The sequence below is a fragment of the Coenobita brevimanus genome, chromosome 21 (genome assembly GCF_032717465.1).
Source record: "Coenobita brevimanus isolate Jiangsu-jjx chromosome 21, ASM3271746v2, whole genome shotgun sequence".
In the NCBI taxonomy this organism is placed as follows: Eukaryota; Metazoa; Arthropoda; class Malacostraca; order Decapoda; family Coenobitidae; genus Coenobita; species Coenobita brevimanus.
In genome coordinates, this window is record NC_136974.1 from 3,401,185 (window position 1) to 3,473,273 (window position 72,089).

Below are 72,089 nucleotides of genomic sequence, written 5' to 3' on the forward strand. Positions count from 1 at the left end.
ATATTATATAATTTGAAAATAATGTAAACCCAGTTGGTTGCAGGATGAAACTGCTCTTCCGCAATTCACCATCGTACTTTCAGGGGATAGGAAGGGGGGCTCAGGGACGTTTGTATACGCGGGCGTCTGATCCGTCCGGCTCTTTCGGTGCCACCACATGAAGGCGACCCTCTCCAGTGGCTATGTCAGTATTAAAAACATAAAGACTGTACAGGGGAAAATACTGAGAGATAATATTCAAGACAAATCCGTAAGAAACTGGTGCTCCTATGGCTTCCAGCGTGGATTGTTTTCTAGTACGAGCATATCTTCCATAACAATTTATTTTTACATATTAGAGATTCGTATTTTGCTTTACGATATGATTGTTCTTTTCTATATGGCTATTGTAGGCATAGATAATATTCAACAGCATATCAGTGTATTAAATGCAGAAACAAACTGATGAGGTTCTGTAGTGTCTACTGTCAGATGAGTCTATTCAAATTAGGGGAGACTTCTCGAGCTGGATGGGTTTATACAGCCCTCATTAACCCGTCTTCACTACCAGGGCGCTCTCCTGTACTGCATAAAATCGTCTGGCGGCAGCGTGAATATAAGAAGACAACGTGGGAAGGCGGAAATGAAGCCTATACCTAACCCCTCCAGTTCCAATGTTTCTTCTGAACTGGATGTAATATTCTGGAGACGCCAAAATTAGCAAAGTCTTATCAGCAAATAAAATCGTCTACAGATAGCAAGAACAAGGCTTGTCAGTTGAATAAAATCGTCTGGTAGAGCTGTAAATATAAAATACAATATGACACCCTATTAAACCACTGACTTTTTTATTACAATATTGACTACAACAAAACTCGCAACAACAGCAACAACAACAATAACAACAACAATAACAACAACAACAACAACATTAACAGCAGGAAAAATAATAATAAAAATAAACATAAATAAATGAATAAAACTCCAACAGCACCAACTGCAACAAAAGTGCTCTCCTTTGTATGTGTGTGTGTGTGTGTTGCACCATAATGAATATATATTGTAATGCGGCAAAGAATATGAGCTCAACTAGTTTTATTTTCCTTTATTAACAATTTAGTTTAGAAAAGAATCTCTCTCTCTCTCTCTCTCTCTCTCTCTCTCATCACAGAATTGCTAAAGTAGGCAGAAACACATTTTTTTTTTTTAAAGACCCTTGACTCCCGTGTACACGTACTCGTGACCTTTGCTGCGTTGTGGTGAGTGTACGAATACCACTGACGTGAATATTATTAGAATGCTTGTCATGGAATCCGTATTGAGCTCCATACCTTTCCACTGACGCCTTACCATGGTGGGATTGTGTTCGCTGACATGAAAGAAAATCAGTTACGTGAACTACAAGTACGGTCACAGAAACAGTTATCTTCCCAGCTCCGTCTAAAGAAAATTTAAAACTGGCGAAATACGGTGAAAATCCTATCTCTACCAGCGCGTTTCAGATGCTTCGATTGCTCCGCTATGTATTCGTCAAACTTTGGGAAAATATTTTTGTCTGTGCCTGTACATACTGTACATTTAAACGGTTGCCAGTGATTCCTTAACGCGCTCCTTACCTCTCTAATGAAGCTTGGCATGATGGTGAGCACTCGATCCACTGATTCATACAAGGCTTGTCATTCCTCTATTATTGGTGAGACTAGTATCTAAAATGGTGAAGGGGGGCTTGAAATATAACCTCCCCTGCCGAGTTACAGCCATTAAAAAGCGGTTAACACGAGTTTGATAGCAAGAGAAACGGGGGAGGCCGCCTTTATGCAAGTGAGAGTGTAGTTAAAATGTCATGAAACTGGGAAATTCTTTCAATTTTGCAAAAGAAAAAAACAAAAAAATCGTAAAAAACGTCAGCCTATGCCACTAGTTATTTACACAGCTGTGTTACACAACATCTAGCACAGTATTACTGTACAGAGAATATTTGATTGTCTAAACACCCATATGTCTGACACCTCCACTGAGGACAATCATGTTCAATCAATCAATCAATCAATTTCCTGTGGCACCCCACGGGATGCATAGGGCCTCGATGAACTCTACTAATATTTGTCTCTTGCCATCTCCTTCATGTCCCTCCAACACTCCTCTCCTGCTTCTCTTTTCATTGTCCTCAACCAGGTTTCCCCCGGCCTACCTCTATCTCTTCTTCCTCTAGCAGTCTACTCTGGCACATCGTGTATTAAACTGCCTTCTTTTCTATATGTGCCCCAGTCACTTCAAGCGAGACAGTCTTACATATTCATCAACTGGTTCCACTCTCGTAATATTCCTTACTCTTTCACTTGTAACTCTGCCTTGCCACTTTACCCCACGAATCCTTCTTAGTATCTTATTCTCAAATCCTAATACTTTCTGATCTGTTGCAATTGTACTGTACCATGACTCATGCCCATAAATTAAAATTGGTCTAACCATGGACTTGTAAATTTTTACTTTAGTATGTACCGAAAGCATATTATTATTCCAAACAGATTTCAACATTCCAACAGCTCGCCAAGCCAGTCTAATCCTCTCCTCAATTTCATTGTTTAATGATCCGTTAGATGATACAATCATTCCCAGATATTTAAAATTTTCTACATTCTTCACCACATTATTCCCAATTACACAATCGATTTGGTTCTCCACGTTCATATTAATAATTTCAGTCTTTCCACAATTTATTACCAATCCAACTTTTTCTCCTTCCTCCACCAGACAATCAAGCACCCTCTGCATCTCGTAAGTACTTCCGCAAACCAGTACAGTATCATCAGCATAGTCCATAATCATCAGCTTCTTATTTTCTTTCCAGTTAATTCCTGCACCTGTTCTCCTTACAACCTTTCTCATAACATAATCCATAACTAAAACAAACAACAATGGAGAAAGAACTCCTCCTTGAATCACCTCTGTCCTAACTTCACATGGATCACTCAAAGAACCACCCACCATTACCTTACAAAACGTACCTTCATGCAGGCTTCTAATAATATTTATAAACTTTTCTGGTATACCATAGAATCTCATAATTTTCAACACAGCTCCACGTGAAACACTATCAAACGCCTTTTCAAAATCCACAAAACACATACTAAGTGGCATTTTCATCTCATTAGCTTGTTGCATTAGATGCCTTACAATAAAAATCTGATCATTACAACCTCGACCCTTTCTAAACCCCGCTTGTTCTTCTCTTAAAATTTTATCAATTACTGGCTCTATTCTGCTCAACAAGATTTTGGAAAAGACTTTTGCAACTACAGGTGTTAAAGTTATCTCTCTCCAATTGCCACACACACTTAAATCTCTCTTTTTTGGTATTTTTATAATCACTCCATTTTCCTCGCTTCTGGAATTCCACCATTATCTCAAGCCACATTAAAAAGTTTCAAAAGCGCATTCATCAACTCATCATTTTCCACCTTAAGCATTTCAGGAAATATTCCATCCTCTCCTTGGGCCTTAAAATTCTTTAACTCCTTTATAGATTTTGCTAACTCTTCCAAGGTTATATCCCCTGTTTTTATCTGCAAATCTTTCTCGGCAGGCAAAATGTCCACTTCAGCTGGGATTGGTCTAGTTAGAACAGATTCAAAATGCTCTTTCCACCTTCCTTTTATATCCAAATGTTTAGTCATCAAGTTACCATTTCTATCTCGTACAGGTATTTCCTTCCTTTTCTTTTCAGTCCCAGTTAACTCCTTCATGGCCTGATACGCTGCTCTTGTGCTCTGACCGTCACTTTTACTTAATTTCTGTTTCTGTTGCCTTTTCATCATATAGCATCCTCTTAACACGTCTAACGAGTCTTTTTACTTCAGAATGTAAGCTCCAGTACTTTGCTCTAAGTACTTCAACTACCTGGCCATCAACATGTTGTTCTTCACTTCTTAACTTCGCCTCTTTCCTTTTCTGAATTGCATTCCATGGTTCATCTGACATCCACTTTTTCCTTCTCGCTTTTCCCTTTTTCTTAATAGTAACCTTAGCACTCACATGCAAAACCTCTTTTACCTCTCTCCACATTTGATTAATATCATTTATCTTCAGATTCCATCAAAGTCTGCACTGTTCCTACATCCCCACCGAAACGTTTCCTTCGTGTTCTCATCATTCCTCAGCTCATCAAAATCATAATTATTACCTCCTGTACAATTACCAATAACATTTCATGTTCACAGATTAATAAAACTGGTATCACAGTACTATAGTATTATTAGGGAGCATCACATCAAGAAATCACAGAGGAAGCTATTGGTACTGGAACAAAAAAGCGGCTGGCTAGATTGATTGTATTTAAAAACCAGTAATAAATATTGACCGCTTATTTACTTTATGATGGCGAAATACAGAATATTTTCATGAACAAAGTATGTGCTCTTTCCATCGACCTCAGTTTTATATTTATTGTTATAATTAAATAGTCATTAAGAAGGCATAAAGAAAAACGGGAAAAAAAAGTATGTTCTGCATTGCAACAACCTATGGTGCTATTTTATTCATACTCTTGGCTAAATATATCACGAATAATTCGTAGAGCTAGGCAGAAATAATCATAATCTACATATATTTTTGTACTATGATACATATGTATACATAGAAGCAGCACAAAATAGAGAAAGCAAGCGAAGAACAATGTTCCACTTGCATTACCGTGATGGAGGCGACGGGTGCTAGTGTTTCAATATGGCGACCCTAAGTCACTCTCGCTACGGAGACAGCCCCTGCATATTACAGAGTTCAGTGGTGGGGTGCTCATAGATATATAAACCTAAGTTCTCTTACTTTCGATGTCTCCGAGGTCGCCATCTTCGAGCGGTCAAGGCGGGCGATTTTGTGTTCCTGACATTGGGCAAAGTTGACCACAATTTACCTAGAAATGCCGCAACATCGTGCTGCTTTAGGGTGTAAAAATCGTCGGAATATAAAAACAAGACAACAAGCAATAACTTTCCACAGGCAAGTTGATAATAAAGACTATTTTTTTTTCTGTCACATAATAGGATAACAAAACATGTATTTCTATGGGATAGGAGGGCAGAGGTGGTTAAAATACACACCGCCGCCACCGGACCTACCACCCCGCCACCCCCCCACCGAGCCGCAGTCCCACCACCACCCCAGGAGGACACCACGGCGGGCCAGGTCAGGGTGAGACTGACCCAGAGCAACAAGGGCGCCGGGGCGCCCCTCCCTTGAGTCCCTCTTCCGCTCAACCGACCCAACAACAACCAAGCAGGAATGAGAGACGACCCTGCGAGCGGAGCAGCTTTCACCACACTCGCAGCCCACCTCTTGCTGAGGCAACACCTCCACCGCTGTTCCTGGCGGGACCAGCTCTCCACAGCAGCCGTACCAGTCGAGGGTCGGGCCTGTCCTTCCATCTGAGGGAGTGCCCTGGTCGGTCCACCAGGAGGTCGAGGCTCCTCCGCCCTCTACTACCCGGCCGACGACCCTCCCTCCGCCACCACCAGGACCGGGGTTGTGCCCTCATAACGACGGGGACCGGGCCTCTCCTCCATGCCTCCATCTGCTGTTGCTGGAGAGCTGGCCGAGTTTCCATCGCCCTTTCCACCAGGGGCTAGGGTCTGAGGGCAGTGTCGGGGCGGTTTTACATCTCAGCACTTTGTCGGCGCCCCCTCCATCGGCGCCACGCAGTCCACCGTGGTTTCGCCATCCCACCCTGCCCTCCTCGACCATCGTGTGCCAGTTTGCCCTAACCACCGCGCCTTCCCCTCGCCTTGTTCGCCATCTCGTCAGCAGTTTTGTCGGCCCCGTTATGCTCTCCCTGGAGAGCCAACATCTGCTGCTTCCCCGACGGGCTCTTTGTTTGCCCGTGCCCCACCAAGTGTAGGGCAAATATTACACAACAGCAGCCTTCAACAGGTTCGGGGTGGGACTGCTCCAGGAACAGTCTCAAACAACGCCGCGGTAACGGCCACAGTACGTACTGGGGAGGGAGCGGCCACAGTACGCCCCTCAGTTGTTGCCCCCTGTAGCGCCGCCACAACGGCCACAGTATGTGTGGGGGAAGGGGTGGCCACAGTACGCCCTTCAGCTACAGCCTTTCTGGAGACAGCCTCGGAGCGTTAGCTATTGAGCACGCTCCGACTGGCAAAGGAAGGAGGAGTGGAGACGCAACAACGGCCACAATACATGTCAGGGGGGGAGCGGCCACAGTACACCCCTCATCCACTACATCCTCCTCCTACAGGAGTAACACCGCGGTAACAGCCACAGTACGTATCGGGGAGGGAGCGGCCACAGTATGCCCCTTAGTTACTTCTCGTTGGGCAGGCAGAGCTGCGATAACGGCCACAGTACGTATCAGGGAGGGAGTGGCCACAGTATGCCCCTCATCTGCCTCTTCCTCCTTCGGGAGCAGCGCCACCACAACGGCCACAGTACGTGTGGGGGAAGGAGCGGCTACAGTACGCCCTTCAGCTGCTGCCCTTAGGGACTGTGAAACCGCCACAACGGCCACAGTACGTGTGGGGGATGGAGTGGCCACAGTATGCCCTTCGTAGTCTCCAGGGTTCTCCCGGAGGAGAAGGTCCCTTGCATGGCCGGCACACTACCTCTCGGCTGCGTGAGACGCCCTCCCCTCCCTCCCTCCAGGTGTGGTTCCCTGGAGGTGCTGCCATTCCAGGAGTGGTTGCGAGGTCTTGTCCTGGTCCTGTGGCCAACCCCTGGATGACACTGGCCCCTGACGGACGCCCGGCCTGTCGGTGCCCCACTTTGTAGGTGACTGCAGCATCCAGACTCCTAGGGCCAGTCAGCAGGCCCCAGAGCAGAACCGCTCGGGCCCCACTCCCCCACAGCCCTCCGCCCGGAGTAAGAGGCGGCAGGCCTGCCTACTAAAGCTGTTTGGCCCCAGCCCCGAGGGCTACCTACAAGGTCGAGGCCCCCAGACAGGAGAGCCTCCCTACACCCCACCGATGAGGCCCCAGCACGAGGGCCACCTATCAGGTCGAGGCCCCCAGACGGGAGGGCCTCCCTGCATCCCCCTGACGAAGCAGGCCCGGGCAGTGATGCCCCTGCGAGTGGTACATTGCCTTCTGCAGAAGGGCTCCTCAGAAGGGTCCCCTCCCACGCCCGGACACCACCTCTGTTAGCCCAGGAACCAGGGGCATAGTGGCGACTTCAATGCATCTCCCGACATCCCACACCTCACCATAAACAACACTCCCCTACCACACACACACACACACACAAAATCCTTGGTGCAACATACAATACATCAATGTCATGTAAACAACACATCACAAACATTAAAAGTAAAATAACACCAAGACTCAATGCTTTGAGGTCACTTGCCCATACAACATTCAGACACAAGAAAGAAACCACCACCACAGTATACAAACAATACATACGTTCAGTGATGAATTATGCAAGCCCCGCCTGGGCTTCTAACCTCACCAAAACACACTACAGACCATACTGTACAGAACAAGGCCCTAAAAATAATCACAGGCTGCACAGCTACTACACCCACAGACCACCTGCATCAAGAAACCAAAGTCCTCAAAGTCAAAGATCACCTAGACATAAGAGGCACCCAGTTTCTTGCTGCAGCCTCCACAAACCCACAACATCCAGTACAGTACATGGCAGCACATCCACCCACACCAAGGAACATCAAAACAACACCCAACACACGATACCATACACAAATACTATCATCTCTCCCCCCCTCGCCTACCTCAGACCAGCTTCCAGAAACATATCCACACTCATGTCACTCGCCGCTCCATTCAGTCACTTAAAGACAACACACAGCTGCATGCACAGCCCTCCTGACATCCACCCTTCTGAATCCTATCTTCCTCGTGAGGACAGGGTCCACTTGGCCAGGCTGAGATGTGGGCACCATCCAGCCCTCTTAAGCTACCAGAAGAGGCTGAATGACTCCGTCGCTGATGCCTGTCCAGGATGCAACACAGCACCCCATACTACCTATGCCAACAACACAACATACACTCTTTGAGAGCTCTGTGGGAAAGCCCGTTCTCGGCCATGGCCTTCCTAAGGGACTCGGGGCTGTTCGGCCAGACTGCCTAGGGAACTACTACTACTACTACCACGCATCTCCCGAGTCGCGCCTAAGTGAGTACGAGACAGTGACAGTGGGACCATGAAAATATAAAGTGACGAACAGTGTATATCCATACCAGGGCAGAAATCAAGGGTCAGTAAGCACGGATTGTAAGACAATTGATATATAGAAAATACTGTGACTATACTAGTGGCGCCCCGAAAAAGACCAAGTCCAACCAGCAGAGGCTAATATTAGCCAAACAAGTGAATTAGTGTCTCTGCGGCATGCGACAATTCCGAGTGCCGCGGCTCGCGCCACATCAAAAGTATAGTAATATCGACCTGACTCACCCCTTATTCCATTCCTATGTAGTGCATCAAACAGAATATATAAAAGGACAATTATGCCTAATAACTAACATCTATGCCGTGCTCTAGTGACTGACAATCTGTATAAGTGATCATCATTATAATCTGCCCCCGACATCACTACAGGTATAGTGTTTGTGCACTTTGTATCTGAAACCAAACTCTGTCACCCTGTCCATTCTGTATCCAGTCTCTCTTTGTTTCCATATTGTAAATTGTGTTGAATTAAGACAACAGATGTGTTAAGGTGTACTGCCGAGTTTTTATGCACTGTTCCTTTGTTGGTGCTTTATCTCCGGTCCGGAAAGAGGACCCCGCTCAGTCGCGGGCGTTTTTAGGACGAGAGGTCGGACTAAAAAACCCACATAACAGTGGTAACAATAGGTATAGACATATTGTGTCGGCCCGGCAACAGTCAAGTGCTTGCCGCCGATCTGAATGCTACTGCTCCTGACGTCATCTCCACATCCCATCCACTTGGCCCCTTCAGAAAGAGGCCAGGGCCGAGTGGGAGTAGAAAAGGGGAGGAGAAAGATGAAGAAAGAAGTGAAGAAGAAAACGAAGTGGAACAGGGGGCGAGAGGACCATGGACAGGTAGCATCGCAAGTTCCTGAAGGCAGCGTATAAAACACTCCGACATAAGTATCGCGCCGAGATCGTGGCACATGCCCAGAAGATGAGACAAAGCAGAGGGAGCTAGAAAACAGCGAGGGGTGGAGAGAATTGCAGAGGAAGATGATGAAATACTGGAACAGGTGAAGCGAATGGTGGAATGGTGGGAGAGGGAGGATAGTTAGGTGAGGGGAAAAAAACACCCAGGACATAGAGTTTATAAACAGCCCGTGAGGAGCCGGAATACAACGTTGCTGACCAGGGTGAAAAAGGTTAATGTACTGGAGGAGTCGGTGTAAACAACTGTCATCTGCGAGGATGCAGAGATTAAGGGCCCGTTCACACATCGCCGAATGAGATGCCGAATGCGTGCCGAACCGTATTCGGCCGGGATTCGGCCAGAATCGGGCGCAAACTGCCCGAATTCGGCCTTTCTGTCTGCTGTCTGTTTGATGTCGCCGACAGTATACCGACGAAATAGAATGCAAACCGAACGCAAACAGAATGCGCACAGACGCCAACCCGAAACTCTTATTTTGAAAATTAACAGTCATTTTTTCGGTGCGACATCGGTATAGCATCGACGATGCATCGGCGATGCATGAACGATGCATCGCCGATGCTGTACCAAGGGCATCTCGAATGCATACCGAACTTCCCACGCCCACCCAGGGGTGTATATATATGCGCGTACCAAAAAGCCCATCACACTCCCAGTTCCAACAGAGCAACAATGGACATCACAGCAGTCATCCCCAGCGAAGTCAACAAGCAAGCCGTGGCCCTGTGGAGCAAAGCACAGACTGACTCCCTGCTCTGCGTCAAGTATCTGACCTACCTGTCTGGCTCTCCTGCGACAGGCAGGAATCTTGGAAATGGGGGTTGGAGTCCTCTGGGAACAGGTCTTCGGATGCCGCCTCCATTCTGCTGTAGATCCTGTAGTGCGCCCGTTCTCCTAGCTCTGGAAAGTGTGACTGGGATGCTTTGGCCTTTTATATATGCCTCGGTGGGCGGTGTTCAAAATTCTGTATACATTCTTGGGACAATCGGTATAATTTTGGTATGTATTCTGTCCATATTCGCCGATTCATCGCCGACATCGTACCGATTTATAACGGTCATTTTGTCGGCGATGCATCGGCGAATGCATACTGAATGCTTGGAATGCATACCGAAGGATTACCGAATGCGACCCGAGGGGGCCCCGAGGAAGTGAGTTCGGGCAGGTCACACCGAATATTTCATGTTTGATGAAATATTCGGTGACTTGCCCGAACCCATTTCGAACACCCCGAAACGATCCCGAAGTGCGCCGAATAGCCCAGAATTGACCACCGAACTTTTCCCGAAGCCTATTCGGCATGCATTCGGCTTCTCTTTCGGCGATGTGTGAACGGGGTCTTACCCTTGTAAGGTAACCTCAGGGGCGTTGTCTGAATGGAGGGGATGCGGTAGGTCGAAGTAGGGGAACACGTCAGTGATGAGAGCCTCAGCGACTGCGGTAGCAGAGTGAGACAGCGGGGCAGGTGACTAACAATGTTGAGTATGTATCAACAGAGGTAACTTCAAATCAAAATGCTCTTAGATGGGAGAGGGCCCATGACATCTAGGGCCAGCAGCTGCCAGGGTCGGGTGCCTGGTGGGTCCCAAGGTCAGGCCCGACAAGCTTCTATCGTTTGGTGACAGCTGAGGTGCGCAGATGCCTCTGAAGGTTTGAAGCATCTTGTTCTGTCAGAGGAGGAGCCCATTTCCGTGCTGTAAATGGGTCAGGATGTCCTCACCCTTCTCCGGGTCGTTGACAATATGGCAAGAAGGGGTATAGAGGTGGTCTCCTATCCTCACCAGCTTGCTGAAGATACGGTTGGGCATCCACGTCAGTTTTTGGTTAGTCTCCCATTGTCACATCAGGGTGCTCTGTGGTGCATGGTGTCCAGTTTTCTGCTTCTTGAGGAGAGTTAAGAATCCTAAATAAAGCATTAGTGTTGGTGTGGAGTTTCCCGGGGCATTATGAAATGTCAAAATTGAACTCGTTTCACTCCAAACACCATCATACTAAGAAAGCGTCGGTAGTATCAGACCACTGCAGAGAGTAGTGGTCCGTAATAAATGGTGAGTGAGGTACCCAAGGCCAGGGGATAGGATCTGAACCAGCTCCCGTACAAGCAACAAGGGATGTTGCCTGACTTGCATTATTATAGATACTTTTATAGCAAATATTCAGGTGAAGTTGCATCCATTCTGCCACCTCTCCGCACTTCTTCCCGTGCTACTCATACATGTGGTAATGCTCATGACTGTACTGCCATATGCCAGAACTATCAGAATTCTTTATTCCCTGAACTGAATCTAACTCGCTTCCCCCCAAACTTCAACCTACAACAGTTCGTCCAACAGATTTCATTTTACGAATGGAGGTTACCTGTAATCTTGGATTGCTTTTTTCATTCCCGTTCATTAAAAAAGGAAAATAAAAATCTCTTCAGTGTATCCGATGTGGAGAGGATGAACAGAGACTAACAAGGAGTGTGACGTGGAGCGGGAGGCCAAGATGAGATAGTAGGATGGAGGGGAGGTACGAGAGGGGCGAGCCAGGGGCAGGACAGAGAAAAGGCAGGGGCCTGGGCGACAAGGAAAAGATTTGCTTGTGGCCATCCCTTGTGGGATGAAAGGATCTGGCAATAGATAAATATCCCAGCGAGTGTGTACAAGGTAAACTTTTGGTTACGAGGGGTTCCCCCAGAAAGCTGGCCAGTAAAGAATATAAACTATCATTATGTTAACCTTGACAGTATAGTATGTTTTTTTCTTGTCGCCACCAAACTATTTTATTCATCTTACGAAAGTACTCAAGTTGTGAATGGATTAAATGCCTCAAACTTCCCCAGTTCCAAGTCCATGACAAAGTTTCCACAGAGTAAGACAAGATACTGTAAAACATGAGGTCAAGACCCTAAAATGCAATACTAATAAATCTATGAGAGATGTTAGTAAGATACCAATAATCAATGGCTTCTACTTTATTGAGGAATATGCCTATCTTGTCTACTCGTCCTCTCCGCTGCCATCATCAGCCTTGCTTCCACCCTTACGCATGTTCTTCCTCTTCACACGGCCATATCGTCCACCACCGAAGGGACTCTTGAGGGAGAAGTCGATATGTTTCTGGGAATCGAGGCGCACGATGAACGAGGGAACATTAACCACCTGTTTGCGCACTCTGGGATAAGAACGAAGTCAATTAGAAATAATCTAAATGCTGCCCTTAAGTTCTGCAAGAATTATAATAGTAATTAATATATGACAAAACATCGAGAAATTTTTAGCTCCAAGGAGTTCAGAGGCAATCATCATCTAGCTAGAACTAGCGTACTAGCATAATTTGGAGGAAAATAAACAAACCTCTCAAACTGTAATGATGGCAATCTACTACATTTTCACTATGGTAGTCCACCTCCTCAGCAATTGCTACTATCAAAGTGAATTACCTTAAATTGATCCATCCATCATCCAATCCTACGTTACCCCATGAGAAGCGTAGGAGCCCGGGGCTAGGCAAGTTGGTCCTGGCATTTAAAATGAGTGACCAGCCTCACTCAGCCCTAAGTGGCATTACGTGAGCAATAAAGCCAAACCATACCTTGGATATACACCTTCACCAGCTCAATCCGATTGGAGTGCTGTTATTACCCACTAAACCATGTATCTATCTATAGCCCGACGCCCTGATCCCGCAAAGGGTGGCCGCAGACAAAACGCCTCCAAGTCGCTCTGTCACCCACCATTTGACTACCCTCCCCCCAACTCACCCCCCCCCTCCCTCATATACCTCTCAACTCCATCCCTCCACCTCACCTACATACACCCTCTTTGTCAGTCTTTCATTCTCCATTCTCTTCACATGTCCAAACCACCATAGTGTATTTCTCCTGATCTTCTCAACCACATCCACATCCACCCCACAACGCTCCTTCACTTCTTCATTCGTCAACCTGTCCCTCCACATGCTCCTCTCAAGTAACTCATTTCCACTGCTCTCACTCTTGACTTGTTCCCCTCCTGCAAGGTCCACGCCTCACTTTCATACGTCAGGGTAGGGATCACAATACTATCATGCAGTGACTTCTTAACTTCCATACTCACCTCCCTATTTCTCATCACTGCTTTCAGTGTACCATCAACCTTCCTTCCCTGCTGTACCCTTTCATGCACTTCATCCCCCAGTGTTCCATCCTTACTCATCATACTACCCCAAGTACTTGAATACACTCACATTCTCCATATCCTCACCATCCAACCTCACTGCACACTCTGTGACTTCATTCCTCTCAAACACCATAACTTTACTTTTGTTTACATTAACTTTCAGATTCCTCCTCCTACACACAGTCCAAAATTCATTCACCAAACCTTGCAACTCCCATTCATCTTCACTCAACAATACTGTATCATCAGCAAACAGCAACACCGGAATCTTCCAAATCTCACCCTCATTCATTAGAGCCACCCCCACATCCACTGCCCTACCCTGCACCTCCTTTACAACCCCATCCATGTATATATTAAACAGCCATGGAGACTTCACACAATCCTGTTTCAGTCCCACATTGAGATCAAAGAACTCACTCAGCTCACCATCCACTCGCACCGTAGCCCTAGCTCCCTCATACATACTCTTCACAGCACTCAGCAATTTCCCATCCACTCCATATATTCTTAATACCTTCCACATACCTTGCCTATCTATTCTGTCATAAGCTTTCTCCAAGTCCATGAAGGCAGCATACACTTTCCTTCCCTTCTCTAGATACTTCTCCACTAAACATCTTAGAACAAATATCTGATCTACACACCCTTTTCCCTTCCTAAATCCCCCTTGTTCTTCTCCAACCACCAGGTGCCAAAAATTTGGTTATACGGTTACCATCCAGCGTAGTAAATGGTTTCCTGGTGTACAGGAAACCATTTGGCTTGTCACTCAGTGTAGAGTCACCCACAGGCAGTAGGAAGAGGAAAGAATGAGGGAAAGACAGAAGAGGGCGCATAAAGTCACTCACAGGCAAAAGAAAGAGGAAAGTATGAAGGAAAGAAAGACAGAAGAGGATGGATGGAAAAATGGATAGAGGAGAGGAAAGGGCAGACACTCAAGAGCAGCACTACATCGAGTGAGTGGATGGTGAGCACCCCCACCTACCACATAAATGAAATAATTGATATCCCAATCCTTCCTTCCCAACTAAAGATTTTGGTGGGCAGTACAGGGTAGAGAGAAGTAACTATGAACTGGAGGGTTCAGATCAGATTTAAAGAAGTTAAATATCTGGGAGCTATATTGTATAAATATGGTCAAAATGAAGTACAGTATAAGATAATATCAAAGAAGAGTAACTGAGGACTAAAACTGAGTTAGGATCCGGAATAGAACAAGTGGGAGAACTGCCGACATCAAATCCAGTAAAATTTGTCACACAACTGTTCACTCATCACCCAAGCCTTCAGGATCCTGGCTTGACCTATGAATCCTATCCATAAGCACATGCTAATTATTCTTTACTGCAATATGTGATGTGCAATACATACTGGTACTCTACATTCCTAACTAGGTGATTACTGGTAAGTTGACAAGCCTATTTGGTGTCCCCTACATTAAAAAACTTATGCTTGAGTAGGTGGGTGACAAAATCACAAGGTTGGAAAAAAAAAAAAAAAAAAAAAAAAAAAAGCACACGTTTGCCCTGCACCAATGCGTTCCTCCTTTACCCCTGCACAACTGTTGACTCCATACACAGGGTTTATCCGCCCCTGTGTGGAGTACATCTCTCATGTGTGGGGAGGTTCCCCACATACAGCTCCTCTCAATAGGGTGCAGTCAAGGGCTTTTCGTCTCATTAACTCTCTTCCTCTTACTGACTCCCTTCAACCTCTGTCTCTTCGCCGCACTGTTGCATCTTTATCTCTATTCTATTGTTACTTCAATGATCACTGCTCCTCTGAACTGTCTGCATGTATTCCTCCACCTCTACGATGGGTGCATAGCACCTGTCTAGCAGCAAACTCTCATCCCTTTTCTGTCCAACTCTCTAATGCAAGAGTTAACCGTTACTCCCTGTCCTTCATTTATGCAACAGGCCAACTCTGGAACTGTCTCCCTCTGTCTGTATTTCCTGCTTCCTATGATCTCCAGTCTTTCAAACGCAGTGTGTCTGGGCATCTAGAAATGATCGGATCTTGAATTTGGTTCTCCCTTGTATTTTGTTTTTCTGTTGGAGGGAACAGTTATTGCGGGCTCGTGGCCTTTGGTTCCTTCTTCCTCACAAAAAGGTATACAATTCCTTTTATTTGCCTGGGTATGCCTCCAAATAATTTGCAGACCTAAAACTGTTTTTGTCAAAACAATAATTTTGACAAAAACAAACCTCCCAGTACTCCTATTACAGAAACTGCAATTATGAATGTGGCAGAACAAATAATCAAACTGAACATGAGTGGATACTACTATCAAGACATCCTGCAACAATATGATCAGCATACCCATTCCAAGTCTTAGTCTCTTGTACCCCTCAAACTAAGCAACATCCTTTTTTTACTTTTTTGTTGTTACCAAATGTTTTATTCAACTTAATAATGGCCTCACATACTGAAGGTGTTTATCAATGCTGCATCTAGCCCCTGTGGTGTGAAAAACCGTATCTTAAGCTGAATAAAACCATCAGAGGCAGCAAAATGGAAGACATAGCTAGGCTCAGTGGATTAAGAGGGGAGTGTAATGCATAATACACAATATTCATCATCAGTTAATGTTTACACAATGTCTAATAGCTTATAAACTGTACAACTAATTATTGTGTGCGTTTTGTAGCAACAAAGAGCGTAAGATTCCATATACAATATCTCCTCTCTTTTTGTTTACAGTCTTGGACAAATTACTGTACACATATATGCCTACTATTGTGTGGTAACATACATGGGCATGACCCAGCTCACCAAGTTTGACTCCCAGATGGGGCTGCAGTCAAACACTGATCTCATCCCAGCATACGTTAAGGCACTGCCACAATATACAGGGTCAAGTGGCCTGAAGAACTAAGTGGCAAGGAGTTGATTTTATATGAATTTTCAATTATAGCATTGCTGGGGTATACCCAGTCAAGTGGCTATAATGAGTGTTGTTATCACTTGTAATTCATTTCAATTATAGCATTGCTGGGGTATACCCAGTCAATTGGCTATAATAAGTGTTGTTATCACCTGTAAAAGAAGTAAATACTAAGAGAAAACTGCATATGCACAGAACTTCACAAGCAAAACTTATACTGTATTAATACGAACACTCACAATCTATGAAAGCTTACCAATGAAGGGTATTAATTTCACCCAATGGCATGGACATGAAATAATATAAGTTAGCTACTATATTAATACAAACATTCACAGTCTATGAAAGTTTATCAATGTGAATATTATTTTCACCCAATGGCAAGGACATGAAACAATATGATAAGTTACTGTCTTTTTCAAACACTCCTATTTTAAATGCGCACATAATTTACATCTAACCTAATTTGCTAATCCTAAAAATATAATCAATTGGCCACACCCACCTGATGTGTCCCTGCTTGATGAGAACACGTGCATGGTGAATTGATTTAGCCAAACCCAGCTTGAATACTTGAGTCTGCAAACGCCTTTCGAGGAAGTCTTCAGGCTTGAGACCCAGCACATAATCAAGCTTCATGCGCCCCTCTTCCAGAACTCCAGTGCGCACTAAACGTCTAAGAAGGGCATTACCTGGAACAATAATATATGGCCATGTAAACTATTTCATTTTACAAATCCTTAAAAAACATTCATTATATCTCTCAGATGATTGTATCCTCAATTACATTAGGGCAAGATGTGTCAGAAAATAAATACATCATGTTCGTTAAGTGGCTCAATAATTATACTTGTACAGTATCAACCGCACAGTTGATTCTACAGTAACATCTCCCACATACATGCTAAAGCAATAAACCACATCTCACCCTGGAAAAGCCTGCGAGCATCCTTCTCATCGAGGGTTAGCAACTCACGGGCTGCCTTACGAATCTTGGCCAGAAACATCTTCACAATCCAGAGTTCACGTTTATTACGCAGCCCATACTCACCCACCAGCTGAAACAGGATGAAAATGGCTATAGTAAAGAACTTTGAATGCAAAATCTGTCGAATTATACAAGATACCTACGGTATGCAGTGCACTGTGCAGCTACAACAAAAAATGCATACTAATCTGCAACATTCCAACATTACGAAGCTATCCTGTCATTCTCCATCTTTCCACAATCGCATACATCCCTTTTCAGTTTCAACTGCAGGCACCCTAATGACCTTTTCTTATAACTGTAATCCAAGTATTGAAATATTCAACAATATACATTACATCAATATCCACTCCAGTCAACATTTCAGCCCCCTAACAGCGGGACCTAATTACTGACTAGTTCCTCATAATTTTCCATCCTCTGTGTCACATTATCATGGATTTGTACTTTTCTGGTCCAGAATTGTTAAGTCAGGCACACCTGGTTTCAAAATTGAAATCTTAAAAATCTGTACATCCATGTGGGTTGCTACAGCTCAAGGGTGGCCTGGCTGATGCACACAGAGACATATGAGGAAAAACCTTGGCCCTTGCATCCAGTACTATTCTCATCCAGTATAGTCCGGGGGGGGGATTACTGTAGTATGGATTTGTTGAACTAGTATGGAGCTGTCACGCAAAGTGGGCCAAATCGGAGGAGTTCTTCCCTAGTACTGAAGTGCTGTGTCCAGTACTACTACCCATGCATGCGTAGGAAGATGGGCAACACCAAGGAATGTTTCCCTAGTACTGCTGTACCAGTCCAGTACGCCTTCCTCGTGACTTGTGCCAATCAAATTGCAGTATTGCACTTCCCTCTGCTGATGACGACGACAATGTGTGACTATGAGTTACTTATGAGGGAGGTTGAGGCAGAGAGGCCTCCTCAGGATCCTGAAGGCCCTCCTGCAGGGAGTCAGTAGGACCTCTTACAGCCTCAGAAACCCCTCCCCCTTCCCCCCCCCAAGCCCATCACCATTCACCTTAAAGGTTGGTAAAATCTTAGTTGCATCAAAATGTAGCTAAGTTGAAGGGGGGGGGGGGGGCTCTTTCAAGGCTTGTCTGACATTATTCATTTTTCCCATAAGGTCTGTTGTTTGTCCAGTACAGATTTAGTCCAGTATGGTAGTACTGTCCGACGAAAATACCATACTGGATGCGAGGGTACTGTACTTACAATAGTTTAATTGTGATGAAAGGTATCTACAACATGAAAATAAACAAATGGTTAATGTATCTAGGTAGAAATTTTCTTGACCAAATATATTTTTTCTTCTACTGTTGAATTTTCCCAAAGTTATGTAAATAATCAGTCATTCTGATGCTGAAATAATTCTCATCATTATTAAACTGTTGGGGGAAAGTCATGAGAAAAGAAAGGGAGGGGGAACAAGGACAGTTGTGACGGATAAGCAAAAGCAATATCGTAAACAAAATAACTAACTGTGCATATTGTCCCAGGTTATTTAAGAAATAAGTAGAGTACTATGGTGTGTGAAAGCAAGTTTGCTTAAGAAAAGAAAACTGTATCGTCATATTCATATCCCAAAAAAACAACAGTAATACCAGGGCTGTCTCTCAACAGCTGTAGCGCCACGGAACGAGATGAAGCTTTCGAGAGCGAAAGTGTGGGGGGTGAAGGGGGGATTAAGGGGAGGTTGTTGTGGCCTCCATTGGTTGGAACTATTTGAAGACGTGGGTCTCTCTGACAACTTCTGACAGCTGTAAATGGTTTGGATCACAGCTGTGTAAAGGATATCAATTCTAAATACCAGGGTATTTTTCTGTGTAATTTGGGAGTGAACAGATTTTGAATACCAACAAGTAATAAATGAAAAGATCTGTTACATTACCCTCTTCATTTCAATAATAATGTTTCGCTTAATGAAAGTAAAGGCTATGCGTATCTAAAGAGTACACACTGAGGGTTTGTCTTCAGTCATTGCCGAGAAAATCATACTTCCGTGAAGCACCTCCTAACCTCCGCACAGTCATCATGTCTTCCAAAGTCATGTTGTTCCACTGTAGTCTTGCACTACAGGGTCCATTTTGTCTTCAAAATCGGAGGAAATCATCGGAGGAAGTTGCTGTGACGAAGGCAGGATTTGTCATGGTTCTTCGATACGACTTACGTAGTGGTTAAATATTTCCAAAGTATTTAGGAAATATACATTTACAATTGTATGTTGCACACAAATATTCATGTAACTTGTTAATATCACTGTCAATAATGCTCAAATATACTGTACATAACTACTTTGGTATGCTGATGCTGTATGCTGATTAGTTGGTGTTGACTGCAGAGAATGAAAGGGAGGCAGAGGAAAGATTTAGGAAGTGGAGAGATGGTATGGGGCACAAAGGCTTAAGGGTAAATGCAGATAAAACAAAAGTAATGATATCTAGGGTTGGTGGCAGTAGTGTCAAAGATGAGGGAGAGTGGCCATGTGCAGTTTGCCACAAGGGCATGGGAAGTAATTCCATCTTGTGCGGTGTTTATGATAAATGGGTGCACAAGAGACGTAGTGGTATCAGAGGCAGACTGCGAGATAATGCTGATTTTATGTGTATGGCGTGTCGGGGAGAGCAGGTGGAGATTGTCAGGCGTGAAAGGATTGAATTTGCTGGTGAATCTCTTGTGTGTGTGGAAGAGTTTTGTTATTTGGGAAACATGTTGTGTGCTGGAGGTGGGGCTGGAGCTAGCTCTGAGGCTAGGGTGAGAAGTGGTTGGAAGAAATTCAGGGAGCTGTTGCCTCTCCTGACACTGAGAGGACTCTCCCTACGGCTAAGGGATCTTTGTATGCAGCATGTGTTAGGAGCGTAATGCTGTATGGAAATGAGACCTGGGCAGTATAGAAGGAGGATATTCGCCGGCTCAGACGTACAGAACTGACAATGATTAGGTAGATGTGTAGTGCGTCCCTGTGTACAAGGTCTGGGGGGGCTGGGTTTACGATGGAAGAATTGAGAGGTAGGATGGGACTGGAGTGTATTGCTGTTGTGATGAGGAGAGGTAGATTGAGATGGTTTGGGCATGTGGAGAGGATGGGGGATGATAATTGGATGAGGAATGTTGTAAGTGTTAATATTGGGGGTGGGGTTATGAGGGGTAGACCGAGAAAGACATGGGACGAAGTCATTAAGTGTGACCTCAGGGTTAAGGGACTAAACAGGGAGGCTGCAACAGATTGTGCAGCATGGAGAGCCGCCATTAGGTGACCAAGGCCGATGCATGCAAGCTTGTTGGAGCCTTTAAAAACGAAACGAAATGATTGTATTCAACAAGAAGGATATCTAGAGTAAAAGCGAATTCATGCGCCAAGTATTTGGTGGTTTCTCTTGCTACCACCACTACCCCAGGACCACTCTGTGGCACTAAGGTCTGTTGAAATGCAGCCCTGGTATATTTTTGACCAACGACCAAATGGCAGGGTAAGGTTTTCCTGGAGGCAACAGTACTTCTCCACCTCATCCTCAGTCCTCTCCTTTATCTTATTTATATACATTCTCCAATCTCTCATTCTCTTCACATATTATTTATATACATTCTCCAATCTCTCATTCTCTTCACACAATCAAATCGTGATGAAGAGTAGTTGCCATTCCCCTGTGTCATTAAAGGGACTGGTTAAAGGCCCAGGCAGTATATCACATTGATGAAAATCCACGTGTCAACTGCAAGACAATGTAATGCATATGAAGTAAGTTAATTATCTTAAACCCACTTCCAAATTAAACTCTAATAGCTACATAACAGGCTTAGAAGCACATGCGGGGGAGTGAAATGAAAATTACTTGACGCATCAACCAAACTCACCTTCAGCTCCTGATCAAGACGAGGCTTCTCAAAGGGCCTCCTGGGAGTGGAGTACCGCTTGCTCTGCACCAGCTGAACTCTATGGTTCACCATCTGTTGAAATCCAACAATATATTTAAGCACTCCAGTTGATCTGAGATACTGTACTAGTATATGCACTGTATTAAGCTAAGTATGAATAAGAATAAAATTACAGCCAATTCAATCTCATCTGAGAAGAAAAGAGCCTTAGGCTTTTGACAGCTAGCAGCTGAATGGTTGTCCGAGTGCATTCATTAGCAAAGATGTATTTTTAAAAACTTTTATTTACTGGGTATAAGGATTACAGTAAGTTTTTAATAATAAGATTGCTTTATATATATATATATATATAATAATTTTATAAACATATAGCTATATATAGACAGATACAGATACATGTTAATATCTCTGAAAAAAGTAAATAAATAAATAAATAAAACAAAAAAATAATAATAATAATGTAAGCCTATGGCCTGTTGTTTTTTTCAGACAAGTTTGGTATAAAGATTTACCAAATTTACTAACTTAACAGGTGGATAATAACCCCATCAATATGATGATGATGTATTCAACATGGATGATTCTAACAAAGACATAATAGCTTTCTCATGCCAATTACAAAAAGATGAAATTGTGAGGTCTAAATACCGGTAAGTGTCTCATGGTGGCTTATGTTTGGTTCGTTAAAGGCAATGCATTTTTCTTTTTCTTGGTGGTGCACTGTGGTCAGTAGCAATATGCTTTAGTTCTATACCTGGAGTAAGGCAGACAGGAAAAGTGCTGTGGATTTTGTATTAGTTAATAAAAACATGTATTGCTGGTATAGGGGGATGAATATAGATGAGGACAAAAAAAAAAAATATAGATTCACAGGACCACAGGCTAATAGTAGGAAGATTCCCAGTGGAAACGGAGAACATACATTATAACAGTAAGGGAAAGATGTGGGAAGGGACTTCGTATTATAGTACAGAGGAAGGAGATATAAGAAGATTTACTGAAAAAGTTGAGGTCAACCTGAAGGAAGAAGGGGTAGTGGACATCCAAAGAATGAATGAAATCCTAAAAAATTTGGCAGATGTAATCCTAAAAAAGAAATACACAAGAGTCTGGGATGGGGAAAGAATTACCCAGGAACCAATGTGGAGAAAAAAAAATTAAATAAAAAAAAAAATAATAATAATAATAATAATAATAAAAAAATAAAATAAAGTGCTGGGTCTTGTGCATGGGTCAATAACAGAACATGAGGAGAAAGTACCAGAGATCAGAAAAAGATAGTAAAAAGGTGAGGACTCATTATGAAGGAAATAAAATGGAGGATGAGAAGGCTAATTCTGAAAAGGCATATATGTATATGATAAAACAAAGATGGAAGAAGTATGGAATAAGGAAAGAAAACAGCTACAAGAAGAAGGAAAGAGAGCTAAAGAAAGGCAGTAAAAAGAATGTGGATGTTGAGTGCACATGGATATAGGGGGAAAAATAGAAAAGGAAATCATACCAATGGAGAAAGTAGAATAACAGAGGAAGATGTAAAGGATTGTTTGAATAAAGAAGAGAAAGGCAACAGGCCAAGGTAATACTAAACCAGGATGGTACAAAGCATTAAAGAAAAGTACAAGGGATAACACTTTTAACATGGTGAGTGCAAGGGGATTAAAAAAAAAAAAAGAAAAGAAAAAAAAAAAAGCATTGACAAATCAAATTACAATAATAATGATGGAAAAAGACAATATACTGTATATAGAAAAACATTTAATAAATAGTAGTCATGGGAACAAAAACTGGTTTCACAAAGGGAGGAAAAACTGAAGATGACCTGTTTATTTTGCAGTACTGTGTTGAGCACAGCTACAGGATGAAAAAGCCTTTGGCAGTAACATCGGCGGACTTCAGTAAAACATGCGACTCAGTAAATAAGAAACTGATTGAAATAATGATAAAATATAAAACTGACCTAAGAATAACAGTAGTAAAACTGTACAGTGGAGATGGAACAATAATAAATTTAGAAGCAAAACAAGCAGAAATGGAAATAAGTGGAATAAAGAAGGGGTGTACGGGATCCATAACAATGCTGAAGCTAATAACATACGTTATGATTTCCAGTAAGCCAGGAAACCATTTACAAAGCTGATTGGTAACCATATAACTAACCCATATGTGTTCCTTACATGTCAACAAGTTGGTTTGAGGAGGGTTAGTGCCCCTCCTCGTAAAACTACTATGGCAACTCAAAAGACACACGACCACCCGTTACAGGATTGTGGTGTCTGGCTATAGATGGACAGATCATGGATAATGATGGAACTGGAAGAGACAGGGGAAGATAAAAAATGAGCATCTGAGAGTAGCAACCATATTTTTCACAGATGATGGACTGATTACGGCAGAAATGACCCTAACAGCCGAGGAAAATATTTAGCTACTGAGAAAATAGGAAGGGAGTTGACATGAAGACTGATTAGGAAAAATGCAGCATTATAATCTTTGATATGAAAGACCAACCAGAGAGAAAAAAAAAAAAAAAAAACTATACATGATACTCTCAGCTATTGAGAAAAGTTGTCATAAGGCAGAGGCCAGGGAACAGGGGTAAATTACTCCAAACGGGGTAAATCTAATAATTTGGGGAGTAATACATGCCGTATGAGACGTACGGTAATGCATCCAGGATACGGTATTACCAATATTTCACATAAATGATGTATGTTTTAGTGAACAAGATGTAATACCATGTATAATGTACCACATTTATTGCCTAGCCGCCACACTACTGACAGACGTGTACACATTTTTTCTTTCTTTCTTTTTTTTTTTTTGTCTGGTGGTTATTTCATTTTACTCAAATTTTTGAGTAATACCCCCCAAAGTTCCCTGACCCTTGTCATAAGGTATCAGCAGTCAAAACATGATGGAAAAGTATAATTTTCCCGATCCGTTTTGTATGGCACAAATGTTGTATCATTCAGTGAGGTTGAGGAAAGCATTAAAAAAGGGTAGAAAACACAGTATATACGGGAATATTATGTGCACCAAGATATACAGCAAACTGTCCTTGGAAAGGTGAAATAAGAAGCTCTGACATAAAGCAAGAGCAATAGTTGGGAAGCTCCAGCACATTACAGTAAACTCTCAATTATCCGTGACTGCAATATTCAGTCCAACAAAATATCTGGCACTGCCAGCTTGGCTCTATTAATGCAATATCCTGTGCTGAAACAGGACATAACCGACAAGTTCTATACAACATCCGGCATCGAGGTGTATCAATTGGCACGCAAACAGTAGCCAACCGGTGCTGTATTAGTGTATTACTGTATAATATCATTGATTTATTGTATTTCTGGTAGTTCTATGCAATATCCGGCATCTAGGTGTATCACCTGGCTCATGAACAGTAACCAACCAGTGCTGTATTAGTTTATTATTGTATTGTATCAATTTAATGTATTAAATGCTTAATTTTCATCTTTTACTCATGGGAAAGTTTTTGGGAAAGTCGTGACGGATAGTAATGCAATATCCGACAACATGACACTGAGCTTGTGGGGGATATTATGCAACAACCAGCGTCTCATTATACAGCATAGGGTTTGGCTGAATTACGCCGAATAAAAGAGATTACTGTAATGGCATCATGATGTGGTAAAATGTGTCACTGAAGGAAATATATAAATGGTGGATGAAAGCAGTAAATACCAACTCTAATGAAGTGTGTGTGGAATACACAGGATACTAAAGAATTAGTGGGGAGGGTGGGGGCGAAACAAACTATACTGGGAGAGGAAAAAGGGGATCTGGGAGGAAAATTGGTACCCTATTGCAAATGGCAATCATCAATAATAATTTTCAGAGCAAGAATAGGAAGTCTACCACTGAAAGAAAAGTAAAATGGATGGGAGGGGGAAATTGTGTAATGTTGGAAGAACGAGGATATTTAAATTTTTTTGTTAGAATGTGAGGCACTGGCTGAAAAGAGGAAGGCCTACAACTTTCAATGGCCATATATAGAGAATAAAAATAAAACTGTACAGATTTCCTCTTCAGTACTGACAGGATAAAGGAGAAGCAGGAGTTATACTCAATGTGGAGCGAATGGAGCAAAAGGCTGTGTTAGACCAAAACAACCAACTAAGAAACCTTTAAGACTATCTATTGGCTGATGCCCTAATCCCACAAAGGGTGGCTGCAGACAAAATGCCTCCAGGTCACAGTCACCCACCATTTGACTGCCCTCCCCCCAACTCTTTCCCCCCTCCCTTATATACCTCTCAACTCCATCCCTCCACCTCATCCTCAGTCTCCCCTTCCCTCCACTTCACCTACATACACTCTCTTATTCTTTCATTCTCCATTCTCTCCACATGTCCAAACCAACACAATGTAATTCTCCTAATTTTCTCAATCACATCCACATCCACCCCACAACGTTCTATCACTTCTTCATTCGTCAACCTGTCCCTCCATGTCATTCTACATGCTCCTCTCAAGTAACCTATAAGAAAATTTGTGCAAATAACAAAACAAGCTGAGGGGGCACCGTTGAAAAGGCAGTCTCCGCCAAGCAACTGAACTACCGTAGGTTTTTGTTGGTGCATTTGGGTTCAGATTTCAGCCAATCAGAGGGCACTATATAACTGACAACTAAGGTAAGGTTGGTGTATGGTCTCAAATCACACAGGTCTATGTTAAGTGGTGTCAGGGTAGGTTAATGCCTAAAATGGGCTTGTACTAAGGTGAAGGACACTGGACTGATGCCGTAGGCAATGGGAAAACTGTGGATGTAGTGTACCGTGACTTTAGTACACTACGACTTTAGGATTGAAAGAAAAAATCTCAAGTGGATAAGGAATTTCTTGTCATGAAGACAATGTGTCACAGAAAATGGCATCCTAAATGAGAGGAAAAATGTCAAGTGCTGTTCCTCAGGGATTTGTCCTCAGTCCTCTCCTTTCTATCCTGTACATTAATGATCTCCCAGGTGTTGTGAAACATATAAGTGTGGTTTACCTATGCGCTGATGACATCACTGTCTACAAGAAGACTCCTAAAAATTGCAAGAGGACCTAAGTGAACTTAAAAAAGATGGACTGAAATGTGGATACTGTACTTTCATCCTGAGAAGTGCATGTGTAAGAGGAGATCAGATGTCGAAGACATGGGTTACCACCTTCATACAGAAATATACAGGACAGATGTTGAAAAGATCATAGTGGTAGCAACTGATAAGAGACTGCCATTCTCTGACCGTGTGTGTATAAATAAATAAATAAATTAACATATACTGTATTATATATAAATTCAGTACACACACACACACACACACACAGTAAAACCTCGGTATAACGGACTTCAAGATCAGAATTTGTGGTTTACCAAACATCGCTCCAACTGGACGCATTATTGTGTCAAAGAAATGGGAAACAATGATTTAGCCAAACCTAACCAAATCCAACCTCACTTGTGTCTGACTGCCAGCTTTCAAATTTAAAAATGATCGTTATGAACGTTAAATATGGCCAGCTACCAGCAGACATCAGCAAAATCTTTATGCATTCCTCATTTATTGCTTTCAGAGGTGTTATAAAAATCACATTACTGTGGTAATTCAGGAATTATAACATGTAACCTGTGAAAAACTCATTACAACAGAAAATATGATATGCCACATCTATTGGTTTGAGTAATTCTTTACCAAACGAACATGGTTTTTCCACATTTTCTATTGAAATGAGTCTTTGGGAGGTTACTTATTATTCCTGGATTACCACAGCTACTGGGAATTTTTAAAAACAGCTTTGAAAGCTATAGACAAGGATTTAGTGCATAAATATTCTGCAGATGTCTACCAGTCCCCAGCCATACTTAAAATTCCTAACACATTTTAAAATTTGAAAGCTGGCTGTCAAATGTATGTGGGGTTTGGTTGGATTAGGTTAGGTTTGATTAAATTTAGTTTCCCATTGTTTTGACCAGAAGACACTAAGACAGCCAATCAGAGCAATGGTTAGTCAACGTGGCCAATTGGAGACTGTCAGTAAGCACTGTCACGGGTGACCTTGCTGCTCCCTTAAATACCTCCAAATAGATATATTTGGTCTTTTTTTCCAATCACTTCTTGCACTCACAGTGGAACAGTTAGTTATTTGTGTTGCTTCTAACAAAATTACTTGCCCTGAGATTTTGAATTTGTTATTGGTGAAATTGCCGTGCCCGTCTGGTATATTACCATAACAGACTATCAGGAAGAATGAAGAACTGATTTGGTAAGGCGCCTCTAATGCTTTAAAGCTATGCGTATGTTTACTCCCTAAAATAAGTAAAATTTGTTGTACATACGTTTTGCTGTCAAAATCAAGCAGGTACCTGCGGCATATTGTACTAAAAGTACTTCCCTTAAGAACTTGAGAAAACTGGTGGAATTGATGCGCCCGTGACCTAAGGATTTCCCGAAAAATGTCCAAGTAGTTAAGGAGTGGTAAAGTATTGGTAGTATTATCCTGTCCCATTAATCTACTACCAGTCACCTGGTCATTTTACCAAACAGTATCTATATTAAGGCTACAATTAATCGCAGGTATCCTGCATTATAAATCCAACACGCAGATTCCATACACAACATCTGATATTCGCTTACAGCACCACTTCAAAGAAAGATTTTAAACCTGGCCGCCGAGGCTACATCGACAACTGGGCGGCATGACACCTTTACCCCCAAAATAACATCCATGAATATCATGAACAATCTACCAAAATGCAATAATTCCTTATATTGTTTTCATTGTTTAAGCCTTATTATTCACAAATACCTTGATGATATGCAGAAGCTAACAAACTGGTACAGGAATTGGTGAATAGAACAGCGTCACTAAGCAACACGTCCTCTCGCCTCCCCCTGCTGTAGTGAAAGAAGAAAATGCAGAAACTTCCGAAAGACTCTGACAGATGTACCAGATCCCCGTATCAGCTACCCGCCAACCCGCCCAAACTTTGTCAGAAAAGTAGCCCAATGTATTATAGTTTGTTTCAATGCTGTTCATCTGTTCTTTTTACTGTATATCAGAATAATCCGCAATATTGTTCGTAATATCATAATCTGTTTATCATTTCCACGAGTACCAGATCCTCAAGTGAGCACCCTGTGGCGATCCGTCAGTGTGTCCGCATTTTTCAGTCTTCTTTTAGTTCTGGGAATGATAGCCTATAATGAAAGGCACTGAATCGGACAGCTATATCATAAGACCCTTCGTAATACGATGCATCCTAAACAGAACTCCAAGCCAGCCGATAATACAAAGGTATTAACTGTTATGCTGGTGGTCTTTGGATCGACTTCTCGCGTCAAAGACCCCAGCGACTGATCGGGGTCCTCTTTTTAGACCGGAAGTAGAACACTTACAAAGGAACAAGGCATAAAAACTCGTCAGGACACTTTAACACATTTATTGCCTTCGATCAGTTTCCTTTCAATATACATACAGAGGTACAATGGATATGATTGGGATAAAATGACAAGGGACTTAATATTACCATAACAGATCATGGGCACAGTCTTTACACCTGAGTTAGCGTGGGGGTGAATAGCAGAGTTGTGGTGACGTTCACTTATACAATTTACTTCACTGGACTATTGTTAGTAAGTTAATCCCCGAGTCGGACACTTAAGATATCGCTCTGTTTCTAGGGAACTTAGTACTCTAATAACACAGTAGGCTACATAGCATGATCTTTACATCTGAGTCACTATATGGCGAATAACACAGAGCTGTGGCGACACTGGTTTACATACTTTATATCACTGGACTGTTGGTAGTGAGTTAGTCTCGGAGTCACACACTCTAGGTATAACTCGATCCGTTTCTAGAGAACTTAGTTATAGGCACAATACTCAGGGTTGACTGGAGTAGCGACCTTTGTGGGTTTTATTTCTGTCCCACTGCCCTGTATCACTGGAGGTCACTGTCACTACTAAGTCTTTTCACACGACCCTGGGAGTTAGGGCGTCGTCACTGCATCATTTGGCCTGGGTTTACCTGAGGCGACGCCCGGGAGTAGTAGGGAGGCCTTCCAGAGAGTCCTCCTGCAGGAGGCACTGGATCACTCACGGGGGCGTCGTGACCCGGGTGCGTGTCTGGTCTGGGGCGCAGGGAGGCCCTTCCTTGTTAGGGCCTCGACCTGGTAGATGGCCCTCGGGACTAGGGCCGAACAGGGCTGGCCCCGAGAAGTCGGGCCCAGACTACGCTGCATAACAAGGTTGGTGATGGATGGTATGGGTGAGGTAAAGGTTTCTATATTTTCCCTACAACTGTGGCACCAGTAACAATATGAGAATATAATTATGCCTCTTCGTCTCGCGTCTAACGATAAGCGCAAATAGTAGCCCAACTGGGCGTTCAAGCACACTCTCGAAACTAGCAACCACTGCCCTCACATGCCCCGTGCTGGCAACACTGGATTCTAGTATGAAAAGCACAGTGACAAACGGCCGCTTTGAAAACATGGCTCTTCTTTCTACTTTTTCATGTTCTGCCATGGCAATTAGAAGTTGCCAAACATCAGAGTATCATATTATATTGTCCTGATTCTCATTATGATATTTAATTATAATAACATTACATAATTTTGATTTTCAGTTTTGTCCTGGACCTGAGTATGAAAAGCAAGGTAATGGATTGGCAACCTCGAAGAAATGAATTGAAATATTTATTTGTGTAAAAGGTACAGAGTGCTAATACAGTACAATAAAAGAAGGTACCACCTTGCAGTACATTAATCTGGTCATCCTTTCCGGGATTACGACGTCCGTCTATAGACAGAGATTTAACTTGATGGATAACCAAAGTTCACCTCTTATACCATTTACAGATTGCGGAGCACTGACAATAGTAATAAAAAATGCAAGTGGGAAGCAATGTTCTCTTATCGGTGGCAAAGTAATTGGTGCACGTTCAACCTCGACTTTTTTTTTCCTACACTTTGTTCAGCCTCAACTCTCCTTGGTGAAAATCGCTCGAACTTGGCTTTCCAACCACAGCCACCCTAAGGCTACACCGAGCAGACTGCAGCATGTTTGTTCATCATACCTTAACATAACATTTCTGAAGAACAGGAACCAAAAGTAAGCTTCCTGTCCGCGCTGAAATGTAAAAACTACTCTCAAACGCGGTCAAAATTCCCGCTTAAGTTTTCTTGCCGTTTGTTTTGGCCCACTGCTGCTCGATGTAAACAGTGCGTGACGTCACGCGGTAGGTCACTGTTTAACATTTACTTGCCCCAAATTGTTTAGCATCTTGGATATTATTTCTCATGGGTCAGTGGCAGAAGAAGACAATGCCATGGCTCTGCATCCTTTTCAATGCCCTTCGTAATTAACGGCATAAGCGTTAATCTACCCGGCAGTAAGATTGCAAGTTTAGGCCAAGTTAGGGTAAATTTTTAGAAGTAACCAACGTTTTCTTTTAATATTATTTTTATATGTTTTCCAATGCAAAATACTGTGTTTTAATTAGTTTTGACCTTCATTTTTGGGGGAAAATCCCCCTTTTGGAATTTTGAGTAAGATTTCCAAAAGAGGGTTTATCCCCCAAAATCAAGATCTAAATTAATTAAAAACACACCATTTTGCATGAAACTAACCCAGACTAACTTAACCTAACCTAGCCTAACCTAACCTAGGGCCTGACATAGACCGAGTGCACACGCCTGCACCAGCCAATATGGCGCGACATTCATCCGCTACTGAGCGATAGCCTAACCTAAACCACTATATGACCACCTCTACAGAATTTGCTCCCCCAACTCAAACTAGGCTTAAAAGGTAAGTCTTAGTTAAAATAGTTCAGGGACGTAATATAATGAAAATTGGTAACGTTGATTACTTCTAAAGTTATACCCAAGTTAGAGTAAAATCGTGCAGTTTTTCATTTAGCGGCACTACGGGGAGGGTCCGGTAGCACTTTCATGTACTCAAAATACGCATGTTAAGGGAAAGTTCTATACCTGGGGTCAGTACCTTAGAACGTATTCCAAAGTTTATTTATTTCTTTATTTATTTTTTAAACCCCAGTCTCTCAGTCCATCCAAGCATGATCGCAGGTTAGCAACTTCTTTGGCTCCGTCCTACAGGTATAGTACCTTACATACACCGCAGGGAACCATCGGCCCCTCATCAGGATCGGATCAGGGCCCTCCCCATGGGAAAGTGGAGGTATGCTTACCCATGGGTGCTTATCTATGAATATTTAGTGGGGATCAAGATGTAAACTTTTTATCTAGGTTATGTCTTATGAAATGTGTTGTCTCTTGTTTCATTTGTCAACCTGTACACCCAGTGGGAGTAGACTAACCAAAGTCCAACAAGGTTGTACTCAACAAGGTGATCACAAGATGGCAACTGATCCATACTCTTTTATATTCTCCTTCCATTTCTTGTACACAATACATACACCCTCTTGTGTCCTCTCATTCTCACCTACTCGTGCACATATACCCCATCCATATCGCCATTTTGTCACACTCTTACCTCACCTCTCCATTTAGTCTCAGGGGGCATGAAGGCTCAGTGGTAGAGCATCAAGCTCGTAATCGGGGGATTGCGAGTTCGAGCCTCGCCTGGGACTGCCATGCTGGGAATAGTAGCTTGCTGCTGTAACCTAGCGAGGCTATATGATCCAATACAGGGTCTAGCTTGGGGAATGCCATTTTTCCCATTTCCATTTAGTCTCAGTTAATCCACAAATGTCCTATTTTGCACCCTCAAGCACCTGGGTAATCTCTCTTTCACCTCATCATTTGCATCCCTTGCATTTCATGTTGCATTGCATACCATGTCCCTTGTCCTGTCGTTGGTTGTCACCTGTTGATCAATCCTAATCCGAGGCTTCTTCTTTGTATTTTTAGTTACCAGTAGTTGCTTTCCTGGGAGGGGCACTAACCCTCCATCAACCCTCTTGTTGACACTTAGGGAACACGTGTTGGTTGGTTATAAGTTACCACCCACCATAAATAAATGATTTCCTGGTGTGCAGGAAATCTTTTAGCTGATCACTGAGTGCAGAGATACCCCAAATAGAGTACCACTATGCTGAGTGACTGGATGATGGGCATCCCAATCCTGAATATTTTCAGTGTTTTCATTTACAGAATTGGTCAGCATACTCATAAACATCTACCCCCAGCTGTCTGCCCCAAACTACATGCACATTGGACATCACAACTATTATTCCATCCTCCCATTAAACAATGGCCACTTCAGTATCAAGGGCAAATGCAGTGATACCTCAGAATGCCACCAATGGCAGGGTAGGGCTGGCAACACAGGGCTCTCCTGGTTGTCAATAAGCAGCTGTGCCAGCTGTGGTTATTGCAACCACAAATTTGCTCATCAGTGGTGAAGTGCAGGTTCAGCCTTATACTGTATTTTACCATCATCCATGGTCTTAGTACTGTTTTGAGTTCTGTTGACTTCTTCCTTGAATCCATGCCCCTAGCCCAATTTCTCACAGAAGGCCAAATCTCTCCCTCAACACCCCATACAGTTTTCCTGTTTACCATCTCCTCAAAAACTTTTGTAACATGGGTGGCACTTTTTGATATATTGAGTCTGGATATGCAGTTGACACTATCATGAACTTCACTTTCACTAATTTTGATTATTCATTGTACAAACCAAATTAATATAACCAAATATATATGTAGTTTATTGCTCCATGTCTCACTAGAACCCAGAATGTTTGACTTCATATGCACACGGTTGACAGACCTTAACCCCACCCTTAGTATTGACTGTATTGGGTGATTTTGATATTCATTATGTAGAATGCTTATTGCCTTCTTCCAAAACTGACCATACTTTTGTAGAATGCAAGGTGTTTGATGAATCATTTAATCTCACACAGCTGGTAAAACAGCCAAGCAGAGTACCAGATAATCCTGACTGTAGTGCCCATTCCTTGGACCTAATCCTGACAAATAACCCAGATCAAAACAGGATAGATAGTCACCCCTATGATCCTCTGACTACAATCTCAACAACGCCTCATTCATCAGTTGCTCCAAATCTCCTCATTCTGAACCAGTCAGAGTGAGAAGATGGCACTAATAGGGTAGACTGAGATGGGTTTAGAAATGATCTAGCTGATGTTCCATGGCAGTCTTTTTTCTCCACTGTCATCAGTTCTACACATTCCCACATTAATGACATACTTCACGTTGGTATGGAAATAAACATACCCTATCAACACTTTACTAAAAGATCAGCCCCCCAAAATGGTTCAACTGCAGTTATACCAGAGCAATTTTTGACTGACCATTCTTATTATTGAACATCAACACATAGCCTATACAGTAAACTCTCAGTTAACCTGTTGTCGCAATAACTGGCCCAGTGCAATATCTGGCGCATTTTTCTCAGCTCAGTTAACGCAACATCTGGCGCCAAAACAGGAAGCAACTGGCTGTCCTGTGCAATATCTGGCGGCAAGACGTATCATCCAGCTTAGGCACAGGACCCAGTAAGCGCCTGGGAGAACCCAACAGCATGCTAGTTAATCAGAATGTGCTGTGGGAGTGGTCCAACCAGCATGCCGAGCCTACCGCCTCTTTCTCATTCTCTGCCGTGGATTTCGTAATGTGAAGACGTATACCAGTATGTGTGCTTTGCTCTTGTGACCATGCCGTGGCAAAACCTTAGTGCTGTGAATTACTCTGTCATCTCCCATGCCTCACTCATTGCTGTAGTGCTGTTACTAAGCTTGTGGCCTCTCAGTGTTTCATGTCCTAGTACTATGTAGTGATGCATTTGCCTCTAGACAACACGGGAATAAGTGCACTGTGCTGTATTGCATGGTGTACAACTCTGCCTACCATCAGTGCCAGCAGTAGGCGAGTACATAGTACACTGTGTACTGTATTACAGTACTGTGCCAGTACTGTATTGTATTTTATGCTCAGTTTTCATCTTGTACTTATGGGAAAGTTTTTAGGATAGAGGGTCAAGACGGATAGTAACACTTTATCTGGCTCAATGCTGAATGTTGAGTCAATGGGGGGGTACTATGCAATATTCGGCGTTCTGCAGTAAGGGTTGGCTGAATTGCACTGGATAATTGAGAGTTTACTGTATCTATACATTTTGCAATACAGTATACCTTCGAGTTCATTTTACAGATAGCTACCTATAAAATGTAGCCAGTATATAAAACTTTTGAACACTGTGGATTAATTCGGTGACAGTAGGAGAATGTGAGTGGCTGATTTCAGGACATCTGTTGCACACATTTTAGAAAGCCTTTTTATTTTCTTCAATCTGAATTAATTTTGCATAAAGTGTATATGCTATTTTTTAGGTCCTTGTAAATGCATATTCATTCAAGATGATGACTGGGCTATTTCCAGGATGTAATATGGGGTACCTATAGAAACATTAGGGAAAAATGTAAGCATACTCACATGTTCCTATTCTTCTGAACTCCATTGACCAACAAGTGACGAGGGATGGAAAGCCTTTTCCTCTCCCCACCTTAGGGGGGATGCTTTTCTGCCATTTCTCATTCACTTCAGTATAGGCAGTCTCTCCTGTGAAATTACTGAGATCAGTTTGTTGCAACTTCATCGAACTCAGAATGCAGTTAAATTACAGTACTTAGTGTATGGTGGGATGCTTGTTGGGAGAGTTGGGGAGAGAACAGAGGAACTGGTTGGAGAGGAGCAGGGAGGCTTTGGGAAGGGGAGAGGTTGTGTGGATTGGATGTTCATTCTTAGAACTTTGGTGGGGAAGTTTCTGGAGAGGGGAAGGAAGTTGTGTGCGGCTTTCGTTGATTTGGAGAAAGCATATGACAAGGTGGATAGACGTGGATTGTGGAAAGTATTAGGAATGTGTGGAGTGGGTAGGAGGTTGTTGGGTGCTGTGAAGAGTGTGTATGATGGTGCTGGGGCTGCAGTGCGTGTGGATGGTGAACTGAGTGAGTTTTTCTCTTTGAAGGTTGGGTTGAAGCAGGGATGTGTCATGTCTCCATGGTTGTTCAATCTGTACATGGATGGGGTAATAAAAGAGGTACAGGGTGGGTTGGTGGATGTTGGAGTGGCCCTGGTGGGGGAGGGTAGTGTTTGGAAGCTCCCTGTGCTGTTGTTTGCAGATGGTGCTGTGTTGTTGAGTGGAGACAGTGGGGAGCTGCAAGGCTTGGTGGATGAGTTTGGGAGAGTGTGTAAGAAACGTAATGTAAGGGTGAATGCAGGGAAGAGTAAATTGGTGGTCTTTGAGAGGGGTGAAGTCAGTGAATGTGCAGTGAGGTTGGATGGTGAGGAAATGGAAAATGTGAGTACGTTTAAGTACTTGGGTAGTGTGATGAGTAAGGATGGAGGTTTGAAGGGTGAAGTGCTTGATGGGGTGCAACAGGGAAGAAAGGTTGCTGGTTTCTTGAGAGCAGTGATGAGAAGCAGGGAAGTGAGCATGGATATGAAAAAGTTACTACATGACAGTATTGTGATACCAACTCTAACGTGTGGAAATGGGGTTTGGACATTGTTGGAAGGACACAAGTCAAGAGTGAGAGCAGTGGAAATGAGTTATTTGGGGGGAGCTTGTGGAGTCGCATTGAGAGACAGGCTGACAAATGAGCATATAGAGGAGCGTTGTGGTGTGGATGTGGGTGTGATGGTAAGCATTGGGAGGAACACACTGGGGTGGTTTGGCCATGTGGAGAGGATGGAGGGTGGGAGACTGACGAGGAGAGTGTATGTGAGTGAGGTGGAGGAGGGGAGAGGGAGGGGGAGGCTGAGGATGAGATGGAGGGATGGGGTGGAGAGGTATATGAGAGAGGGGGGTGTGAGTTGGGAGCAGGGCAATGAAATGGCGGGGGACAGGGCGACATGGAGACGATTTGTTTGTGGCCACCCCTTACAGGATTGAGGCGTCTGGCAATAGATAGATAGATAGATAGATAGTTTTAAAAATGTCTTTGTTGGATCCAATACAGATGTTGTTTCCCTTTAAACTAAGAAATGATATAAAGAATTACAAATATTCATTCACAGAACTGGAATATCTGTTTCATAAACTTAGGAAACTGAAATGGGCCTGGATTTGCTCGCATGCTATTGCCACATACGGATCTCCTGTTACTGAAGACTTTCATTCATCGTTGTTGATTTTGGGATAGCTAGTGTTGGTTTGAGTGTTGCTGTACTGGTGAAATAAGGTTGAGTCTTGCCTTCTGCTGGTGATTCCCTATCTTTTCATGGTCATCTTGCAACTACTACAGGACTGGCTTCTAGTCTTTGTTATTTTTTCCATCTTCAGGTGCAGGTGTTGCCAGCTTCCCTAACCTTTTGTGAAGGTTATCCTTCTTGTTAAGCTACCATAAGGGCTTAATCAGACTTTTTGTCAGTTACAGCCCTAACCCCAACACCAACAACCAAGAAATGGACTTGATCCCCAACCTGGTACACAAAGTGTGAACTAAATGCATATTCACCACACCTAGATGCCTACTGTAATGGTGGTATGTTTGCCCTTTCTTTTTATTATGTATTGTTTATTTACTTATTTATTTTTATATTTATGAATCCATTGAAATACATACCAGTATTTCGTTTCAAATGTTCTTGAACCAGTCATGCAAAAGCTCATCTAGGGTGATTGCTGCTTATTATCTGCTCATTAACCAAAAAAGATATTAATGAGCATCTGGCCAGTGGTTGCACTGGAGAGAGGACAGGGAGCTGAAAAGCTGGACTGCTTAGGTTAAAGTCAGACATCTGTCCATCCTATCCCCTTACAAATGAATCAGTTGCCCTGGAAAGCTTTCACATCCTCAATTAAACTGTCTCCTTTGCCAGGGTATGATTCTAGACTACCAGCTTTTGAAAAGAGGTGTAGTACATGACTTCACACTTTTAGTCATGATTGTGGACCCTATCCTTGGGATGTAAGGATAAGGATGCTGCCACCTCACCCAGGAACCTCATAACTGAGACATTGCTGACTCAGCTGTGCCACATATTGTACACTACTTCCAACCAATGTAATGGTTGAATGAGACTTGACAATTTAATCCCTGTTTCAGCTGGGATTCAGACCTGGACCTAGCTTGTTATGAGCATGTGATATTAGTCACTGAAACGAGAAAAGTATTTCACTTTCATACCAGGATGCATGGGCTTTTATATATTGTAATGCATTACATCATCATATCAGTGTTATTCCAGTGTCTGATTACCATCACATTCTTGTGGATACTTTCTCTTGTAAACTCTTTGCCTGTATGCCCTCCTGTTTAAGGCTGATGTGCAGCCTCCATTTGCCCAGCATTTTTTTGTCCAGCTCTGTAACTCCTGCTGTGCTGATATTTTAAAAGGTAGTTTACCTCCCTGGAGTCATTTTTTTATAATCAGGTAAAGTGTACTGCATATGAGGCTTGCAGCTTGGCTCATGTAGACCTTCATTGTACATCATATGAGGTCTTGTCTTTGGCTCAGTGGGGGTTAATGTAAGAGTTAACCCCTGCTGGGCTGATTTTTTGTATGGTAGTTTACCCCATCCCCCCCGAGTTACTGTTTTATAACCTAAGGTAACGGCCATACCACGTTGAGTACACCGCTTCCAGTCCGATCAGCGAAGTTAAGCAACGTTGGGTCTGGTTAGTACTTGGATGGGTGACCGCCTGGGAACACCAGATGCTGTTGGCATCCCTACGTGTCAAGTGGGGTTGGTGGAGGATTAGTGCCCCTCCCTGTAAAACAATTAACTCTAAGCCATTGACCACCCCGTCTGGGATACATGGCGTCTGTCAATGAATGAATGAATGAAAAATTGTTCCTCATTTGGGACTTGCAGTTTGGCCTGTGCAGACCTTCATTGTACCTCATTTGAGGTCTACGGCTCAGCAAGAGTTACGCTACCAGTTCTAAAACAAGAAATAACCAGTACTGTGTCCTTCACATAGCTTGCATATACACAAGTGTGCTGCTCCTGAATTATCACCCAATTATGTCGATTATTCTCTCTTTCAGACACATGTCTAAGCATTATGAAATTAATGGATCTGGAAACTGGATCTTTTAGATTGGGCCTATGGTCTTACTATTTAACTTTAAATGAAAACTAATTTTAGATTGGGCCTCTGGTCTTACTATTTATCTTTAAATGAAAACTAATGACTTGCCTATTTTAAAACATATATGCAGTATATGGTACCCATTTATACTGTAGCTGTGTGTAGTCTGTCAGAATGGGTTTACTGTTCCGTTATCCCAAGCTGGACTGTTTAACTCCAAATGAAAGCTAATGACTTGCCTATTTAAAAACATATATGGTACCCATTTATACTGTAGCTGTGTGTAGTCTGTCAGTATGGGTTTACATTTCCATTATCCAGAACTTCTGTCCAGTTATCCCACTTCTGTTGTGCTAAATCTTCCAATATTATGAACTTGTTTTTATTGTAAAGAAGAACCCATTCAGCATCATGTATTGTATTCTGTACCTAGTACTCTGCTGTTATTATTAAAAGTTTAGGGACTACTGTGTGTCTCCCTTTTTATGGATGTTTATTTTGCTTGCTGGAGGCTAGTATCAATAACTGATAATGCCAGCTTCACAGTAGATAAGTGCTGATGACTGGGTTGGAGAGAGAGAGAGAGAGAGAGAGAGAGCATCTTGTGATGTTATCACCATTGCTTTCTGGGTAAACTTGGGATCATCTAACAAAGGTTTGTTCTATTTTAGTACAGTATATAGCTATCTGTTAACTCTTTTAGTGACATACATACACTTAATGGATTATTTAAACAATATCATGTAGAGAACCACAGTATTTCATGTCAGGGTATTATAAAAATGGTACTGTAATATTTTCCCTAAACAGTATTAGGCTTGTTTTATGGTTCTTTCAGGACTTTGAAGTTAACAGATGTTCAGCAAGTCAGTTTTGATACTTTACTGTACACACAAATAAACATGTCTTTGATCCAGTTTGCTGTATAGTTACCACCTCCCTATATCACTGTGATTATTACCTTATTTACCCTTGGACCTCGGGAGATAGTCAGGCAGTGGATAAACCCATCAGGCTTTAGCCAGAGTCAAGTAGATACTGTACATTGTCTTTTAAGGTTTAAGGATCAGTGCACAGTACTATTTTCCTGTACCATAGTATAGGACAGTTCACTATATTAGTAACACAACCATACCATCCACAGGACATTCTCACTAAGATGCTGAAGCTCAAGTGGTATTTTAAGCGGTATGTGGTGTTCCCAGCTATTGTGTTAACCTTGCAGTCACTTTGCATCATGAAGGAGGCACTGCAAGGTCTGGTTGCCTTCATAGTGTGCAGAAAAACTCCGTCTGTCGTTAGAACACCTGATGACTGCTTCAGAGGCATCGAGAGACTGGGGTATGCCTTTGAGCCTAACTATGTGGAGTTGCCCATTGGCGGTGGGAAGATTCTGCCTCGGCTACACTATGTGGATGAAGGTAAATGAGTATGGAGTTTGGTATGAGGTTTACTATTATTGCATCCATTATGCCATAAAAGTAATATTATGACTGGTATTTTTAATTACTGTAGAATATTGATTTAGACACAGTAGCTGCATTCACTATTTTTTTTTTTTTTGTATCTTCAACACAGGACATTGGCTTAACAGTCCATTCCCTCAGACCCAGAAGTCATACATACCATACAGCTCCACATGTCACCACTTCAGCACTAACACCCATCATCCTTATTGAATTCATGCTAGGGCTGTCTCATTCAGGACTGTTTTATTGGCATTAGCAGGAGTATTTTTATGACTTGTTAGCAGGATTTATGGTAGATCAGTAAAGTCTGCTTTTAACACATTTCAAACTACTACAGTGTTCCCTGCCCTAACAAGGATTTGAACCTGTGTCCACTGGATCAGCAGACAACCCCTCTAGTGACCATCATATTGTATTCGATTTGTCAGTTAATTTTTATACAGAAGTTGAAAAATCCTGCCAGTCAGAGGATTACTAACAATTTTGTTACATTGTTATCAGTGTTGTCATTTGGAAATTTTTCTGGGAATTGCCTGACTAAGTATTACTGTATATACATCAGTGGCAAAATTCTCCATGTCAGGGGGTTAGAAAATATTGCATGAACTTTGTCAGCAAGTTTCCTTACTTAGTACAGGTATTATATTGTGGCATTTGCCAGATGATGAATTCATCAGTGTGATATAATGTACAGTACTTGATGCTTTTCAGACATTCAGAGCTTGTTCACAGTTACAGTTGCCAGGTTTAAAATTGAGTTACCATGTCTTGAGGAAAATGGTGGACATGTTGTTTTGGTGCCTCTTTTTGAAATATTGTAAGTGAAGTGGACGGGATCAGAAACTTCTGAGTTATCCTTGGACCTAGTTTGCTGTATTTTTGTACAGTCTAGTGTAGGAAAACTTTTTTAAGTCTTTAGTGCAGTACATATTGCATTGTGATGTTGCTGTGTTTGATGTCTATTAAAATTATGATTATGCTGATGCAAACATTATATAGATGTAGCAGATTCTCTCAGGGTAGATTTCTCCAGTTGCCTTACATCAAACCTCGGTGATTCCATGTTATACCATAACCTGTTCAGCATACATTTACTCAAAATAAATTTGTTTTTGCAATTGTATCTGAATTTTTAAAATGAGGGATACTTGTTTTCAAATTAGAAATCACACCTTGGACTTGCCAAATTTCCCCCCTTTTCTTAATGGATCAGTAATAGAAGGTGCTGTTTAACACAACTTTTATGTTGAAACTACATTAGATGAATATCATAATCTCGTGCTGCGTTCCTTGCAGCCCCTTGGTACAAATAGCCCTGGCAAAAGAATATGTACTGTATATTAATTTCTCTTTACAGTGTATGAGGCATACCCGAGTGAGATGGTTGCATTTTACTAAGGTTTCTCATGTATTGGGTATTTTTGTGTGACTTTTAGGTAGTATTATATGTCAGTGATTTAGGAGTTGATTGCAGGTTACTAGTTTACCTTATTCAGTACTATATATTGTTTTTTTTTTATGATATGTGGAGGAATAATGTGGTTAGGGTTAAATGTATATTAATTTGATGGTATTGGCTCCTTATTGTTTGATCTTTGTAGGTGATATGGGTTTTGAGTGTGTTGATGGCTTTTGCCACTTTGGGGATATTGTTAGTGAGGCTGGTAGTCCAGAAGCCAGTATGGCTGTGTGTATTAGAAGCAGTTGGAAGAAATTTAGATGGCTTATGCCACTATTGATGATAAGGAACTTTCCAGATGAAAAGAAATTTCTGTGCATTAAGTTTGAAAGGGTGATGCTCTGTAGCAGTGAAACATGGGTAGTTATGAAGGAATATGTCTGCAGTGATACTGGCAAAATGCATGTTGAATCCCACACAGCGACACTAAAACTTGTGCAGAACTAAGACTTTTGGGTGTTGAGAGTGGAGGTGAGATACAGTAGTTTATTAGGAAAGCTGAGGTGGTTTAGACTAACGGAGAGACTGTGGGAAAGTAACTGGTTGTGGAAGGAAGAGCCTTTGCAGACAGAAGAAAAATGTGGGATGAATGCCTGAGAAGGGGCCTTTGTCCTAGGGGACTTAATTAGAATGCTGTAGGAGTCCAGAAAGCTTTGATAACCCTAAAGTGATCAACAGTAGCCCATGCAAAGATGGAATACTGCATTTCAGAATATATGTATGTATTTACTTCCATACATACAAATATTCGTAAATTCATTCATTCATTCATCATCAAATCCAATGTTGTCCCATGAGGAGCATAGAAGCCCTGGGCTTGGCAGGTTTGTCCTGACATTTAAGATGAGAGTGACCAGCTTCATTCATCCCTGAGTGACATTACGTGAGCAATAAACCCCAACCACCCCTTGAATATAAACCTGCACCAACCCAATCCGATTGGAGTGCCTTAATTTCCCCCTAAACCACCAGGTGCCATAATTTGGGTACATGGTTGCCACTCAGTGAAGTAAATGGTTTCCTGGTGTACAAGAAACCATTTGGCTTGTGACTACCATGAGTGACAAGCCAGAAGGTTTTGAGTACACCAGGAAACCATTTACCACACTGGATGGTAACATATAACCAAATTATGGCATATGGTGGTTTAGTGGGTAATTAAGGTGCTCCAATCAGATTGACTGGTGAAGGTTTATATCCAAGGGGTGGTTGGGGTTTATTGCTCACATAATGTCACTCAGGGATGAGTGAGGCTGGTCACTCTCATCTTAAATGTCAGGACCATCTTGCCTAGCCCTAGGCTCCTACTGTCCTCATGGGGAAGCACAGGATTAGATGATGAATGAATAAGTGAATTCATGTATATATGTATGTTTGTATGTATGTATGTATGTATACATATATGACAACAAATGGGGAAAAAATATATCACCAGTACTGTTAAAGGTAAAGATTCTGGTAAATGTCTGTATTTTTATATACCATTCACTTTGACTCTTTGAAAAGTAAGGAAATTATTGCTTGATTACTGTACTATCAAGTAACTTGCCAAGCATGTACAGTCTTTCAGTTTGAGAAAGAGAAAAGCTAACATATGGTAAGACTTCTCAGTAACGGCCTAATTGGGACCCAAACCATTCCGAAAAATGCGAAATTCCGATTAAAGCAACATCCGGACTTCACCCTGCTAATCCGGACTTTTTCCGATATATCAGACATTATTCTGGATCGCATGAACTGTTTTTAAACTGTTTTGACTACCACTGTGATACTGTACCGAGATAACCCGATTATCCGGGCTATGGTGTTAAGGGGTGCCCGTTTAGTCCGAAAGCACAATTAATCCGGCGGAAACAAAACACAAGTAATGTACTGTTAGACTGATTTATTTACCGGTAAATGTACACTTTAAGTACCAGAAAGACCCTTCCAATTCAATGTATATTCCTCCAGCTTGTTTCAGTATTTTTCGGACTATATTCAGTTCGGTAAATCACGTTTTCTTACTGAAAGATTTCCTCCCTGTTATTATCGTCACGTTCTAAAGCTGTCCCTACGATTGTTTCCAGCACAGTGGACGAAACTCATCGTACTCAAATGTGAACTTTGTTTCCCAACTTCTCAACTGAAGATTAGGTTAGGTTACATTATTAGGTGCAGTTAAGCCAGGTTAGGCCAGGTTTAAACACTTAGATTAGAACAGTGTCTTCTGCCATTACATTAATGAATCAAACAGAGTCGTCACACCAGAACAGCTAAAAACAGCGGGGAAACAGATTTAACAAGAAATGTTTATTTACCAACCCAGAAATAATCAGAAAAATATAATAGACTATCAGGATGAACTGATTTGGTAAGGTGCTTTTACTGCTTACAGCAAAGTGTACGTTTACCCCCCTCAAATCCTCAATGTTCGTGAGTTCAGAAATTTGTGTGCTCCCGTGGCAGACCTTAAAACCATTTTTTCAAAGGTATAAAGTCAGTTTCTTTTTCTTACAGATGTGAAAAGACTTGTCTGGTACACCTGGCTTTTTCCCCTCCTCCCGAAACCCATCTTGTGATTTGCTATGATTCGTGAAAGAATGAATAAAATTAGGGGGCATGTTACATTAGCATTTAAACATAAAATTAGGGTGCATGTTACTTTAGCATTTAAACATATCGGCGAAAACATCTGGGATGAAAGGACCGCCTGGCTGTTTGGGATGGTACTGTAGGGTCGTGTAAACATACCAGTGACCTTCATTCCCTTCCCAAAATTGTTCGCAGTTTTTATGGCTCTCCCTAACTCAACGTCATTGACACCGGTACAGTAAAGCATTGTTCAAGGCTGGCAGCCATGAAGGGGTTAATGGAATACATTATTGTTTGTATCAATACTCTCTCTTTCACACATATGCGAACGAACAAAAGAATGTGCAATAAATGTACACTTAACTGTAAGGAGCAGAAATAACTGTATGCTCTCTCGGTCTGAAATGTGTTGGGAAGCGACATCGAACAAAGAATGTGGAACTGAATGCCACCTTACGAGAACACGTGAGATGAAAGTATTTTTTCTTATTAGTAAACGTATTTGTTCCATTTCGTCCCCTATAATTGTGAAACTCATATATTTTCATCCAAGCATACAGCCTAATAACCTTACCAATTCAATTCATATTGCTTTAGTTTGTTTTCTGTATTTTTCTGCCTATTTTGTGGGTGGTAAATTACGTTTGGCTGAAAGATTTCCTCGCGTATTATCATAACATTCCTTAAGCCATACCTACGATTGTTTCCGGCATAATGGAAGAAACTTACTCATTATTAGGGTGCATGTTACATTAGCATTTAAACATATTGGCGAAAACATTTGAGGCTGCTTAACTGTTTGAGATGGTAGAGGAGGGTCGTGAAAACATACCAGTAACCTTCGTACCCTTCCCATAATTGTTCGCAGTTTTTTATAGCACTCCCTAACCCAGCATCCCTGACACCGGTACAGTAAAGCATTGTTCGAGGCTGGCAGCTATGATGGGGTTAATGGAATGCATTATTGTTTGTATTAATACTCTCTTTCACACATACAGTACACAGAAGAATGAACAAAAGAATGAACAGTAAATGTAAGAGGAAGAAATAACTATGCTTTGTCTGTCCGAAATGTGTTGGGAAGCGCGATATCTAACGAAGAATGCAGAACTGAATGCTAACTTACGAGAACACATGAGATGAGTATTTTTTTTTTTTTTTCTGATTAGCAGACATTCTTGTTCCATTTCGTTCCCTAAAATTGGGAAACCCATTACTTTTCGTCTAAGCATACAGCCTTAAGACTTCACCGATTCACTTCATATTCCTCCAGTTTGTTTTCTGTGTTTTTCTATTTTGAGGGTAGTAAATTACCTCTTGCTGAAAGATTTTCTCTTTTATTATCACGTTCTTTAAGCCGTACCTACGATTGCTTCGGGCATAATGGAAGAAACTCATTGTACACAAAAGTGGATTTAGTTTCCCAATTTCCCAACTGGAGCCCAGGTTAGGTCAGGTTAGGTTAAATTAGGTTAAATTATTAAGTAGTTAAGCAAGGTTAGGTTAGGTCAGGAGTATCAGTTGCCACACCAAAGTCCACCCTACCACCCTTGTGATCGAGTTGTGAACAGGAGGTGTGGGTGGGGGCAGGGTGAGCAGACTCTTTCTGGTTTACCCATGCCTCGCTCCTTAGCAGCTGGATGCCTCCTGTTTAAACCGGAGCTATTGTACGGATAATTCTATGTATTACTGTACCACTGAACCATTCGGTCACGGCCTGGATATACCGAAAGCTGGATAATCCGAGCCTGGATAATCGAGCTTCCACTGTACTGTGTTATAAACTTCACTACATTAATCAAGTGGTATAATATATATAATACTGTAATACTCTTCTGTACACTGATAAACATGTCTTTTATTTACCTTATTGTGGTGAACATAGCTGAAGTGGTCAGGCAGTCCGGACAGCTTCTGGCTTTATCGGATGTTTTCCGATATATAGGAATTTAGTCCGGTAGCTCCTCGAGTCCGATAAAAGCGAATTCTGGTCTATTGAAATCCGTTATATCAAGGTTTTACTGTATACTGATTATAATGGGTGGGAAAATATGGTATGCCCTTGGTTACTGGTAATCGATTTATAACTTACAGTGTTATAATTATGAAGTGCATTGTTAATCCTGTGTATTGTACTGTGCATTCCATTGGATTCTGTAAACTGTCATTACCTGTTTAGTGCTGTGATTATCACTACAGAAAATGCTAGTGATTATTTTTATATTATTAAGAGCAGTTTCATAGCTATTACATATATTTGGTCAAGTAATGTTATACAAAATATTCTGCGTAGCAAAATCTGTTGATGTTGTTTTCATCTGGTTAGGATTCATGTAGATTATTGAAGTTATGCTTGTGATTATTGAGTGCATTGTTTTGTGTGCAGGAGTAGTGGTATTGCCTTGTGTCAAAAGAGGAAACTAAAATCAAGATCAGTGATGTTCAGGGACATGCGAAGGAAGTACAGTAAATGTGTTTGTATATTATATCCTGATGACGTAATACATCCTCGTTTCTGTGTTGGCAGGTCCACGTGATGCTCCAGAGACTATCTTGTGCCTGCATGGGGAACCAAGCTGGTCATTTCTGTATCGCTCAGTTGTAACCAGGCTGGTCAATGCTGGACATCGTGTTGTTGTCCCAGATTTCATTGGGTTTGGTAAGTCTGATAAATTCACTGCTATGGAGGCATATACCCATGAGCTACACACCATGACACTGCGGCTGCTACTGGACCACTTGGCCATTACCAACGTCACACTGGTGTGTCAGGACTGGGGTGGCCTTACAGGACTTTCAGTTGTCAAAGACATGCCACATGTCTTTTCACGTCTTGTTATAATGAATACTGGATTACCATGTGGGATGGAGTTTTCATTCTCTAACATTGGACGTGTAATGCCTTTCCTTTTATGGCGCAGCTTTGCTCGTCTTCTGGGCACAGCTATGCCCATCTATGACATCTTTAAACGTGGGCTTATCAACCCTAGTAACGCTGTTTTGGAAGCCTATGCAGCCCCTTTCCCATCCAGATTGCATAAAGCAGGAGCAGCAAAATGGCCCCTCTTGGTGCCTCTTACCTCCCACACTACTGTAGCCACGGATATGAAGGCCACACGAGATTTTTTGGCGAGCCAATGGAAGCATCCAGTCTTGATAATGTTCTCAGATCGAGATCCAATCACAAGAGGAGAAGTCAAAACTTTTATCCGTCTCATTCCACACGCAGTCACGAAGACTGTGGTTGGTGCTGGTCATTTCTTGCAGGAGGACAAGGGTGAGGAACTGGCCTTAAATATTACAAGTTTCATTGATGGCAAGCTATAGTTTTTGACACTGTATAAAATATTGTTATAGTTTTGTCTTTTATTATGATTCAGTATGGTGTTGTAGCTGTAATGAAAACAGATGATAATATTTTCAGTTTGCCAGCACATGATTTACAACTGTGGTGCTTGAAATACCTGAAATGGATGTGAGCAGTACACATTTGTATGACCATTCTCATTTTTGTGTGTGCAGCATCACAAATTACTGATATGTGGCATGGTGCTTAAGGAGCGTATGGTGAAGAAGAGGACCAATGCACATAGGAGGAAAATATGAAGTTGAAAAAACGAGCAGTAAGGTATGCCTTGTATAGTGAGATAAGTAGAGTTGTGGCTGAATGGGAGCTGTTGACAGAAGTTTTCATGAACAGTACAAAGCTCATAAGAGCAATCTCCTGCATGTTACTGATTCAGTGTGTGGCTGGACAAAGGTTCCTTCAAGATATAAGGTAACATGGTGGTGGGATGAGGGTGTAGAAGCTAGGTTAAGGAGAAAGGAAAGCATTTCTGGGTATTGAAAAGGGGTGGTAACAAGAGGAATGCTAGGCTGCCAAGTGTAGGGCTAGAAAGGAGGTATGGAAGGCAAAATCTAAGTCTCACAGACTTTTACTGGATAACCTAAATAGCATTGAAAGGAAGAGTATGATACTTTAGGTGGCAAATGAGATGAAGAGGGAAACAGAAATATCATAGGTGAGCAGTGTGTGTGAAGAATGGTGAAGGAAGGGTAGTGATGGACAGTGAGGATATTAAAGGTGCCTGGAGAGAGCATTATAACCAGTTGCTGAATTAGGGGTTTGACTGGAACAGGGAAGATCTGGAGTCACTGGATGCAGTGTTTAGCCCTCGGCCTTTGATTGATGCAGCTGCTGTGAGCAGGGCAAGAGGTAGGATGCAGCTGGGGAAGGCAGCAGGTGTGTCTGGGTTGACTGCTGAATTGCTGAAGGCCTCAGGAGACATAAGAGTTGGTTTAGTTACTGATTTGACAAATATGGTTATATTTGGGTTTGTTGCCCAGATGGTTGGCAGAAGAGTGTGTTATTGTAAATATGTACAGGGGGACGTGTGATGCCCTGGACAGAGGAAATTATAGAAGCATAAAACTTTTGAACCAGAAAATGAAGTAATGGAGAGAGTACTAGATGAAATGATTAAGGAAAGAGTGAGTATTGATGAGATGCAGTTTGGGTTTATGCCAGGCAAAGGGATAACTGATGCCATATTCATTGTCTGCCAGCTTCAGGAAAAATGTATAGGAATGAAAAGGGATCTGATCTGTACTTTATTTTTGTTGATATGGATTAGGCCATTGACAGAATCCCTAGGGAAGTGGTGAAGTGGGCAATAAGAAAGCTTGGGATCGAGGAGTGGCTGGTATTAGAGTGGTTATGGCTATGTATGCAGGTGCTTGCACCCAGGTGAGAGCCCCACCTCAAGCACACAACATGTCTCCCAAATAACAAAACTCTTCCACACACTCAAGAGATTCATCAGTAAATTCAATCCTTTCACACCTGACAGTCTCCACCTGCTCTCCCCGACACGCTATACACATAAAATCAGCATTATCTCGCAGTCTACCTCTGATACCACTACATCTCTTGTGCATTCATTTATCACAAACACAGCACGAGATGGAATTACTTCCCACACCCTTGTGGCAAACTGCACATGGCCACTCTCCCTCGTCTTTGACAGTACCACAGGCAACCCTAGATATCATCACTTTTGTTTTATCTACATTTACCCCTAAGCCCTTGTGCCCCATACCATCTCTCCACTTCCTAAACCTTTTCTCCGCCTCCCTTTCGTTCTCTGCAATCAACACCAAATCATCAGAATACAACATTCTCATGGGAGTCTGTTTCTAAAGTCATGTGAGAGGGCTTCAAGTACCATGATAAACAACATGGGACAGTTCTTGCACAAAATGTGCAATTTACCTTATAAGCAAAGGGATGTCAAAAAGCTGGATGTCAAAAGGGAAGCAGTTTTCAAAAGTTTTCTCCAACATTCTTATGTTTATAGTGGTGTCAGCCTCTGTTTCATCACCAGTACTAATTATGCCCTTTAGGTAATAGCATTTACCAACACATTCAAAGGATTTAGCCCTGTAATCCAATCAGTCCATTCTTGTTGAAGCCACTTGACTACTAAGACCAACTTGTCTTTTCAAATTAATACCATTTTGCACTATGCCTCAAATTCCACCACATGGTGTTTCATGTGTACCATTTACAATAGTTAAACCATAGTCACTGTTTACACTTTTTTTTTTTTTTACACAGACAGCACAGACATCATCTTCCACTTTCAATCACAATCTCTTCAGATAGATGAATAATAATGATGTTGATAAAAGTAATCCATCCATCCATCTATCATCCAATTCTATGTCGCCCCATGAGGAGCGTAGGAACCCGGGGCGTGGCAAGTTGGTCTTGACATTTAAGATGAGAGTGACCAGCCTCACTCATCCCTGAGTGGCATTACATGAGCAGTAAACCCCAACCACCCCATGGATATAAACCTACATAGGCTCAATCTGGTTGGAGCACCTTAATTACCCACTAAACCACCGGGTGCCATAATTTGGTTATATGGTTATCACCCAGCATAGTACAGTAAATGGTTCCTGATGTACAGAAAACCATTTGGCTTGTCACTTAGTGTAGAGTTACCCATAGGCTGAAGGAAAGAAAGACAGAAGAGGGAGTATAAAGTCACCTGTAGGCAGAAGAAAGAGAAAAAAGTGAAGGAAAGACAGAAGAGGAAGGATGGAAGAAGGGAAAGGGCAGACACCCAAAGCAGCACTACATCGAGTGAGTGGATGGTGATTAAAAAAAAAAAAATGTCAGAACCAACTTGCCTAGCCCCAGGTTTGTACGCTCCTTATGGGGTGACACAGGATTGGATGATGGATGGATTAAAAAAAAAAAAGAAACAGACAATTGTAAGAAATGCTTACAAACTTTGACTTTGCCCTATGACCTTGAATTTTGAGTTTAAAAAAAAAAAAAAAAAGGAAAGAAAAGGCAGGTAAGCAAAAGAAATGTGGCAAACTTTTACTTTGCCATATGACTTTGAACTTTGAGCGATTGGTGTCAAAATCAAATGACTTCATTCATGCATTATCCTCAGCCCTACCACCAAGTTTGATAAAAATTAGATCAAAGCTATAAAAGTTGACCTTGCCTCTATCACTGTCATAACTACCACAGGCTCACTATGAGTCATCAGTACCACTACACCACCATGATCATTTACTACCATTATTATCACTACTTCTTATAAGTCATGATCATCATGACAATTGTTATCCCTATCACCATTATCACAAATATGTTTTTACTGCTGTCATCAGTACAACTATAATCTCTACCACAATCATTACTCGTACTACCGTTACTAGCTACCATAATTATCACCATCATCATTTTAATAATTCACTGCCACTTTCATCTAGTCTGACCCTCAACTCTTTCACCATTTTATTTAAATCTGATCATTGCTGTTTGAGAAAACAAATTCACTATAATGCAATCCCTAACTTAAAGAATTGGTTCCTTACATACATACTTACATACTTATATAGTGACAGAATAATAGGTTGAAATACTTGGCAGCATCTAAAAATCAGTGGGAATGGGGAACAGAGGAATAATTAACATGTTTAGGTTTGGTAGTGCAAAGGGAAGGAATGAGATATCCTTGATTGCTAGAATATATCTGTGGGAGAGGCTCAGGAGGCTGTGAAAATGTTGAGTGGAGTAGGAGAAAGTTCTAATAAGATTTATATAGAAATGATAAATTATAGTGTAAAAAATAGTGGCCATCTCTACTTGTGTGTGTGTCTTCATGTTTTCCTTATTGTTCTGTAGTGGCTAGGTATTCCCTCTCACCCTGGTATCTTTAACATGTAAATATAGCAAAGTTGCACATTTTCAGCAAATTTATTCAGTACTGGGTGCAAACAGTTGCTTTGCTGTCATATTCCATTGGTATTATGTTCCACGATTGTGTATAATGGTACCATAGCTGCAGGTTAGAGAGAGCTAGGTGTGAAGTAATACCTGGCCACAGTGATACCTCTAGATCCTACCCTTCCCATTTTACACTAATGGGAAATAGGGTTAGGATAGTGATGACTATGCCACTTTAATGTTTTCTTGGTGTTAATGTTTGATAGAAGGCTCCTGTTAATACTTATTCTCTTTGTTATTCAGCACGTGTTTGGTGTTTGTGAGGATATACTGTACTGTGTTTCTACCATTAACTTTTTTTTTTTTTTTTTTTTTTTTTTTGTATGTAACACTGAGTATGCTCAGTTTGATGATGAGCATTAATGAAACTGCTTAATTGATGAAGTTGGTAGGTGGAGGTGCTTACCATCCATTCACTTGGTGTAGTGCTGCTCTCGGGTGGCTGCCCTTTCCTCTCTTCCTTCCTTGTTTCTTTCCATCCTTTTATTTCCTTCTTTCCTTCCTCTTCCTTCTGTCTACAGGTGACTTTGCACTGAGTGACAAGCAAAATGGTTTCCTGTACACCAGGAAACCATTTGCTACGCTAGATGGTAACCATATAACCAAACTATGGTGCCTGGTGGTTAAGTGGGTAATTAAGGTGCTCCAGCCGATTGAGTCTGTGTCGGTTTATATCCAAGGAAGGATTGGGGCTTATTGCTCATGTAATGCCACACAGGGATGAGTGAGGCTGGTCACTCTCATCTTAAATGTCAGGACCATCTTGCCTAGCCTTGGGCTCCTACACTCCTCATGGAGCAACACAGAATTAGATGATGTATGTATGTATGTATTTAACTAATGATTTACTGTAATTGATAACTTTGGTTGTTCATCATATTAACAGAATTTGTACGTGTTATACATTGCCTTTCAAACTACTATAATGCTATTGAATCTGACCATACTGATGATGCTATTATTAACCTAATACAGTATTATGATATATATGAAAATTTTCAGTTTCAGAATAGCTACAGGGATAATGAATTAAAACAATTGTTTTAGACTTTTAACCACAAAGTATTATCATTAGATATATAGCAAGACTGATGTCTTTTGGTATTAATTAAGTAGATTTCAATGGATGCTGATATTATACAAAAGCATGGTTTTGTGACTTGTATAATCAAGGGAAGTACTTCAGAGACAGTGCGTGTGATTCACTACAACACTGTAAATGCCTTTGCACACAAATGCAAGAATTTTACATAGAACAGAAAGTCCATATTATATGTTGCCATTTCTGACATTCTTTTTTGTCACTAAGTCTTCTGTAAATTGCATAAACTGCCTGTGAAAGTTCTGTGACCGCATATAAAGCTGATATGCATGGATAAAATTATAATATTTTGAAACACATCACCAGCATATAATGAGGACAAACTGTGCCTAAATAAATGCACTTGTAAAGGAAGAGAGGGGGAAAAAAAAAAGCTTAATCAACAAAACAAATATATCTTATGCTTTATTATATATAACAGCTGGGAGTTGACTGATGGACTGGTGTTTACCTACCACAGTGCATGCATGGAGATTTCTTGCAGTCTTTACTCCAAATAAATTTCTGTATCACAGTGCTGGGTCAGAGGAAAGGTAGTCAGTGATGATTCCTCATCAGTCTGATACTATTTTCATATATGTCAGGCATTGGTATCTCCAGAGGGGTATTCGGTTTTGGAGAGACTTTTCAAACTGGAGAGGTTAGATATAGCATTCTTTTATCACTTCATTTCAAGAGGTCTTCTCAAAGCTGAATAAAATTATTGTTAGGAGCAGGAATACAGTAGAAAGTACAGTATACGTACTGATACCATTGATCATGTGTTAATATGGACTGATAGTTGAGGGTTCTATACTTCTGTATTCGATGCATGAGCTGTTTTGCTTATTGCTGATGTAACTGGAGTACATTAGAGGCAAACCTCAAAAATTACAGGGGCATATGACAACATTCTCACCTACTCGGGGTTTATGCAATACACTCAACCCTCGGCTATCACGGGTTCCGCTATAGCATATCTCGCTATCACGCCTATATAAAAAACTACCCAAATACCTTTATCACGCACTAAATGCCTGCTATCACGCACCACAAATGTTCGAAAATTTCAAAAAGGCCAGGCTCCAGTGCTCCACCCAGCCAACAAAAGCTTCACTCCGTGATTGGTCGTGTGACATCAGCGCCAGCCGAGCACTGATTGGCCGCCTGACCGAGTCTCCTGCCCGCCAAACCATTCAAGTGCGCACCCTCAGACCGTGAACAGTGATAGCGAGAACAATAACCTTTTTTATGATATGACCATGGCCAACCGTACCCCCTCCCCGTCCCCCTACCATCACCCAACATAATGCTACGGCACCTGGCAGGGAAATAAAGAAGAGGAAGAACCTATGTTATGCAGATAAACTGGAAATGTGAAACTTATAGAGAATGGTGAGACCAAGCGAAGTGTGGGGAAGAAACATAACATCAATGAATCAACTGTGAGGGGTATTTATAAGAATCGTGATCACATCATAAAACATGCTCATTTTTAGACTATTATATATTAATATGTGGTACAAAAAAGGTATCTTTGGGGTAAATATTGAGGTCATGGCACCAATTAAAATTATTACCATAAGTTCTTCAATTCGGCTATCACGGTTTCGGCTATAGCGCAGCCATAGCGGGACCAACTGGGAGTGATAGCCGAGGGTTGAGTGTATACTCCCAAGCTGGTGAGGTGTACATACAGTCACAAACATCAGCAACTACTCATATGCACATTGCGGCATTCCCAGTACAGCACTGTATATGGATACATGAAAGAATTATCACCATACTTAAACCAAATAAAGACCTAACACACACTTCTTCACGCGAAGCCATAACACTACATAGCACACCGTCCAATTAACTGAATGCCCCATTCTCAGCAGTCACACCTCATATCCTTGTTGCCCCTTCACAACATCGATTTAGAGCACCACATTTTAAAAACGGCTAACTGACCAATCTGACTCAAGTATCTGATGGCTTCAGCTCCATATCACCCACACAAAGCACACTTCTCACAACTACAGATATTGGGAAAGCATTTAGTACCATCCCTCAGCACAAACTAATCATCAAGATATACAACACAAACATGGTAAACAACACCAAGTGCTGGCTTGCCAACTGTTTATTTGGTAGACAGGCTCATGTTACATTTCAGACCAAGTCATCATGAACAGGAAATTTCCCTATCAGAGTTCCATAGAGCTCTTGTCTTTCACCCACAATCTTCAACATATACTGTACAGCCATGATATTGTCACACCCCAGCTGCCCACAGACATTACCCTATATGCAGATGACATTATCATAACGACACGCCATATTGCAGGCACACCCTGCGCACTGCAACAGGAGTGCCATAACGTACTGCAAACTCAGGTCATGGATAACCTGCTGACAAACACCCCAGGCAAATCCACCACCACACTTAATGTCAGCAGTAGACATGAACATAGGTACTTCCCACGCATCACACTTAGCAATGTACTGTATTTGTGCTGCACGCACCCTCCGACTCACATTCAAGGATCATTTACTGGATATCAAGAGGCAATGCACCCTTTCCAGTGGCCAAATTGGTAGTGAGGTGGTCTTCTCTTGCAGTGGATGCATGCTCGAATCATGGCTGGGGCAGGGAAGTTTAAGGATTTGAATTTCATTGAAGAAAACTACTGATCTACCATAAGACTTAGATGGTGGGTGGGGGCATTATCCACTCACAGTGTAGTGCTGCCTTCTTCTTTCTTGTTTATCATTCTTTTTCTGTATCTATCCTCATTTCTTTCCTTTTCTCCCAGCCATCCTCTCACTATTTATTGCTCTTCTTTCCACTTCAGGTGGTTTTACACTAAGTGACAAAAATGGTTTCTTGCACCTCAGGAAACCATTTACAGTGGTGGGTGGTAACTATACAGCCAGATATTGGGGTGATGTGAAGCCTGTTATGGTGCCCCTGTTAACTGGGTGGTGAGATGCAAATGTAGTGTCCATACAGGAACCAAACCTCCACATTAATTCCTATGCCTTTCTGTGGTGAGGTGCTGTCAGCTGCTTGGGAACACCAGTTCACAGGATGGCCCAGCAGGGGTGGTTGCTTGCTTGTGGTTAATGGGTCTGCTTGATTAGAAAATGGGATAGCAGAACAACAATAACCATCAGACTTGCAGACATGTAAGAACATCCCTGCTAATACCAATACACTGTTCCTGAATTAGAGAGCCCTAATGTGTATTCAATATGGATAGTGGGTGTTAGGACCAAAGTGGCAATATGTGGAGGTGTATGGTATGTAAGAGGATTACTGGGCCTCAGGGTGTATGCTCTGAAGCCTATGCCTAGAGTCAGACATAACAAAAAAAAATAAATAAATAAATAAATGCACATAGAGTAAGTACAGGGCCAGACTTTGGTCAACAAAAAGAAACATTCTTCATACTCTACAAACTGTGCATTAGATCAGTGATATCTTATACCCCACTGGCATGGGGTCCCATTCAATCAAAGACTTCACTCACTACAGCACCTTGAAACAACAGTGCTCTATGCATCACCACTGGCTGCACCAAATCCACTCCCACAGCTCACACTTTGAAACTAAAATCTACCCTTGCAGAGGCTACGGTGATATGAGAGGCATACAGTTTTATGTAGCAGCCCGTGCCAATATGCAGTACCCCTGTCATTACATAACAGACCACCACTCAAATATTATCGAACCCTCTTCAACAATATCCCACTTCCAGACATTCCAGCACAAGCAATGATGAAACATCTTCACATGCACTTCTTGCTTGGGGCACTTGGGGCAGTACAACACCTTAGTCAGAATACTATATGATATCCATCCCCCCCCCCCCACCTTGACAGCCATCCATTGGAGGTGTCCTTCAATAGACTGGATCGAGTTCATCTGGCTAGACTTAGAGCAAGACATCACTCAGCACTTCTCAGCTACCAGCTTAGATTGGGTTAGGTGTAATCACAGATGACATATGCATACTTATAGAATAGGTCTACACAACATAATACATACTGGAGCACTGAACAGCACATGCCACACTGAGACAAACAGATCAACTGTGTAGGGAACCTATGGGACAACCCAGTAGGGACAGTCGCCTTCCTGTGGTCAATGGGTCTGCTTGATCGGATTGTCCTGGTATGAGCAACAACAGCATTCAGTCATACTGTATTTAGCTTTCAGCTGTGTTATTTCAGTGGTCTGTCCTACTCAGTATAGAAACATATGCAGTGTTTAAACTATTGAAACATGGGGTATCTTTTTCAGTATTCTTGTCATCTGAATACTTGATTCAGCATGGGGTAGGCTTTGAATTCTAGGGGCTGGAGATAGTCTTATGAAATCCTTTCTGTATGAGAGGCCCCTCCTAAGTTGAGGAAAATATGCAGTTGCAGCAAAATTTAAATGAAAAGGGATGTCACCCATATTCAAGGGATTAACAGAAATAACAGACGGACAAATCTGGTTGACCGAGACACAAGGTGACCTAATGCCTACAGCCACCACACTAACTTAATACTGTACTTCACAAAAAGTTTGTACTTTACCTTAGTATCCTACAGTAATAGCGCCTAGTGAAGTTTTTAATTGCATTGAGTTCTGAAAATACAGTATCATACTGTTTTAACCCCTTCAGTCAAATTTTGTAGTGTTATATATTTTTTCATACTAGTTCCAGGCAATTTTATGTAAGTTTTTGAACACTTTTGAATTGCTGCAGTTACATATCCTCATTAACACCTACATTATATGATGACTCATTTTAAGCTAAACAATATTACCTGGCTGAAGCAAAAATAAACTATATATTACATCATCAGGCTGAAAGAGTTAAGGATCGGTATGGAACCCAGTGGCTGATTTTATGGTTCTAATTTAGTGTAAGTACTGTAGGTATTTTCAGGTTTTACAGTATACAGATAAGAAGGGGTGCTGACCACCTGCTCACTTGATATAGTGCTACCTTCAAGTGACTACACCAAGTGATAAGCCAGATGGTACGAGTATTGTGTAATCCAGAAAACCATTTACTGTACTATATTAGGTGGTAGCCTTAGAACCAAAGGGCTAAGGTGGTCCAACCTGTGAGAGTTTATTGTACGTCCAAGGGATGGTTGGGGTTTATTGCTTACAAAATGCTGCTTATGGGTGAATGAAGCTGGTTATCCCTATCTTGAATGTTGGGACTTGCCAACCATGCTCTGGACCCCTATGCTTCCAATTATTTGTTTCGTTTATAAAGGCTCCAAAATGCTTACATACATCAGCCTTGTTCACCTAATGGCAGCTTTTCATGCTGCTCAATCTCTGGCAGTCTTCCTATTCAGTCCCATATCCCTGAGGTTCCACTCTATAACCTTGTCCCTGGTCTTGTTTGGTCTGCCTCTCACAACCTTACCCTTGAAATTTACATTTCTCACCTTCCACACCCAACCCTCATCTTCCATCCTCTCAACATGCCAAACCATTTCAAACTACCTCTCCTCATCTTACAACACTAATATATTTACATCCCATCTTACCTCTCAACTACTTAGTAACAATCCTAACCCCCCAGGCCTCTCAATTAAGGATGCACTACACATCCATCTATTCATTATCATTTCTGTACGTTTGAGCCTTCTCATATCCTCTTCCTTGTTTTTACCCAAGTTTCACTACCATACGGCATTACACTCCTAATGTGTGCTGCATATAAGGACCCCTTGGCATGGAGGGAGAGTCCCCTCAGTGTCAAAAGAGGTGGCATCTCCCTTAACTTCCTCCATTGGCTCCTTATGCTAGCCACTAAGCTCCAGCCCCACCTCCAGCATATGATATGTCCTCTAATTAAAAAAACTCCTCCACACACTCAAGAGATCCTCCAGCAAGACAATCCTTTCAAACCTCTCAATCTCTATATGCCTTCCCTGACACATTGCATATACAAAATCAGCATTATTTCACAGCCTACCTCTAATATCACTACATCTCTTATGCACCTACTTATGATAAATACTGCACAAGATGGAGTTACTTCCCACACCCTTGTGGCAAAGTGCATGTGGCCAGACTCTCTCTGCTTTGACAGTAATGCCACCAGCCCAAGTCCTCCATTTCATCCTTTGCAATCAACATGGGTCATCAGCATACAACAACTCCCATAGGAATTCATTTCTGAGGTCACATGAAAAAGCTTCAAGCATCATGATGAAGCAGTAAGGGGATCAAGACTGACCCCTGATGCATGCCAGCATTCACAGAACACAGAAATCTCATCACTCAAATCTCCATTCACTCACTAGGTATGAGAACTTATGTACGTTAACCATGGGCTAAAAAGGATAGGATGAGAGATGAATATACACAGATGAACTTAACTGGTGTATTTCAAGAGAATCAATAAAGTAAAATACAAAAATGTACAGCATGTGAAATTGTATTGCTTGTGAGGCAGAGCCAAAATTCCTAAGGCTTGAATGATATGTGTATGAATGATTGCTCCCATTTTTATGCTTTCTCATTCTTTGTTTCTGGATGTTACATTGTCCTCCCTTTTATGTGGGAATTAAGGATGAGATAATAATGATGATGATAATGATGATGATGATGATGATGATGATGAACTTCAAGGATCGTACAGTGCTATCTGTCAGTTCAGTCAGTCAGTCATAAGATTGTCCAGACTTATTAATTACAGTACTGAGTAAAAGCTGAGGTGGCGGTTGATGAGTGAGATTACCAGTCACAGATAAGATTCCCATATCAGTAGTGGACTCTGTAGTGAAGGAGAGATTGTCTGTTCACTATCACTACACTTGGTTGCTGGGCAGGAGAGGTGCAGGAGATAAAACTATTGTAAGGTATGAAAATATAATAATGTATCAGTCTGTTTATCTTTCTATATATTGTTTGCATAGGGTGACTGACAAAAAGACTTCCAGACACGTCCATCCCTGCTTAGTAGTGGCCTCCTTTCCTGCATCACCACTAACCTTCAGATGCTTTAGTGCTCTGTCCATGAAATCTAATGGTTAGATATCCATTGTTTAATTAACAAAATATCAGATGTTTGTCATGGCAGGCGGTGGTGATCATTGTCCGCTTACTTGATGTAGTGCAGCCTACTTTTTCCAACACATTTATCATTCTATCTCTGTCTCCCCTTACCTCTTCTTATTTCTCCATTTCCTTCCTGTCACTTTTTTTAACTCCTCTTTTCATTTAGGAGGCCCTACACCGAGTGACATACATAATGGTTTACTGTAACCCAGGAAACTGTTTACAGTGCTGGATGGTAACCATATAACCAGATAACAGGGTGATGTGGAGCTTTCTATGGTCTACTTGCTATCTACCTGTAGCTAGATGCCTTAATCCTGTAGGGGGTGGCCATATACTGTACAAATGGCCTCCATGTCGTCCTGTCCCTTGCCATTATGCTGTCCTACCCCCAACTTGCACCCCCCCTCTCTCATATAACTCTCCTCTCCATCCCTTTGTTTCATCCTTGGTCTCACCCTCCCTCTTCCCCCCCTCCTCAACCTCACTCACATACACTCTCCTCATTAGTCTCTCAGTCTCCAACCTCTCCACATGGCCAAACCATCTCAGTGTATTTCTCCTAATGCTTTTTATCACATCCACATCCACATCCACACCACGACACCCCATCACATCCTCGTTTGTCACTGTCTGTCAATGTATCTCCATGTGCTGCTCTCATATAACTCATTTCCGCTGCTCTCACTCTTGCTTGTGTCCTTCCAACAAGGTTCAAGCTTCACTTCCGGAGCTTGTATCACAATACTTTCATGTAGTGCCTTTTTTACATTCATGCTCACTTCCCTATTTCTTATCACTGCTTTCAAAGAACCAGCCACCTTTCTTCCCTTTTTTACTTTGTAAAGCACTTCATTCTCTAAACTTCCATCCTTACTCATCACACTACCCAAGTACGTAAATGCATTCACATTTTTCATTTCCTCACCATCTAACCTCACAATGCATTCAGTGACTTCATTTCTCTTGAACACCGTTTTTTTACTCTTCTCTACATTCACCTTTAGGTTCCGTTTCTTAGACTCTCTCCCAAACTCATTCTTCAAGCCTTGCAGTTCCCCCTTGTCTTCACTTAACAATACAGTACCATCAGCAAACAACAAAACAGGAAGTTTCCTAACTATGTCCTCTCTCATTGGAGCTGTTCCAACATCCACTGCTCTACCTTGTATCTCTTTTATAACTCCATCCAAATACAGATTGAACAACCATGGAGACATGACACATTCTTGTTTCAAGCCAACATTCACATAGAAAAAGTCACTCAGTTCACTATCCACATGCACTGCAGCTCTGGCACCCTCATACTTGTATATACTCTTAATGGCATTGAACTGCGTCCCATTTACTCCATATATTCTTAATATTTTCCACATTCCTTGTCTGTCCTCTCTGCCATATGCATTCTCTTAAGCTATGAAGGTTACATAGCTTGCTATAGTGCCTCTGTTCAGTGGGTGGACTTATGTAAATGTGTTGTCTATCCAGGAACCAAACCTCCACACTTTTCCTCACCTCACTATCACTGTATAACACTGGTTGTAAAACAATAGCAATAGTAGAAAGGGAATCAATTTGGGAAATTGTAAAATGAAAGGATCTAGTCTTGGTATTACTTTAAGGATTTTACTTTCATCAGGCTTTGTCAAGAAGTTTCTTAGTACAGTATTTACTATTTCTTCACCATTTGGAGGTGAGAAACCGGGTAAGTCATGGCTACAGATGTACGATTATCTAAACAGAGAGTATACATCCTTGAATGGAAAATTCTTAGGTATATTTTGTACATTTTCAGGTGGAAGTGCTTATGAACTTCATTATTGTCCTGGCTTTCATTGAATAACATTATTTATGTCCACAGGGATAATACGCACACTGGAAAAGGAATGGAAATGTTTTATTCAAGTTGGAGTAATAAATATTATCCATCTATCTATCTATTGCCAGACGCCACAATCCCGTAAGGGGTGGCCATTTGTCTTTGAGTTATTTGTTTTATGGGGAGGGGCACTAACCCTCCACCAACCCACTTGTTGACACATAGGGAACACATATGGGTTGGTTATATGGTTATCACCCAGCGTAGTAAATGGTTTCTTGGCATACAGGAACCATTTGGCTTGTCACTCAATGTAAAGCCACCTGTAAAGGAAAGAAAAGCAATAAGAAGTGACAGGAAAAATGGGAAAAATAGGAAGAGATGAGGGCAGACACAGAAAAAGAATGATAAAGGCTAAGGAAGAAGTAGGCAGCACTACATCAAGTGAGTGGATGATGGTCGCCACCACCTAATATTATGCATACAATTATTGCTTAGGCCTTCTGTTGCCAGGTAGCTGGTACAATGCCTAAGCATTAACTGTGTTTGCATTATTATTACTCTGACCCTAAGCAAACACTTCTAGCCCTTTTTCAGGGTATATGTATTGTTAAGGTGGATATAAATGATGACAGTAGTCAGTAAAGGCACTGGATAAATGGAAAGTTAAACACCACTTGCAACTAAAATTGTGTAAAATATAGAACAGTTCAGTTCCCAACATCTGAGTTCTAGATTTTGAAAAATATTGTATCAGTTTTCAAAAAGAGTTTTGAAAGTCACTGCATTGACAAGAGTTTTTGAAAATACTAAAAAAAAAAAAAAATCTCTGGTTAGTTTACAGGATCACTGTATTATGTTACAAGTACTACAATGGTCTGCAGTCACCTAAGTGAGTCAAGCTGGATTTGTTTGACCCACAAGACAGATTTCTTAATTTTATGTTCTATGATACAGCCCCTAAAAACAAACAGACTTGAATTTTCAAGTCAGAACCCCCCCCCCCAAAAAAAAAAAAAAAAAAAAAACAAACAAACATGATTTTCGGATAATATATTATAGCATGAATATAGTATTCACTGAAGGCATAGCTTGAATATACTGTTCACTGAAGGTGGAAAATGAATACTGTATAGTGTTCACTGAAAGTATTGCTTGAGTATAGTGTTCACTGAAGGCATAGCATGAACAGTTTTTACTGGAAGGAATACAAAACAGATGGATATCGTTCATTTATATCATTCATTTATAAAGGCCCCAACATGCCTATATGCATTAGCCCTGGTCACCTAATGGTGGCTCTCCATGCTGCTCAATCTCTGGCAGCCTCCCTATTCAGTCCCTTATCCCTGAGGTCACATGGATAGCTATATGTATAACTGATAGTAATGATACAGGATTCCAGTTTTCCTAAAATTTCAAATTTCCAAATGCCTCTTGATGCCTACCATTTGGTATTATGGAAATTGCACAGTATATCCCAAATTTTATGTTGAAGTCTGCATGGCCTCTGGCTGGATGATGATACATCAGTGGGTGTAGCTTATATTATCTTCCAAAAGTGAATAAATAGCAATTTTCTTAGTTCAGCCTTGACCATTTGTTAAATTGAGGTTATGATTATGAGGTTATTGTTAAACTGAGTAATGAATTTTGGTGGTTGCTGTGCTGATGCCTGATGTGGATGGACAGATTTAATATATATAGATTAAAAGAAAATGTGAAACTGGCCAGGCCTTTCAGCTCAAGCTATGTGATTCTGGGGACCTGAGTGGTGAGTGAATGAGTGTCTGACCCATTTAACTAAATATGCTGTTGATTGCCCTCTGTTGTGCTTCCTCTTTCCATGCATTGTGGATCCAATCTCATCTGATCCTTAGATGGAAAAAGAGGTGATGATGATGATTTTGTTTTTGTCCTAATTTAGCAACTGATCCGTAGGACACCACTTTCTGTCACTCGAGAAGTGTCTTACTCCTATCCTGTGGTGCATTCATAGGATTCAAGGTAGGAGGCATTTGGAGTTGCAATATGGAAAGTACATTTGGAGTTTGTTTTGTCAGAGAGCAGAGGGCAATGAAACTGAGGCTGCATATGACACTGTGGGCATGATGAGGTAGGATGCCAATGAATCTGGAAGGAATACAGTACTACGTCTACGAGTATACCATGAGAGTGAAATGTAACTCCAGGCTTGGTAACTTGTCACAGAAACATCGCTGTTACACAAGAAACTCATCCACAGAGTAAACAGTCAAAGTCCAAGCTGAGACTCTTACTGTACATATTTATGGGTGTAGCACTTGGTTTAGCGCTCGTTTATAGAAAACATCAGCTGTACCATGGCCAACCTCAGCATGGGGATTCCTTAAAAGGAAGTATGGGATACTCGTACGAGTGCAGGTATACCTTGATATACAATACCTCAAGATGCGATTCCCCGGCTTAACGATGGGGGTAGAAATACCACCATACCCCACCTAACAATGGCCAAACCCCAGTTTAACGATGGGTTTTGATTTTACCAATCTTGATGATAGACTAAAATTGTGTGTTTAAGTTGATTTATAAACTGTTTTTAGATGTTGATTAATGTGTTTTAGCCATAAATGGGGTGAACATTGTCATTTTGGGGTACAGTTTACTAAGCTTGATTTTTTTCCAGACTTGTATTTGATGATTTTCAGACTTTATTTGTTGGTTTTAGTGAGATATTTACAGGTGTTAGACTTAAGTTAGTTTCTTTTACATCTGTTAGGCCATTTAGATTGGCTTTAAACTTGTTTTTGGACTCATTTGGGTGGGTGGGACTTGGCTGGGGAGAAAACTCAAGGCTCAAAAACGCATCCTTATACTTTATGTGTTAAATCTACCCCGATATACGATACCTTGCCTAACGATGGGCTTTTACTTAACCAATTGCGTCGTTAATCTGGGGTATACCTGTATTGGTAATTATCTTTTACCTTTTATTAGATCTGACCCTTCAGAAGTGAACATGTGAGAGCACATCAATGGAGGATGAGGAGTGGGGCACCTGGGAATATGCTTCCTGAAACAAAAAGAACATGTAATAGGCGTCCACACTGAAAGCGTGTAATGTGTTCGAGCAAGCGAGTGAGCAAGTCAGGCCGTGCTTAATATTGTCTCATGTGGCTCATCATCTTCCTCTGATTTCCTGACGTGAAAATACTAAAAAGAACTTATTATATTACATCAGAAATATTCCCTCACGCTTCCTGAAACCAATACTCCTCTTGTATTAATTTTAGTTCTAGGGCCAAGCAGATGGTATTTGTTTTGAAAAGGCAAAACCTGGTTGCTCTCAACAATCGTCGGAAAATACTGCTGCTCTATTCATGCAGCCTTAGACAGTTACTTCTTGCACAGCCGGCTGTTATACTAATCTACCTTGTAAAAACTCATTTCCTCGATTTATGGAAAAACTATAGGGAATTACGGGTTGTCTATGAAATGAAAATAATTGAGGATTTTTATGCAATTTCCAAATTGGTGTGTATCTTTCTTGTAACTTCAAAATTGGCTGAGATATACAAAAAAGATCGCTACTGTGTTACAGAGTTTTCCTTCCAACCCCTGCCCCCATTTCTTGTTGATGCGATAAATCTTTCGCTCGGGTTCATATGTCAGAGGTCCAAACAGTGACTAAATTTGGTGTTCTCGCTCGTTTTGCTCGCTCAAACAATTACCGTATTTCGCGGCATGTAAGACGCAGCATTGTGAAAGACGCACACTAATTCTGGCAGGGCAGTTCTGTGAAAAAAAAAGTTTGCCCCAACCAAGACTGCAGTAAGGTTTCTTGATAAGAGCCATTACCACACAGATACACACTCACCTTTCAGAATCTATTCATTACTGATCATCAGCCTTTGGTTTCTTTTTTTATATACAAAGAATGGTACAGGAAAAGAAAACAATGCCCCTTCTTGACAAAACGTGACTGATATGAGCCACTATCACTTAGATACAACACTCACCTTTCAGAATCTATTCAGTACTGCTCATCATCCTTTAGTTTCTTCTTTTATGTACAAAGAATGATACAGGAAAAGAGAAAACAAAACCCCATCTTAACAAAACGTGACTTCAAACCACGAGGCCATCTCAACTTTGTTGATAAAAATGTATCAGTAAACTGATCTAAACACTGTTTTTAATATTTTATGAATTTAAAACCACAAATGAAGTCAATAAACTCTATTCTTTCATTCACTGACGAAAACATAAAATACAATGTATGTTCACATCAGTTCATTTATCCTAAAAGAACCCGTCATATTCCACACCTGTTACGGAATTTCCTCACATTGCCTTGACTCAAGCACAATATCAGACGACTACCATCATTAATCATGCACTCTAACTAACCTGTAATTACCTCCACAAATAATATAAAAAGGTAGCACTTGTAAATACACAAATTACAATGTTTTACAACCAAAGTTCAATATAGCAAGGCTGCTTGGGAACAGGATAGACAGCTGTTTTACTCTTTCTCTCTCAGTATCACTCCTTCACTGTCAGCTATGTTTGCCTTGCAGCATCAACAATTAAAAATGTATGCTTCACTGATCATAATTTACTATAAACATTCATTTCAAAACATACTATGGTGAAAACATCCATTGTTACACCTTAGTAACACTGCTGCCTCCCAGTCGCTAGACAGCAGTCTCTACCCCTTCCTCTCAGTATCACTTCCTCACTGTCAGCGATGTTTCCCTTGCAGCATAAACAGTTAAAAATACGTTCTTCACTGATCACAATTTACTAAAAACAGACATTCATCTCAAAACATGTCGAGAATGGTGAAACTATCTCTTAGCAACACTGCTGCATCCCAAGCGCTAGACAACTGGCTTAACCCTCTTCTCCCAGTATCACTCCCTTACTGTCAGCTGTTTTCCTTGCAGCATCAACAATTAAAAATGCATATTTCTCTTACCAGAATTTGCTAAAAACAGACATCCATCCCAAAACATTCGAGTACTGTGAAAACATCCATTTTTGGTCTTAACACTGCTGCCTCCTGGTCGCTATGGTACACACACACACACACACACGCACACATGTACACACCACATGCAACATTCGCTCACCTCTGAAACATTTACATCAGTCCGTTTTGGAGTACCCAGTGGCTCTATTATATGCCAAAAACATCAAAATGTATTTGGTTGTTCAATATAAATATCATCACTTAAGGACATGAAACATCTCAAACAATTTATTCATCCAAACATCATCAGTGCAAGACTAAAGGTGTACAGCACCACTGATCCTAAATTTTCCATGGTTGCATCTGTCATGATCACCTAAAACCTATATTCACTTCATATTACTGACATGGTGAAAATTTCACTCGTCTTCAAATCCTGAGAATTCATCACTACTTCCCCCGAGTCCTGAAGCATCACTGGAAGTCATCACCTCAGTCATCATCACTGTTTCACTGTCACTTTCATACAGTAAATGGTCCTCAGTACCATCCATTGAATTGCTTATACCACACTTCATACGATTTTAACTTGGCAATCGTTTTAACTGAGCACAGGCGATATTCAGACTTGGGGCATTTGATACAGCCCATATCAACCTCCTCAGTACATGTTTCCTGAACTGAATAAAATCATAAGGCGAGCATGAATAAACTACCCTATAAAATACATTGCTGGGCTGAAGGGATTATAATAAGCGGATTATCAGTTCCCTAGCCTGACTCTTCCCACTTCTACTTCCTTAACTACACCCACACCAAACTCTCACCTACACCTTAGGATTCTGGTCGTTTCGGCCGTAACGTCCAAAATGGCAAACGATTTTACAACCTAACCTAACCTAACAAATTTGGACATTAAGGCCTAAATGATCCCCATTGCCGATCATGAGAGCTTTGCTTAGGCACCAGAGATGCAGAGAGTGAACGTTGTCAATCATCCTGAAATGGCGGACGCTGATATGAATGCCCGTCAGGCACTGCTATTTCAGATATTGCATCAGTTATGCTACTCAGTGAATTTTATCCTATTTTCATAACAAAATACTGTAATTGGGTGTGCCCTGAGTTGCATAGACATTGCTAAAGTACTTCACTTAGCTGAAAAAGTGAAGCTGTAACTTCGTTAGCTTGCTAGAGTAGGGTGTACGCTAGACACTTAACTGCTAAGTTGCTAAACCGCTAAACCCCTTGACGGTATTGGCCAGTTGAGCTGAAAACAATCCCGTGAATGCTTTGTGTTCTTGAACTTGCATGTTTTAATATCTGCTGCATATATACACTCACAAAATATCACCAAAGTAACTGACCTAATTAGGGTTACTGAATTTCCATACGTAACGAAAGTCTGTTTTGATGACTTGGCAGTTTCACTAGCCAGCATCTCTCCAGCATGATTGCTTTGCTAGTTAGTGAATGGATGGCAAGCAAAGTGGTCATGATTGCCTTTCAGAAGGTTAGCAGACAGTTCACCAGTGAGCACGTTAGCTTGCTAGAGTAGGGTGTACGCTAGACACTAAACTGCTAAGTTGCTAAACCGCTAAACCCCTTGACGGTATTGGCCAGTTGAGCTGAAAACAAACCGTGAATGCTTTGTGTTTTTGAACTTGCGTGTTTTAATATCTGCTGCATATATACACTCACAAAATGTCACAAAAGTAACTGACCTAATTAGGGTTACTGTATTTCCATCGTGACGAAAGTCTGTTTTGATGACTTGGCAGTTTCACTAGCCAGCATCTCTCCAGTATGATTGCTTTGCTCGTTAGTGAATGGATGGCAAGCAAAGTGGTCATGATTGCCTTTCAGAAGGTTAGCAGACAGTTCACCAGTGATCATGTACGTTAGCTTGCTGGAATAGTGCGGATGCTAAACTGTTAAATTGCTAAACCGCTAAATATCTTCACGATGTTAGCCAGTTGAGCTGTAAACAAACCCGCGAAAGTTTTATGTGTTTCTGATCCCGGGTGTTTCTTAAATCTGCTGCATATACAAACTAGTGTATATTATTTTTAAAAATAAAATCAAGTCTGCATACTGTAGAAAACACCTGTGGTTGCTAAGCATTGAGATGATCATCTTTATAAGAGTTTCTTCTCAGTGAAGCCTAACTAACCTGCCTTAGTCTAACGTGCAGGACGCATGGGGATATTTTAAGGTAACTTTGAGACAAAAAAGTGCGTCTTATATGCCGCGAAATACGGCTATTAGTTGAAGAGAGCATGCATAAATTGTATGGCCATATTGAGAGAATGGGTATAAATAGGGTTGTGGAAATGGTATATATGATTGTGCTTGAATGTGAGAGGAGATCTGGTAGGCCAATAAGAAGGTGGATAGATGTGATAAATAACTATGCAAAATGAGTTATGGAAGATGATGATACTAGGGAACTGACAAGGGATCATGCTTACTGGATGAATTTTGTATGGATGAGTACATGACAAGGGTCTTGCATTACTTTTTTTACCCACCCCCTCTCAGCTTGATGTGTCAGTCTATCTATCTATCTATTGCCAGACGCCTCAATCCCGTTTGGGGTGGCCACAAACAAATCGCCTCCAAGTCGCCCTGTCCCCCGCCATTTCACTCCCCTGCTCCCAACTCACACCCCCCTCTCTCATATACCTCTCCACCCCATCTCTCCATCTCATCCTCGGCCTCCCCCTCCCTCTTTCCCCCTCCACCTCACTCACATACACTCTCTTCGTCAGTCTTTCGCCCTCCATCCTCTCCACATGGCCAAACCACCTCAGTGTGTTCCTCATAACGCTTCCTATCACATCCACATCAACACCACAACGCTCCTTTATATCCTCATTCGTCAGCCTGTCTCTCCATGTGACTCCACAGGCTCCTCTTAAATAACTCATTTCCACGGCTCTCACTCTTGACTTGTGTCCTTCCAACAACGTCCAAGCTTCACTTCCGTACGTTAGAGTTGGTATCACAATACTGTCATGTAGTAACTTTTTCACTTCCATGCTCACTACCCTGTTTCTTATCACTGCTTTCAAAGAACCAGCAACCTTTCTTCCCTGCTGTACCCTTTCAAGCACTTCACCCTCCAAACCTCAATCCTTACTCATCACACTACCCAAGTACTTAAACGTACTCACATTTTCCAATTCCTCACCATCCAACCTCGCTGTACATTCACTGACTTCACCTCTCTCAAAGACCATCACTTTACTCTTCCCTACATTCACCTTTAGGTTCCGTTTCTTACACACTCTCTCAAACTCATCCACCAAGCCTTGCAGCTCTCCTTCGTCTTCACTCAACAACACAGTATCATCTGCAAACAACAGTACAGTGAGTTTCCAAACACTATCCTTTCTCACCAGGGCCACTCCAACATCCACTACCCTACCTTGTACCTCTTTTATTACCCCATCCATGTACAGATTGAACAACCATGGAGACATGACACATCCCTGTTTCAAACCAACTTTCAAAGAGAAAAATTCACTTAGTTCACCATCCACACGCACTGCAGCCTTCGCACCATCGTTCTACTCTTCACAGCATTCAACAACTTCCCATCTATTCCATATATTCTTAACACTTTCCACAATCCTAGTCTATCCACCCTGTCATATGCTTTCTCAGACTGACTTTAAATGATTGGTAGTTATGAAGAACATATATACAAAAGGTGTGCCAGTGAGGTGGAGCCAGGCTCCAGGGGCTGGAATAGTGAGTGTGTGACCCATCTCATTAGGCATGCTGGTGAGTAGGTCTTCCACTATCATTTTTTTTTTCTTGCTTTATGGACCTTATGTCACCTCACCTCACCTCTGGGTGAAAATATGATGATGATGATTGATGATTGATGACTGAAGATGATTGATGATTGAAGATGACTGATGAGGACTGATGATGGTAGTAGTAGCAGTAGTAGTAGTTGTTTCCTAGGCAGTCTGGCCGAACTGCCCTGAGTCCCTAAGGAAGACCATGGCCGAGACCGGGCTTTCCACAGAGCTCTCAAGGAGTGTATGTTGTGTTGCTGGCGTAGGTGATTGTGTGCAATGCAGTCTTCCATAATGTGCTTAATAGTATGGGGTGCTGTGTTGCATTCTGTACATGCATCAGCGACGGAGTTGTCCAGCCTCTTCTGGTAACTTAAGAGGGCTGGATGATGCCCACATCTCAGCCTGGTCAGGTGGACCCTGTCCTTACGAGGGAGATAGGATTCGGAGGGGTGGATATCAGGAGGCCGTGCATGCAGCTGTGTGTTGTCTTTAAGTGACTGACTGGAGCGGCGAGTAATTTGAGTATGGATATGCTTCTGGAAGCAGGTCTGAGGAGGGCGAGGGGGGAGAGATGACATTATTTGTGTATGATATCTTGTGCTGGGTGTTGTTTTGATGTTCCTTGGTGTGTGTGGGTGTGTTTCCATGTAGTGTAGTGGATGTTGTGGGTTTGTGGAGGCTGCGGCGAGAATTTGGGTGCCTCTTGTGTCTTTTTTTTCATAGGTGATCCTTGACTCTGAGGACTTTGGTTTCTTGATGTAGGTGGTCTGTGGGTGTAGTAGTTGTGCAGCCTGTGATTATTTTTAGGGCCTTGTTCTGTATGGTCTGTAGAGTGTTGTAGTGTGTTTTAGTGAGGTTAGGAGCCCAAGCAGGGCTTGCATAATTCATCACTGAACGTATATATTTTTTGTATACTGTGGTGGTGGTTTCTTCGTTGTGTCCAAATGTTGTGTGTGCAAGTGACGTCAGGGCATTGAGTCTTGGCGTTATTTTGTTTTTAATGTTTGTGATGTGTTGTTTAAAAGACATTGTTGTATTGTATGTTACACCAAGTAGTTTAGGTGTGTGTGTGTGTGTGTGTGTGTGTGTGTGTGTGTGTGTGTGGTTGGGGAGTGTTGTTTATGGTGAGGTGTGGAATGTGACTGTGTTCTGCTGTCCAGTTTGTGTGAAGATTTGGCTGGGGCTATTTTGAGCCTGTTTGTGGTGAACCATTCGTGTAGTGTGTTGAGGTAAGGTTGGAGGATATGTGCAGCTGTGTTTGCGTTTTGGTGTGTACATGTGAGTGTTATATCATCTGCATAGGAAGCTATGTGTATCTGTGGTGTGTGGGGTGTGGGTATGTCATGCATGTATAGGTTAAAGAGTGTAGGGGACAAAACAGATCATTGGGGGACGCCATTTGTGAAGTTTCTGATGTTCGAAGACTGACCGGCAAATGTTACATGTGCACACCTGCATGCTAAGTAGTTTGCCAGCCATCTTTTTGTGTTATTGTGCATGTTTGTACTGAGTATTTTGTTTGTGAGGTTGTGGCGGGGGATGGCATCAAAAGCTTTGCTAATGCCTAGTGTACTAACTACAGTAGGAGTGTTCTATGTGGTGGCCTAGCTGAATTCATGCCATCAAAAACTCTCTGTGTAAGGCCTGTAAGAAGGGTGTTTGTGGAGTGCAGCGGCCTAAAGCCATGTTGTGATGGGGCTAGGGGGATGTAAGGTGTAACTAGTTGTAGTACCAGTCGTTCAGTAACTTTAGAGGGGGTGCAGAGGAGTGTGATGTGGCGGTGTGAGGAAGGTAACGTGGGGTCTTTGTTGTGTTTAGGGATAGTGATGATAATGCCATGCTTCGTATTGTGTTGTGTGAGTAGCTGTAGTTTGATATGTTGGTGAGTGCTTGTATGCCTTGTGGTCCAAGGTGTTTAAGGTGAATGTTGCTTATGTTGTCTGGTTCACAGGCAGATGAGTGCTTAAAGTTGCTGATGATGTGCTTCGTCTGGTTCTAAGTGAAAGGTGCGCAGTCTGGGTCTGTGGGGAACTGTCTCTTACGTCGGATGATACGTTGGTCATTGTGATGGGGGTTTAGATGGCTGACGTGTGAAAAGTGATTGATGAGAGAGTTTGCTTGTTGTTTGTTTGAAGGTATGGTGTCTGTTGTTGTGATGGCAGTGTGTGACTGTGTAGTGTTGCTGTTGGAAAGTGTGATGCTGTTTAGTGTTTTGTAGAGTCTGCTGATGTTTGTTTTGTGGTCAAGGGAGATAATTTTTCTAGTTTCGTGTTTGCTGTTGTGATATTTTATTGTTTATTTCAGTGTTGAGTTCTTGTATTTGTTGTACGGTGTCTTGTGTATGGGGTGTTGGGGAGTGCCGTAGTGTGTCCCGTTGTCTGATGAGGCCTTTTATATCTGGTGTGAAGTTGAGGTTGTGTCTCTTTCTGTTGTCTCTAGGGATGTGTCTTTTGTCTGCGTTTTGTATAAGTGTATTGAAAG

General features: G+C 41.8%; 2 protein-coding genes and 1 non-coding gene across 3 annotated transcripts; 2 read left to right on the forward strand and 1 right to left on the reverse strand.

The window, feature by feature from the left end:
• Positions 1-12,038: 12,038 nt before the first annotated feature.
• RpS9 (ribosomal protein S9) lies at positions 12,039-27,937 on the reverse strand. The gene is made up of 5 exons (XM_080266635.1): positions 27,812-27,937; positions 20,976-21,068; positions 17,061-17,190; positions 16,638-16,824; positions 12,039-12,256 (listed from the first exon to the last, which is right to left on the reverse strand). The coding sequence occupies exons 2-5, from the start codon at positions 21,066-21,068 to the stop codon at positions 12,082-12,084; spliced, it is 585 nt and encodes a 194-aa protein (XP_080122761.1). The 5' UTR covers positions 27,812-27,937; the 3' UTR covers positions 12,039-12,081.
• A 9,632-nt stretch (positions 27,938-37,569) lies between these two features.
• LOC145392296 (5S ribosomal RNA) lies at positions 37,570-37,688 on the forward strand. The gene has a single exon (XR_013895968.1). It is a non-coding gene; the product is annotated as a 5S ribosomal RNA (ribosomal RNA).
• Positions 37,689-39,215: 1,527 nt separating this feature from the next.
• On the forward strand, positions 39,216-46,885 carry LOC145392186 (haloalkane dehalogenase-like). The gene is made up of 2 exons (XM_080266636.1): positions 39,216-39,477; positions 46,086-46,885. Exons 1-2 carry the CDS (start codon positions 39,216-39,218, stop codon positions 46,883-46,885), a joined length of 1,062 nt encoding a protein of 353 aa, XP_080122762.1.
• The last annotated feature ends 25,204 nt before the right edge of the window (positions 46,886-72,089 follow it).

What these genes read in the sequence shown, in the direction of transcription:
- LOC145392186 (XM_080266636.1), top strand. Translation starts at nt 39,216, where the DNA reads ATGCTGAAGCTCAAGTGGTATTTTAAGCGGTATGTGGTGTTCCCAGCT. An exon ending in GCTACACTATGTGGATGAAG is followed by an intron (nt 39,478 to 46,085) that starts GTAAATGAGTAT and finishes CTGTGTTGGCAG; the next exon opens with GTCCACGTGATGCTCCAGAG.
- RpS9 (XM_080266635.1), bottom strand. Translation starts at nt 21,068, where the DNA reads ATGGTGAACCATAGAGTTCAGCTGGTGCAGAGCAAGCGGTACTCCACT. An exon ending in GTCTTGATCAGGAGCTGAAG is followed by an intron (nt 17,191 to 20,975) that starts GTGAGTTTGGTT and finishes ATCCTGTTTCAG; the next exon opens with CTGGTGGGTGAGTATGGGCT. An exon ending in ATCAAGCAGGGACACATCAG is followed by an intron (nt 12,257 to 16,637) that starts GTGGGTGTGGCC and finishes TTCTTATCCCAG; the next exon opens with AGTGCGCAAACAGGTGGTTA.